The sequence below is a fragment of the Asterias amurensis genome, chromosome 21, assembly GCF_032118995.1.
Source record: "Asterias amurensis chromosome 21, ASM3211899v1".
Taxonomy (NCBI): Eukaryota; Metazoa; Echinodermata; class Asteroidea; order Forcipulatida; family Asteriidae; genus Asterias; species Asterias amurensis.
Window position 1 is genome coordinate 9,322,258 of NC_092668.1, and position 60,948 is coordinate 9,383,205.

At 37.0% G+C, this 60,948-nt stretch overlaps 1 protein-coding gene across 4 annotated transcripts; it reads right to left on the reverse strand.

Annotated features, from left to right (window-relative positions):
- Positions 1–13,322: 13,322 nt before the first annotated feature.
- On the reverse strand, positions 13,323–60,743 carry LOC139952826 (uncharacterized). 4 transcript variants are annotated; one of them, XM_071952073.1, is made up of 38 exons: positions 60,322–60,743; positions 56,935–57,074; positions 55,106–55,180; positions 49,129–49,248; positions 46,231–46,311; positions 45,972–46,049; positions 44,124–44,243; positions 43,109–43,183; positions 42,601–42,687; positions 41,270–41,386; positions 40,645–40,737; positions 39,194–39,280; positions 38,585–38,704; positions 38,254–38,340; positions 36,653–36,739; positions 35,750–35,869; positions 35,326–35,412; positions 34,326–34,365; positions 33,986–34,092; positions 32,174–32,342; positions 30,683–30,780; positions 30,167–30,338; positions 29,513–29,610; positions 28,414–28,585; positions 27,665–27,762; positions 27,117–27,288; positions 25,803–25,909; positions 25,269–25,440; positions 24,377–24,471; positions 23,869–24,034; positions 23,553–23,668; positions 22,716–22,893; positions 21,937–22,031; positions 19,311–19,482; positions 18,210–18,361; positions 16,735–16,818; positions 15,706–15,813; positions 13,323–15,253 (listed from the first exon to the last, which is right to left on the reverse strand). In XM_071952073.1, the coding sequence occupies exons 1-38, from the start codon at positions 60,362–60,364 to the stop codon at positions 15,218–15,220; spliced, it is 4,224 nt and encodes a 1,407-aa protein (XP_071808174.1). In that variant the 5' UTR covers positions 60,365–60,743; the 3' UTR covers positions 13,323–15,217. The 4 variants fall into 4 exon arrangements, with proteins under 4 accessions (XP_071808174.1, XP_071808175.1, XP_071808173.1 ...); XM_071952074.1 differs by having other exon boundaries at positions 25,803–25,900; positions 39,194–39,286; positions 60,322–60,742; XM_071952072.1 differs by having other exon boundaries at positions 39,194–39,286; positions 60,322–60,742.
- Positions 60,744–60,948: the final 205 nt, after the last annotated feature.

The window sequence follows — 60,948 nt, forward strand, 5'->3', positions numbered from 1 at the left end:
CTAAACGTCAGTGAATATTTCACTTTTATCAATAGTGTAAGCGTCAGTGACTATTTCATTTGTATCAATGGTCCAAACGGCAGTGGATATTTCACTTTTATCAATGGTCTAAACGGCAGTGAATATTTCACTTGTATCAATGGTCTAAACGTCAGTGAATATTTCACTTTTATCAATGGTGTAAGCGTCAGTGACTATTTCATTTGTATCAATGGTCCAAACGGCAGTGGATATTTCACTTTTATCAATGGTCCAAACGGCAGTGGATATTTTACTTGTTTCAATGGTCCAAACGGCAGTGAATATTTCACTTGTATCAATGGTCCAAACGGCAGTGAATATTTCACTTGTATCAATGGTCTAAACGTCGGTGGATATTTCACTTGTATCAATGGTCCAAACGGCAGTGAATATTTCACTTGTGTCAATGGTCTAAACGTCAGTGAGTATTTCACTCGTATCAATGGTCTAAACTGCAGTGAATATTTCACTTGTATCAATGGTCCAAACGGCAGTGGATATTTCACTTGTGTGATTGTATCAATGGTGTAAACGTAAGTTAATATTTTACTTGTATCAATGGTCTAAACGGCAGTGAATATTGCACTTGTATCAATGGTCTAAACGGCAGTGAATATTGCACTTGTATCAATGGTCCAAACGTCATTAAACATTTCACTTGTATCGATGGTCTAAACGGCAGTGAATATTTCACTTGTATCAGTGGTCTAAACGTCAGTTAATATTTCACTCGTATCAATGGTCTAAACGGCAGTGAACATTTCACTCGTATCAATGGTCTAAACGGCAGTGAATATTTCACTTGTATCAATGGTCTAAACGTCAGTGAGTATTTCACTTGTATCAATGGTCTAAACGGCAGTGAATATTTCACTTGTATCAATGGTCTAAACGTCAGTGAGTATTTCACTCGTATCAATGGTCTAAACGTCAGTGAATATTTCACTTGTATCAATGGTCTAAGCGTCAGTGAGTATTTCACTTGTATCAATGGTCCAAACGGCAGTGGATATTTCACTTGTATCAATGGTCTAAACGTCAATGAGTATTTCACTCGTATCAATGGTCTAAACATCAGTGAATATTTCACTTGTATCAATGGTCTAAACGGCAGTGAATATTTCACTTGTATCAATGGTCTAAACGTCATTAAACATTTCACTTGTATCAATGGTCTAAACGGCAGTGAATATTTCACTTGTATCAATGGTCTAAACGTCAATGAGTATTTCACTCGTATCAATGGTCTAAACATCAGTGAATATTTCACTTGTATCAATGGTCTAAACGGCAGTGAATATTGCACTTGTATCAATGGTCCAAACGTCATTAAACATTTCACTTGTATCAATGGTCTAAACGGCAGTGAATATTTCACTTGTATCAATGGTCTAAACGTCAGTGAGTATTTCACTCGTATCAATGGTTTAAACGGCAGTGAATATTTCACTTGTATCAATGGTCTAAACGTCAGTGAGTATTTTACTCGTATCAATGGTCTAAACGGCAGTGAATATTTCACTTGTATCAATGGTCTAAACGGCAGTAAATATTTCACTTGTATCAATGGTCTAAACGTCAGTGAATATTTCACTTGTATCAATGGTCTAAGCGTCAGTGAATATTTCACTTGTATGTCGATTGTTTTGGTACAAGCCTCTACTTCCCGGTCCCCTTTGGCTTCCTCGTAATTATGAAACTATCTTTCCTGTCAATCATCTATTTCAAAGCCTCCGTCGCGAATGGTTCTTCATACAGACCAATGAACCTTTTTTAACACAAAATGCTGAGCTCCCCATCCCAAGTTTTCAAAAAAAGGCGGGTATTTTACAAAAGCACCCACTCCCCTGAAAACGTCTGATACGTTTTGAAATACCGCATTTGAAGTCTATGACAAATCTAAATAAACACTCTAAAACGATATGTAAGTGCCATCTTTATAGAATTTTTTTTTTAGAAAATATAGATGTTTTATTGGAATGATCCTTTATTGCTCGTAAGGCCCGGTCACACAGGCCCCGATAACGAGAACGAAAACGATAACGATAAAAATGCACGCCCTCGATTGGTTGAATGAGCGTGGGCGTATTCTGCGTGGAGCAATTCAACCAATCGCGAGCGTGCATTTTTATCGTTATCGTTTTCGTTCTCGTTATCGGGGCCTGTGTGACCGGGCCTATCATTGCTCTTACCCTTGTCAACTATCATGCATTGCAGACATTGAAGCAGTACCCACACTATATTAGTTTGATATTATGGACTTGCTCTATCTAGAAAGGAGAAAAGTAATTGTGCCTTTAGGCATTTTAAAAACATAATATCGTATTTCATGAGGGCTAACCGACTGACACAACATGTTGATCGAATACAACTTGACGTTCCATTTTCACCCTCTACGCGTCGAGCTTTATCAATGCATGGACCCCAGCATAAACTTTCGTCTAAAAAAAAGGGGGAGAAATTAAGTGGTTAAGAGCCTCAAGACTAAAACAGCGGATTTGAATGAAAACCATAAGATGTTGTTAGATTTTAAAAAAAATGTATAAACTTGCACAAAAGTGTCTTGACTATTGTAGGTCATGATTTTTGAGGGTATTTGAGAAAGCACTTAAAGACAGTAGACACTATTGGTAATGGACCCTTCCCGTGAAATATGCTAATCACATTCACGCATGCGTACAGACCCTGTTGGTTGGCAAACGCCATACGCCTCTCTTTACTTATGCATGACGTCATATAATTCTTACCCAAAATGAGGCTATGGGCGCACGTTCCCCATCACTTGCCGCGGCTCTGCGCCCATCGCCTCGTTTTGAGTTAGCATTGTGACGTACCTCATGCATAAATATTAAGAGAGGCGTATAGAGTTGTGCACTAAGCAGACGCGCAATCGCGTCTGCGTCACGCACCCATTAGCCGTGTACAAAACAGCGCGATGTTCCCTCATTTTGCCAACCAAAATGTTAGTGCGCAGGCGCTATGTGCAGTTTACATATTTCATGGGAAGGGTCTATTGTCAAAGACCAGTCTTCTCACTTGGTCTAGCTCAACATATACATAAAATTAATAACAAACCTGTGAAAATTTGAGCTCAATTGGTCGTCGAGGTTGCGAGATAATAATGAAGAAAAAAAACCTTGTCAGACGAAGCTCTGTGCTTTCAGATGCTTGATTTCGAGACCTCAAATTCTAAATCTGAGGTCTCGAAATCAAATTCGTGGAAAATTACTTCTTTCTCATTAAACTTCAGAGGGAGCCGGCCGTTTCTCACAATGTTTTATATTTCAAGTGAGGTTTTATTATAATAATCATTTTGAGTAATTACCAATAGTGTTCACTGCCTTTAAAAGTTATACAGGAACACGACTTTTGAATAGCTTCAAACGGTTTTTTAAAGGCACCTGGAAATATATTTATTTTTTTTTCAAACATTAGAGTATATATTCCTGAACAATAAAATAATTTTTTGAGTACTTGTTTTTAACGATTTATAAGTTTAAAAAATTAAATAAAGTTGTGTGGGGGTGACTCCGCCTACCCCTTTTGTGACGTCAATCGAGGGAGACTTTGCCTCGATCGAACATCGAACACACGTACGGGCAAGTACATTCAAGTCCTATTTGTTAGTTTGTACGTTTTGAAAAAGTTTTTTTCTTGCATTTTCCCCGCAATGTCGACCAGGTGTATTGCTGCTGGATGCAGCAAAACAACTAAAGATGGTGTCAGTATGCCAAGTTGTCCGGTCCGACGTCTTTTCCAGCGCTGTGCAGCAAACACTTCATTCGAGCCGTCGTGCTTCGAGAATCCGAAATACACTACACATTTTGACATGAACAGAAAAGTTCTTTTCTAAAACATGACGCCACCCCAAAAATTTGTCCAGCTAGTGGGGAAGTCGAAGAAGGTACCTGAAAGACGTAACGAACCTAACGGAGCATTTGCCTAAAGTGAAAAAAAAATCTGGTATTGTTTCAACTTTAGAGTAACACCCGCTCTAACGAAAAAAAGGTTAACCATTACACAAATTCAAAACGTTTCTTATTAAACACATAAGAATTGGTCACGTGATATATTGTCGGGATCCCGAAAAAAACTAATTTTGAGCACTTTATTTCACTGCTACTAATAGTTGGCGAACTTTTTCGAGCAATGGCTCAAATGAAAGCTTGCAACTTTCTCGACCCCCATCAAAATACCTATTGAATTTTTAATCAAAATTGTTGGGTCAAATCGGCAAAAAATCTGACATAGAATCTTTAAGTTATGTAAACAACAACACACCATAATGAACCCGGTTGATAGTAGACTGGTGCAAGTCTTGCGCGTATCAAACGAGCCGCCAAGAAGAATGTTACTTCTTTTTTTGCTTCTTTTTTTTAATCAAATCAAATCTTCTTCTAATACACAATTTTAATCAAATCACAATTTTCAAATATGTATAAATGCAGTTTCATCTGTTGTATAAATAATTTGTTCAAGTTAACATTGAAAAACAAAATGAACACTTTGGATGGGGGTACTTATTTTTTAGAAACACCATTCGTCAATCACGCCCGAATTTTTGCCACCACAGGTTTAATGAAAAATGTGGTTTTCAAACTAAGGGTATAATAGTGATAATAATAATAATAATAATAATAACAGCTCTTCTATAGTCGATCCCGAGTTTTAAACTTGATTTTGTCAATTGGTAGCCAGTGCAGAGTAGAGCGGTGGTCCCTACCCGCCGTACTTGCAAAAACTTGGGTAACATTTTGGGATCCGTACGTGGTGAGCACCGCCTCAGTACGGATTTGGGAGCACGTAGACACGTCGTAGCAATTTTAGTGCATGAGGAACTTTCGCTGCGTATGGACTAAAATCACGCACGGTGGGTTGTGACCGAGGCTTAGCCTCGGTCGGTCAGAATCAAACTTCATGTAAACCTGCACATCTTCTGCATAAATGTGAAAGTTTAACCAATGGCGACGAATTACACAAGCAACATATTGAACATACTTAGTAAAACACTGGGGCCAATGACTGACCCTTGTGAAACCCAACAGTTAAGACTAACGTATCTGAAAGTTTACCTCTTCTTCTTCTCGCGTCCGTAAGCCGCATGATCTGACGGAATGTACATAGTTGGGCTACCCTGGGAGTATCAACCCTTGGGGGGGGGGCATCAACCCTTGGGGTATCAACCCTTGGGGTATCAACCCTTGGGGCATCAACCCTTGGGGTATCAACCCTTGGGGCATCAACCCTTGGGGTATCAACCCTGGGGGCATCAACCCTTGGGGTATCAACCATTGAGGGTATATCAACCCTGGCCGGGGTATCAACCCTTGGGGTACCAACCCTTTGGGTTTCAACCCTTGGGGTATCAACCCTGGGGGTATCAACCCTTGGGGGGTATCAACCCTTTAGGGTATCAACCCTTGGAGTATCATCCCGTGGGGGTATCAACCCTTGGAGTATCAACCCTGGGGGTATCAACCCTTGGGGTATCAACCCTGGGGTATCAACCCTTGGGGTATCAACCCTGGGGGTATCAACCCTTGGGGTATCAACTCTTGGGGTATCAACCCTGGGAGTATCAACCCTTGGGGTATCAACCCTGGGGGTATCAACCCTTGGGGTATCAACCCTGAGGGTATCAACCCTTGGGGTATCAACCCTGGGGTATCAACCCTTGGGGTATCAACCCTGGGGGTATCAACCCTTGGGGTATCAACTCTTGGGGTATCAACCCTTGGGGTATCATCCCTTGGGGGTATCAACCCTTGGAGTATCAACCCTGGGGGTATCAACCCTTGGTGTATCAACCCTTGGGGTATCAACTCTTGGGGTATCAACCCTGGGAGTATCAACCCTTGGGGTATCAACCCTGGGGGTATCAACCCTTGGGGTATCAACCCGAGGGTATCAACCCTTGGGGTATCAACCCTGGGGTATCAACCCTTGGGGTATCAACCCTGGGGGTATCAACCCTTGGGGTATCAACTCTTGGGGTATCAACCTTTGGGGTATCATCCCTTGGGGGTATCAACCCTTGGAGAATCAACCCTGGGGGTATCAACCCTTGGTGTATCAACCCTTGGGGTATCAACTCTTGGGGTATCAACCCTGGGGGTATCAACCCTTGGGGTATCAACCCTGGGTATCAACCCTTGGGGTATCAACCCTGGGGGTATCAACCCTTGGGGTATCAACTCTTGGGGTATCAACCCTTGAGGGTATCAACCCTTGGGGTAATAACCCTGGGGGTATCAACCCTTGGGGTATCAACCCTTGGGTATCAACTCTTGGGGTATCAACCATTGGGGTATCAACCCTTGGGGCATCAACCCTTGGGGTATCAACCATTGGTGGTATCAACCCTGGGGGTATCAACCCTGGGGGTATCAACCCGGGGGTATCAACCATTGGTGGTATCAACCCTGGGGTATCAACCCTTGGGGTATCAACCCTGGGGGTATCAACCCTTGGGGTATCAACTCTTGGGGTATCAACCCTTGAGGGTATCAACCCTTGGGGTATCAACCCTGGGGGTATCAACCCTTGGGGTATCAACCCTTGGGTATCAACTCTTGGGGGTATCAACCATTGGGGTATCAACCCTTGGGGCATCAACCCTTGGGGTATCAACCATTGGTGGTATCAACCCTGGGGGTATCAACCCTGGGGGTATCAACCCGGGGGTATCAACCATTGGTGGTATCAACCCTGGGGTATCAACCATTTGGGGTATCAACCCTCGAGGGTATCAACCCTCGGGGTATCAACCCTTGGGGTATCAACCCTTGGGGTATCAACCCTTGGGGTATCAACCCTTGGGGTATCAACTCTTGGGGTATCAACCCTGGGAGTATCAACCCTTGGGGTATCAACCCTGGGGGTATCAACCCTTGGGGTATCAACCCGAGGGTATCAACCCTTGGGGTATCAACCCTGGGGTATCAACCCTTGGGGTATCAACCCTGGGGGTATCAACCCTTGGGGTATCAACTCTTGGGGTATCAACCTTTGGGGTATCATCCCTTGGGGGTATCAACCCTTGGAGAATCAACCCTGGGGGTATCAACCCTTGGTGTATCAACCCTTGGGGTATCAACTCTTGGGGTATCAACCCTGGGGGTATCAACCCTTGGGGTATCAACCCTGGGTATCAACCCTTGGGGTATCAACCCTGGGGGTATCAACCCTTGGGGTATCAACTCTTGGGGTATCAACCCTTGAGGGTATCAACCCTTGGGGTAATAACCCTGGGGGTATCAACCCTTGGGGTATCAACCCTTGGGTATCAACTCTTGGGGTATCAACCATTGGGGTATCAACCCTTGGGGCATCAACCCTTGGGGTATCAACCATTGGCGGTATCAACCCTGGGGGTATCAACCCTGGGGGTATCAACCCGGGGGTATCAACCATTGGTGGTATCAACCCTGGGGTATCAACCCTTGGGGTATCAACCCTGGGGGTATCAACCCTTGGGGTATCAACTCTTGGGGTATCAACCCTTGAGGGTATCAACCCTTGGGGTATCAACCCTGGGGGTATCAACCCTTGGGGTATCAACCCTTGGGTATCAACTCTTGGGGGTATCAACCATTGGGGTATCAACCCTTGGGGCATCAACCCTTGGGGTATCAACCATTGGTGGTATCAACCCTGGGGGTATCAACCCTGGGGGTATCAACCCGGGGGTATCAACCATTGGTGGTATCAACCCTGGGGTATCAACCATTTGGGGTATCAACCCTCGAGGGTATCAACCCTCGGGGTATCAACCCTTGGGGTATCAACCCTTGGGGTATCAACCCTTGGGGTATCAACCCTTGGGGTATCAACCCTTGGGGTATCAACTCTATGGGTATCAACCCTGGGGGTATCAACCCTTGATGGTATCAACCCTTGGGGTATCAACCCTTGGGGTATCAACCCTTGGGGTATCAACCCTTGGGGTATCAACCCTTGGGGTATCAACCCTTGGGGTAACAACCCTTGGGGTATCAACCCTTGGGGTATCAACCCTTGGGGTATCAACCCTTGAGGGTATCAACCCTTGGGGTATCAACCCTTGGGGGTATAAACCCTGGGGTGTAAACCCTTGGGGGTTTCAAGCCATTTTGGGTATCGACCCTTGAGGTATCAACCGTGGGGTTGTTAACCCTTGGGGGTATCAACCCTGGGGATCTTAACCCATTTGGGGTATCAACCCGTGGGGTATCAACCTTTGGGATCTTAACCCATTTGAGGTATCAACCCTGGGGTTGTTAACCCTTGGGGAATAAACCCTTGGGGAATAAACCCTTGGGGTATCAACCCTTGGGGTATCAACCCTTGGGGTATTAACCCTTGAGGGTATCAACCCTTGGGGGTATAAACCCTGGGGTGTAAACCCTTGGGGGTATCAACCCATTTTGGGTATCAACCCTTGAGGTATCAACCGTGGGGTTGTTAACCATTGGGGGTATCAACCCTGGGGATCTTAACCCATTTGGGGTATCAACCCGTGGGGTATCAACCCTTGGGATCTTAACCCATTTGGGGTATCAACCCTGTAGGCCATGGGCCGAAGGGCAAAAAGTCCTCTAGAAATAGAAGAATGCTGCAGCCCCAGGGGTGAAGGGGAGATCTATACATCAAAATGTAGGGAATGGTGCCCTAGCTCTCCAAGAAAAATCAATGTGTAAGAAACACCCTAAAATGAACAGCTATTATACAAAAATGTTGTCCTGTTGCATAAAAATTACGATATGGAAGGATTTCACAAAACATGGAAAGTGCCCGTTTACAAAATGGCTGCCATTTTTTAGTTAAATAGCACATTTTTAGCAAAAAGTCAACAATTCACTATAAATACAGTCATAACATGCACAACTTTTGCATGCAGTGATGAAATTTTGTTGAGCCGAGTATAAAGTCGTTAGTTTTCCCTAACTGGCATACATGAACTAGTTTTATATGCTTTGAAAAACCAGAAAACCAGAAACTGGGGGGAGGGGGGGATAATGTGCCCCCATTTAGCCCTGGTTAGCCACGCCCACAAAAAATCCCCAAAATTTTAAACATCACAATTACAAATGTACAAGTTTCCTGCAATATTATGAGGGGGGTAAATATTTTGTGAATTGCATACATCTTCCATTAAGTTTCCCATATGTATGGTATGCCTAGAAACATTCCAAGTAATATGTTGTAGTTTATCATAACGTGTGAAATGTCATACTTGTATTAGATAATAAATTAGTTATTATTACGTACAATTTAATGCCGGCACGTTATATGTTTGATGAGTGCAAGGCATTAATTAGTTCTTACACAACGCTTCATATATGACTTGGGAGGTCAGATGGTTGAATTAAATGGAGGGGGTGGGGGTTGAGGGGGGGGGGGCAAGCCACAGGTTTGCTCAAACAGTCTCCAGTCAATTAACGTTGTGTAGTCTTGTGTGCGGGAAATTTGAAAGGTATCCATTCTTCCGTATGTGTTGGACTCTAAGTGAAAGGTGATGAACATTCGTGTTTATATGTTGGGTTAATGTCTCACCCCTTTCACTTGAGTCTTGTTTCCCTATGTGTTTATTCAACCAAGTATTGCTAACTTCTTGAGCCAGTCTTTTTCTGTAGGGTCTGGCAATCTAGATCGTATTTTTGTTTTATGTAAATTGTAGGCCAGCAGTGGTGGGGCTGGGAAGAGTTTTTTAAGGTTCATAAGCATTCCCTTCCAAGAGGTGCCAGTGTTTAAGGAGAGCCCATTTAAGGGTGGAATGATGAATCTGTGCAAAGTATGGCAGGATGAAGACGAGTGGGGGTTAGATATAGTCTGTTGTTTTAAATTAGGTGAGGCAGCCAACATTGAGTTCCGGTGGTCTTCGTTTACTTTAAGTGTGAAGCAGGTTAGTTCTCCGTGTTGTAGCCAGTTCTGACAGTTTAGTCTTGAAGAAATTAACATTCTCCTCAAAGTCTTTTGAGTGTGTACGTATAACGTTTGTATCTTGTAGTTTCACCCTTAATAACGCTGCCAAATACTGATTTGGGGTGTGCTGAATCTCGAGCAAGATATTGGAATGTGTCTGCTTCTTGTGTAGCTACTCAAGTATCCAGTTTCCCTTCTTTTTGAAAACGTTCTCCTTTGTAAAGGACGAGATCTAAAAAGGTAACTTGTTGTTCAGATATCTCCGAGATGAATATCAATGTTGGATGCAAGTTTTTAAGCGTCCTAATGAAATCCTCCGCCCTGCTTCGGTTGCCATTGTAATGATTAGAACATCATCTCTATATCTCATGTAGGACACTATTTCGGGGTTGTTTGGGAGAATTGTTTCTTTTTCGTATTTGAACAGAGTGATATTACATATTTCTGGACTGCATTCGCTACCCATTACCACGCCTATTGTTTGTTTATAGAATCTGTTATTAAACTCAAAGACATTTGCGCCATTGACTAGTTCCAAAAGACAACGTGCGTGTTTTTTTGGTGTATAGCGTAAATCCCTGGGTTTCCTCATCTAAAGCATCACAAACTGAGTAGCCTCTTTTTGTGGACAGTTTGTTAACATTGAAACAATATCCAAGGTGATTAGGAGATAGTCTTTGTCCAATGTCAAAGTGTCAAGTTTTTGGAGAACCTGTGAAGAGTCTCGTGTGTATGTGCTTTGTTGCTTGACAATTGGAAGTAAGGAAAAATCCATGTATTTTGAAATTTGTTGAGTTGGGGGCCCCGCAACCACTGATGGATCTTCAGCAGTAGGTATAGACTGGGTGTTTTAATCATCTGGTGGTTGTGGGGCTGGGGTCGAGAAACTTGAATATTTCCTTGGATATTATCCATTCTTTGAACAGATTAGTTACGGCCTGGTAGACCGCAGCCAACCAACTTATAGTGCGGCCCAGATAGTTGCCTAGTCCCCTCGTGTATATAGTCTGATACACCCCTTGCTTTGTCAAATGGTTTTATGACAATTTTTGTTTTGTTTGACTTTGACGTCTGCTTAGTCAATTTGTCGCACATATTTAATTTTTGTTTTGGACAACTCCTCCAATGTACGATTCTAGGTATGTGTTAAAGGCGACTTGAAGATTCCGTATTGATGGCATACGGAAGGGGTGTATATAGGCTCCGCCTTTGTTTCCCGCCATTAAAACGCGTAGTCTCATTTTTCTGAAAAGCAGTTTCAAATGGCGTAGGATGGTAGACCGTTTGGGAATGAAATTCAAACCACGCAAAAATACCATTAGCTCAATATCTGTAAAATGTGTGTCTGAATTTTTTACAAATTGCTGATTTGTTTTGCTTTTTGCTTAAGAATATCCAGGAAGATCTAACCTCTCCATTCTCTTATTAGTTTTGGATATAAATGTTTCTGGAGAGGATAGATATAACATATTCCTTCAACTGAAACCCATATCCAATACGCCTCCAGTAAAACGTTGGTACATGTAGTACTGTATGAACTATGTCATACCCGTACAAATATTTCTTTTCTAGGTCAAATTCCATGGCAGCTTTCTTCTCTAAACCATCTAACTCTTTCCATGTACCTACACATTCAATAACTTTATCCCAAGAAGACTCTTTAAATGCAATAACAGGTTCAAGTTCGTCTTTTGTTACACAACAAACACCCACTGCAACCCCTCCATTGCATGCACTGTCTGACATCTGTGTTGTTACACAAACAAACAAACAATCTCACACTCGTTCCCATAGGTAGTGAGTTTATGTGTACTAAGGTCCCTTAGCACCATTTTCGTGATATTTGGGAACAAGGTTGTAATTCCAACAATTTGCCTAAAAAAGGGGCTTATTTATTATGAATACCTTCTCTATGATATTATGACCTCAAACCTTCTTCACCCCTGACCCTGCAGCATTTTGACATAATAAATGGCTTGGGCCCATGGCCTACTGGGGTTGTTAACCCTTGGGGAATAAACCCTTGGGGAATAAACCCTTGGGGTATCAACCCTTGTGGGTATCAACTCTGGGGATATCAACCTTTTTGGGGTATCAACCCTCGGGGGAATAAAACCCTTGGGGTATCAACCCTTGGGGTATCAACCCTTGGGGTATCAACCCTTGGGGTATCAACCCTTGTGGGTATCAACTCTGGGGATATCAACCTTTTTGGGGTATCAACCCTCGGGGGAATAAAACCCTTGGGGTATCAACCCTTGGGGTATCAACCCTTGTGGGTATCAACTCTGGGGATATCAACCTTTTGGGGGTATCAACCCTTGGGGGAATCAACCCTTGGGGTATCAACCCTTGGGGTATCAACCCTTGGGGTATCAACCCTTGGGGTATCAACCCTTGGGGTATCAACCCTTGTGGGTATCAACTCTGGGGATATCAAACTTTTTGGGGTATCAACCCTCGGGGGAATCAACCCTTGGGGTATCAACCCTTGGGGTATCAACCCTTGGGGTATCAACCCTTGTGGGTATCAACTCTGGGGATATCAACCTTTTTGGGGTATCAACCCTCGGGGGAATCAACCCTTGATCAGCCCCGGTGTGGTTTCAACCCTGGGGTTATCGACCCGTATTGGTATTAACCCTTGTGATAAGTTAGCCATCGTGACCGATAAGAGAGACTTCGCTCAATTATTGAGTTTCGCTTGACAATTGAACTAATGTGGATACATGTTTCTTGTCCAGTGAGCCTCAATACAGACAGGTAACTCAAATTATCATCTTTACTTAAGATATGTTTACTCAAGTACTCCCATTTCAGTTCAGATTGCTAATCACACACATCCGTGTTAGGGGAAGTAAATTATAGTGTGAACCGTTTGTTTTAATCTTGCAGAAAACGGTTGGTAATGTCCCAAAAGCCCAAGCAAGTTTCTCGGTCATTAAAGGCGCTTGAAACGTTTGGTAATTGTCAAAGATCCTCACTTGGCGTTTTCCAACATATGGTGTATCCCAACATATAGTGTATCCCAACCTATAGTGTATCCCGAAGTATGTATAAAATAACAAACCTGTGAAAATTTGGGCTCAATTGGTCATCGAATTTGCAAGAGAATAATGAAAGAAAAACACCCTTGTTGCATTACTTTGTGTCACGGCTTTCAGATGCATAATAAAATTGTTCAGCTGAAGTCGTTCATTACTTTTTGGTGAGAAATTACCTCTTTCTCCGAATGTTTTATAATATGAATAATTATTTTGAGTAATTTCAATTTTGTGATAAGTTTGATTTATGCACATAATAAATGTACATCCTAAGCCAATGTTTTTTTTTTTTTTTTTTTTTTTTTTTGGGGGGGGGAAGTAATATAAAATACACAACATATACAAGTCAAAAAATCTTCTTTTAAAAATTGTATTCTGATTTGAGTAGACAAAAAGCGAAATATAAACAATCAATACCGAGTTTCATAAAGTTAAATATTTTTAAAAACAGTTGCTTTTGATTGTTTTCATTAAACAGAATTGCACCACAATACTTCAAAAAAGGTGAAGGTTACAAAACTGCCATATTTTCCAAATTATACAAATTACAAAAGTAAAAACTACTTTTACTACAGTTTAGTTTCTTCAATATTCACGGACAGAAAAGAAGTATTAATTAGACGAAACATATTTAAATAATTGAGTTGATGTAAGATACAGAAATGAATTCTTAAACCTGTTTGAAAGGAAACGCTCTTTTTTAGAGTATTTTTTACTTTGGCAACCGTTTTCAAATCAATTAAGTGTTTCGCAGTAAATATTAGAGAAATAGTGTATAAAGATTTACTTGTTTATCTTGATTACAATTAAATGGCAAAAGAGAGATTTCAAATGCAAGATTAGTGATGAACATTATAATAAGCAGCTGCTAATATTCATTTTACCAAATTCATAACGCATTACACTTTACAAAACTTGCCTTTATCCCTGTGCAACTTGATTGACTGCAAGCAATCACTTTTTTTCAGAATACAAGAAATAGAAAAGAAAACGCCCCAAACTGTCAAAATTCTATAGCAATGCACAAGGTCTGTCCCATGTTGGAGTATTTTGTACAATATGTAGGATGCAACAATCACATCACGCGATAGGTGCAACGCGCACAGCAATCTCCTTATAAGGAGTTGTTTACCCGAGGGCGATACCATTTCATAGCTGGAGGGGTGTAGCGTTGAAAGAAATCATTGAACAATTATAATTTTTGCATTTACTTTACTTTTTGACCAAAAATGTATTTATGAATGGGAATCGAAGTGTGATGAATCGGTTTTCAACTCGTGGCTAAAACATGCCGAGGCCTGGTTCTTTATAATTTACCTCGACTTCGTCTTGGTAAAATTATCAAGAACCAGGCCATGGTTGGGTTAAAACCACTAGTTGAAAACCTCTTCACCACACATTGATTCACTTAGAATGCCACCAAGCATTGCGTTTCATAGCACATGTTTGTGCAGATCTAATAACGTGTGATGACATGCCTGTAAGTACTTCATCATAAGCATGCAACAGAGATGAAGAAAGGTATATTTGTACTGTATTCCAGGAATACTGTCATGCAGTATAATCCCTTAATAATTACTCTTATTTAAGTTTTCAGTTTAGCAGCAAATTCCAAATTTAGCAAAAACAAAACTAAGGACCATTTGACTGATTGTATTTATATCACTTTTAATTCAGTACAAGTACCTTTGTTTTATCGTCAAGTTTGCTTGTATAGACAAAGCTTGTACTAAATTAGTTTACCAATTATAAAACTATCACCTTCCAATACTCATATATTAATCTTAAAATCTAATATTTGTTGCAAATTTAAAAGCCGAGTATGGTAGGATTTTCCATTGTTATTATAATAACAGAGAATTCCAAGTAGTGTTATGACAATAATACATATTATATATTATACGATTGCCTGTAATAAGTGTGATGTTGATGAAGAAGTACAAGCAATCAAAAGCTGTGACATTCTGGACTAGCCTTCCACTAATTTATTGTAAAGACTTTAATTTCGATTAATGTCATCCTATGTTGTAAAAATAACTTTGAAATGAAAAAAGAAGGGAATTTAGTTTGAACTACACACAACAAACTGCAATTTAGGTCGGAAGGAAAGAAGAAAAAGCCTAATACATGGATTCCTCTGCATTCATTTGTCTTTATAAAAAGAATTGGGAAACATAGGCGGGTTTCATACAATTGTTTGATGAAATGTTCATGTATGGCCACTCTCGATCTTGGTATGTTTGAAGAACTTAATTCCAAACATGGCGACTGCAGTGCTCAACAGCCTAAGAAAAAACATATCAAAGAAGAGGTTAATTCATCTTAAAGCAGACTGGTTACATTCTGGTTACATTTATTTAGCAATCAGTGTAATTGTAGTTTCACATTCAGCTGTTGATGTCAACATCTCAAAGTTTGAACAAATTATAAACCTCTCCCTTTGTATAGCAAAGGGAGAGGAGTTGAAGTAGCTTTCACAAAAGGTCAAACAAAGAATAGAACCAGGGGACAACCATGGAAGGTATGACAACATGTTGGTATTCAGACAATGTGCATCAATGTTGAAAGAAAAATTTTCACATGTACATGTACTACCTTATGGGGATGGAGGAAACAGAAATTCTTTTATGGCTCAAAAAAAGAGGAAACAATTATCTTGCTTCAATGCCCAGAAGAAGAAAAAACTTGGTCACAATTTGATAATTTTACAAAAATGAAACTTAAATATTCAACTTACACCACATTTGATGGCCTTTTGCTTGCTTGCACACCAGTATGTAGGTCCAAACTTACATGCATCAACATTGAAAAGTCCTCCCAGGGATTTGGGGCACATTTTCAGAACCTGCGTATATATGAGACAAAATAAGCATTCTTTGATTGATAAAATGACAAATATTCAGCTATACACATGTACATTAAACATTATAGAAATCTTGGTTTGGGGATTTTGTTTATGTTACAATACATTGTAATGAAATAATTTTGATTAACATGTATAATAACAGCCAAGGAGGAGGTTTTGACGAGTGCTTCAATTAAACATATCAAAGATAGCTTTACATAAAAGGTGTGCACTTTGCACAGGATGACAGGATGACATTTCAAGCCAATGATTCCTTCCTGCCCCCCCCCCCCCCCCTCCATTCTTTGTTTATATAAACAAGAATGGTGTGATGACAAACACAAATGCCCTGCTGACATTAATCTCATTCTTGAGTAATTGCTCAGACAAAATTTATTTTGTTTTAGCCATTTTTACCTTCACATTTGACCTAGGGGGTCCAAACACAACAGGCTTTTGGAGGATCCCAAGACCAATCCACAAACCAAGTTTGGACTTGATATGCCAAGTCCTTTTTAAGTTATCACGCAGACAATGGTTTCGTGCACACACACACACACAAGTGTGTATACGCCTGCAACCGTCGACCTCCTATTGTCCCTCTTTTTCTTCTACTTTTTTTGAACAGCTCCCATTGGTTTTGTATATGTTTTCCAACTGTGGACCTTTTCCGAACTGTGGACCCTAATGTCCTCTTTTCTGATATGTCCCCGGTTTGAATGTGAATACCTACTCACAGACACACGGAAGGACAAGAAAAACACTATATGCCCCTTCAGCTTGCTTTGCCAGTGGGGGAGAACATAAAAACTCCTTGAGAAAAGAAACAGGAACTTAGACTGATCCCAAACTGATAACTTCATCAGTATGACACAAGTGGGCATTCACCATTTAGGAGATTCATTTGTATCTAAGACTTACCGAACAGATTTCACTGGGAGTGAAAAGCTCTTCTTTGAGAAGGTCCAGGATGTATGGTCCATACACTTCAACGTAGTTCTTGCACTTGAGAACAAATACAGAAACTTTTACTAACACAAAAAAAAACACTTGAAAGCTACTAATATCATAGACCTAGTTATGCAATGGGCACTATGAGAAATTCAATCATGAGTAGTGATTTTACTTATTTTTTTTTTTTTAAAGTAGTCTGTTCAAAATTAAACAATTTTCTTCCTCCATTAAGAGATTATTTTGTTGAATGCAAACAATCCTGATAATGGTAAGCAGGCCTTGATTGGCCCTTATTGATGACTAGAATCTCCAAGATATCGCAATTCAAAAAGTTTACAGCCTCTGTACATCACCAGAAATACACAACTACAGGTACAGGTTTGGACACAATAATGATTTTTTCCCCACTCCCTTTGTTGTTTGCTCGACTTCTTTCAAGATCTGAAGGCCTAAGAATAGTTTTGAGAGATCTAACAATTGGAAAAAACGAAATCTGAAAGTTCACATGCCTGCTCCCTTTAAAGGAACACGTTGCCTTGGATCGGACGAGTTGGTCTATAAAAAAGCGTTTTTAACCGTTTGTTATAAAAAGCATATGGTTGGAAAGATGTTTTAAAAGTAGAATACAATGATCCACACAAGTTTGCCTCGAAATTGCGTGGTTTTCATTTTACTGTGCGAACTAACACGGTCAGCCATTTATGGGAGTCAAAAATTTGACTCCCATAAATGGCCGACTGTGTTAGTCGACGAGGTAAAAGGAAACCCGTACAATTTCGAGGCATGTTTGTGTGGATCATTGTATTCTACTTTTACAGCATTTTTCTACCTATATACATTTTATAACAAACGCTTTTCAAAGACCAACTCGACCGATCCAAGGCAACGTGTTCCTTTAACTGCCGTTATCTAGACAAAATAATGCAACCAAAGCATTTGACAATTAAAAAAAGTCCATAATAAATGGGTAGCAGAGGCTGGGTTTTCCTTGGTTGATCGTTTCAGAGAATTTCCACATATCAACCGATGCAATATTGCCCACAATGTAAAGACAATCAGTACATCACACCTTATCTTCAAGTACAAGGATCCTCCAATCAGATTTGCAGATAAAGTGGCGATATAAACCCATATTGCACGGCTAATATTACTACCTGCGTCTTGTGTGTTCTATGTCACGCGCCAAGTTTGCTTGAAGATAAATACGTTATCACACGCGCCCTCATTGGATAGTGGACGCAGAAGCACTATACTTTTTAATATTACACTCGCGCTTGTGTGATAGCTTATACTATTTGACAAAATACAAGCAACTTTTCCTGTATTGAGTTGGGACTTGACTGCCGAGAAATCACATGCTGGTAGAAATATACACTACCCAAAATAAAGCAGTTGCTTAGAATGGGCAATCTGAGGTAGCGATAGTTAGTGTACATAATTACCTCTTGTTGGTCAGCTGTAGGGAAGAGTTGACAAACCTTAGCAATCTCATCAATCACTTCATCTTTGTTCTCATCAATGAATGCTTCTACTGCAGTAACTATCTCCTTACATGCAGTACAGCTTGCTGTTCCATTGCCTAGCTTAGGCCTTGCTATAATCATTAACATAAAAAAACAAAACAAAAACAATCTTATTTGACCACATTCAATCATTTTTAGACTCAGGAAATCTAAATTGTTTCAAGATTCTTGATGCAAAAACAAAGTTGGATTATTATCTCGCTGTTAATGCACGAGTTATGACAAAGTAAAAATCATTCAATTCTAGAATGTAAAGCCCGGTTCATACTTCATGCGAATGCCACTGCGAAGCGAATTTGACGTGAATTTGACGTGAATTTGACGTCACAACCCTCCTTTCGCAGCAATATTCGCAAGTGAGTCGAGCAGAGGGCAACTGCTGCGAATATTCGTTGCGATTTTTGTGACGTCAACATGTGCTTCGCATTCGCATTCGCAGGAAGTATGAACCGGGCTTAAAGATTCTGCAACTAATGAATAGACATTTATGCCACACCTCATTTCACATACATATTATTTGCTGTTTGTACAATTCCAAAAAAAAAAAAAAAAAAGCTTTTATAACATGCTGTATTTGCCTCATAAATGTTTCAAAATGTACAATTATCTGTGTTTCTCTCAAAGAAACATACGCTAGGAGAATGGACGATAAAGCGTAGAATCGTTGATAGAATGTACGAGCCGCATGCAAGTACTTTGTACAAACGAGTCTACACTTTATAGTCTACTCTCTGACTAAAACTATCCCCCCTCAAATGTTGTACTTTGTCAACGTTTGATCACATTTATATTTCTTTTGCAAAATATATAAGCATGGTTTAAAGTAATTTGAATGGACAATCATCTTCAAGTTGAACTATCATTTTAGTTTGTTACAAATCTACAGTTAAGTGTAGAATTGTAAGGAGTCTACAAGAATCAAGTGTAGATTCATAAGATAATCTACACTTTCGTCAAAAGAGTGACATCACAGAAATAGTTTTTCCCCCTAATAAACAGGAAAGAACCCTGAAAGCTTACTCAATGGGGTGCACAGTTTGATCTCTTTGCAGATGTCATTTGGTTCCAGCTCCGAATCCACAATGAGTTTGAGTAACATGGGTCCATATAGGTCCAGGAATGACATACACTGCTTATTGAGAGAGTCTGGCAGTACAGTGCATACATTCTCAATCATCTTGGTCACTTCCTCCTGTAAAGAAATGAAAACCATAAGTCTGTCTTCTAGATGAGAGATCAGTTGCTTTCAGGAATTACTTAAACGTCATCTTCATCACCAACATGAAAAATGTCTTGATAGTTATGAGATATTTTGTATGGTTTAACTTCAAAACAATGCTCGGAGAAAGAGGAGTATAAGAATGGATCGGTGTATCTAAAAGTGGTAAGAGTTTTACAATAGATCCTTTTGTTTGGAAAGCAGTTTGCAACAGCTAACTTTAGGTTTTTGTTTTTTTTCAGATGGATTAAGTACCAATACACCATGTTCAATAGTACAGTGTTTGCACAAATTTGTGTGATGTGTGTTGTTAGAGAAAGACTCTTCTGGGGTCGAAAAATGAGGCCACTAGCTAATGTTTGCAGTCTATTGTACCATAAGTCATTTTGGTTAACTAGAACAGCGAAGCTGCCATGGCGAGCTGCTGATCACCAGATAGAACCAATGACTGACAGAAAAACCAATCATTTGATCAACTGAAGGTCAAAGGGATGTTGACAAGTATAAGGTTATGACATTTAAGGTTTTCATTGATTTAGCTCATTCAACTGGAACCAGTGATCTTTGACTTTTATCTTTTCATATTATATGCATTTAAGCAGCAATAATTATTTGATTAAAACTGTGCACTCTTCAGTGATGCACTCGTTGAGTACATCATTGCAATAAGGAGTTATGCCTATTTAATGTGTTCATTGTTTTAGCTCATTCAACTGAAACCAGTGATTAATTCTTTAAGTTTTATGTCTTCATATTAATCTACATGTCAGAAGCAACATTTGACTTAAAGGGTCTATGTAACTTTTGTAGGACAAAATACACAATGTCCACAGATTTACACTAAACTTACACAGTTTGAAGATAATGATAGTAGAAAGCTTCCCTGAAAATACTACGTGCTGAGGTGCTGTAGTTTTTGGGAAATGAGTAAAACAATGTCGTGAAAATAATTTTCGTCTCATGAGACAAAAATTATTTTAATCATTTACAAATGGATTTTCATGACATTGTTTTACTCATTTTCTCAAAAACTACAGCACCTCAGTAAGTAAGATTTGAAGGGAAGCTTTCCATTATCATTATCTTCCAACCCTGTAAGTTTAATGTTAATCTATGGACATTTTGAAAAAGTACTAACATCATTGCAAAAGGGATTTATGACCATTTAATGTTTTTCATTGTTTAAGCTCATTCAACTGAAACCTGTGATTAATTCTTTGAGTTTTATCTTTTCATATGAATCTCATGTAAGAAGCAATGTTTGACTTAAGTTTCAAGTCAGTACATCATTGCAATAAGGAGTTATGACCATTTAATGTTTTTATTGTTTTAGCTCATTCAACTGAAACCTGCGATTAATTCTTTGAGTTTTATCTTTTCATATGAATCTCATGTAAGAAGCAATGTTTGACTTAAGTTTCAAGTCAGTACATCATTGCAATAAGGAGTTATGACCATTTAATGTTTTTATTGTTTTAGCTCATTCAACTGAAACCTGCGATTAATTCTTTGAGTTTTATCTTTTCATATGAATCTACATGTAAGAAGCAATGTTTGACTTAAGTTTCAAGTCAGTACATCATTGCAATAAGGAGTTATGACCAATTAATGTTTTTCATTGTTTTAGCTCATTCAACTGAAACCTGCAATTAATTCTTTGAGTTTTATCTTTTCATATGAATCTACACGTAAGAAGCAATGTTTGACTTAAGTTTCAAGTCAGTACATCATTGCAATCAGGAGTTATGATCATTTATGTTCTTCATTTATGCTCATTCAACTGGAACCAGTGACAGAGAGTTTGATTTTTGTTTTAACAAATTATTTCAAACTTTAAGATTTTAATTTGAGTTTGTTTCTTTTAAATCCAGATGTCAATGTTCGAGCATGAAAAAAAAACGTCAATATTATTTGGAAAAAACCCTGAAAATTACTGAAATGACTGGCAATTGTATATATACCAAAAACAACTCAACTCAAAGACTTAAACTTAAACCAAAATCTTTAACATTTTCAAAAAATTTAATGCGGACGGCCGGATGGACAGAGACGGACGCCGGACGGAAATTAGTATTACATAGGCTCGCACTGCTCTGCAGCTCGCCAAAATGCAGTTTGCAAAAGGTATATTTTTTTTCATGAATAAATTACCATTACACAGTGTAGGGGAGTATTCCTTGATTACTAATAATACAGTGCTAGCAAAAATGAGTGTGATGCTTTGTCAAACAAATCAACTGTGCTTCCTGCAGATCCCAAGTACGGGCGGTTGTGGGCCGCGAAAGTCATTCAGACTCACACGAGCAATAGTGGTCCGGTCCGACGTCTTTTTCAACGCTGTGATGCTTTGTCAAACCTATCAACTGTGCTTGCCTACACAGTGTGTTCAAAGCAAGTATAGTGAATGAGATGTGTACATGTACTTACTGTTGTTTTGTTCATCTCTAATTGAGTATCAATGATGCCAAAGATGACATCACAAACTGTGCATAGGGATCCACTCTCTACCTTGCTGACAGCAACTATGACATGAGAAACAAAGACAATTACATGACCATATGACCACAACCAAAAGAGCTCAAAAGTATACCAAACAATATGACACTTTTGACCCTTGACACAATGGTACTGACCAGGCATATTCTTAACATATCATTGCTACTCTGTCCCATTCTACCAAGTTGAAATCATTTACAAACCCCTTTTTCTGATTTTTGGTGGATTAGTGGACGATGGAGCTTTATGAAGGGACTACAAATCAAAGGACAACTACAGAGAATCAAGTTAATTTCTATTGAGCAGGCAAAGTACATCTTGGTTTAATGAATGACTTCATTACATTTTTTTTATGTTATTTTTAATTAACTCTTTCAGTGCTTTCTTTACAAACAACAAATGCAATTTCTTTTTAAAATTCTGTTGAAAGTCTTTAGCAAATTAAGTCTTCAACACCAAATAAAACTGCATCTTGCTGATTTGTGTTGCCTTCATATGTCCCAAAGTCCATAGTATCTCTTGATTGTTAATGCTCTCTTGTGATAACATGTATACCAAGGGGTTGTTAAGGTACCACTGACAACCTTTTTTGAGCACATAAAAGAGGTTGTACAATAACTGTGCTTTCTGAATACATAAAATAGACCGTTCATGTACATCACTTGTAGCTGAAAGAGTTGATTGATAGATACATGTAGAATACTTCTAACCTTTCTTGTTGGTAGAACAGACACTCAGAGATTCACAGATCTGATCAGGATCCATCTCAGATAGAAGAAGTTGAATAATGGGTTTGGTGTAATCATCAACGAATCCAGTACATTCCGATGAGTATTTAGACAATGGAACCTTACTGCATACCATATCAAGGAACTTCTGAATCTCAACCTGCAGGTTACACATATATGTCATCAATAGATACATGTATATTGTAGTGTGTATTGTGTTTTATCCTATTGTTCAGTATTGTATCAAATTGGGTTGATGTGGCTTGCTGCCAAAGGCGCCCTTGCAGGCATGCATCACAATTCAGCATCACAATTCAGCTCTTAGCTGCAAGTAAGGATGATTAGCCTTCCAAATTATTATATTGTTTTAATGGTATTGTTTTCCAAAACTGGAACGAATCCCATAACATAGTGAAAAAGTCATAACGGAAAGAGTTGAGTGTAAACTCAACCCATTACAAAAACCTAGTCACACAGTTTTTTTTTCTTAAAAAAAAACCCTAATAAATGTTAGTATTTGACAACACTAAGATGCTATGTTTGTCATATGAAGGAAAAATGGGATCATAAATGCATAAGATCCTACGTTACTGAATGCATAAAGAGGCTCATAAATGAGGCAGTCAAAAGTTTTAACAATACCTGGTTTATCCAAGCAAATTCAATTATCAAAAGGTAGTTAAAAAATAGTTTACAACTGCTGTATAAAAAACAGAAATGTGTGGTTTCTTTTAACTTGCTTTCTTAGATAAATAATATATTTAGAAAGTTTTTTTTGCACAGAAATTTTTTTTACAGAAGAAAAAGTGGGAGCTGTACCTGAGTTGCATTTTGTGATAGTCCAGAGCGCATTTCCTTTACAATCAGCTCACAGATCATACATTCAGCATCAGAGTCTACCTTGGATTCAGGCTCAAACTGCTCAGATTCTAAGGCTGGAAATCATTCAAAAATATCTGTTTATCTGAATATGCTAAAAACCATTCTACCATATTTAATTCATTTGACAATGGTTAAAGCTGACATTACAACTGTATATTTAGATAATGCTCTCTTTTCAAAAGATTGCTGCACAAAAATAGACCCTGTGAAAACACAATGTTCCTATTTACAGAAGATTATTTCAGAACTTTACCTGCTGTGCAAAGCCCAAGTACAGCACACAATTTCTCTGGAGTCATGGTGGTTACTAGTTGTATAATCTCAGGCAGGTATCTTTCCACTACATCGAGGCAAGTTGTCTGTACCTCACCTTCTAGTTTAGAGCAAATCTCACTTGTCAAGAAATCTTCAATTTCTTTCTGTCATAAACCAAGAGAGTAAAACAAACTCATTCGGCAGGATATAGACCGTATTGAATAACCCCTTTTTGCTATGAAAAGTCGCTATCTTGTAGGGCAAACTGTATGTGCGCCCAAACGCGTACATCATCGAAGCACGCATCACGCAACATTCCCTGTTTAATTTCTATGACATATGCACAAACACGCACGCACACGCGCCATCTAGCACAGTAGGTCAGATATTTGAACGGTGACGTCATACTCAATACGATCTTTTGGATTATGCTGATTGTCTAAAATGAAGATGACAACTCAAAGCTGGTCATTAATTATTTATATAAAATTGATGTGATAGCCTACCTCAGTTGATCCATCCTTCAGAACAAGTTCAACATAACGAGCAATTTCCTCACAAAGTCCACAGTTTGATCCTTCAACAGGCTTCAGCATTGTTGCTAAACAGACAGAGGCAAGGGGTTAAGACAGAAAGTTTAATTAAGTAGTTATTAAAAAATATCTTAAAGTGCACTAGCAAAACGTTTGTAAGAAAAGACTTCTTTTGTTCTTAATATTTAATAAAGTTACACTAGCATTACAAACAAGTCACATCAAAGACAAGGAAAGAAAGAACCGGTAACTTTCATTGTCAATATCTGCTTATCTCTAGTTTGGTTTATCTTGTAGAGAATGAATTACATGTCATGATTAAACAGTTTGGTTTGCTTTACTATGTTGAGATTAAAAGTTTTAGAAAATGAGACAGATCAACTAGAATAGGGAAACATTGTATGTGTGCAACGTTAACGCTTGTTACGAGCGGTTTAAAGGGAAGGTACACAATTGGTAGTTAATCAAAACAAATATTAACTTAAAAACTGACTTGGTAACGAGCATTGGAGAGCTGTTGATAGTATCAAACATTGTGAGAAACGGCTCCGTCTGAAGTAGCATAGATTTTGAGCCAGAGGTAATTTCTCAGAAAAATAATAAAAAACTTATAGCCAGAATACTTTTATTCCTATCTGGAAGCACACAAAATTCTCTCAAAAATTTTCACGCAACTTCGATGACCAATTGAGCTGAAATTTTCACATGCTTGTTATTTTATGCTTATGTTGGGATACACCACGTGAAAAGACTTCTCTCTTTGACAATTACGAAACGTGTACCTTCCCTTTAAGATAAAACAGGCAGGGTGGCTTTTGTTTCCCCCATTGGACTTTATGGATGAGATTCTGGAGCCTTGACCTACCTGATGAAGCTGTGCAAAGTTTAAGAGCAGCACAAATCTCATCGGCTGACAATTCAGCAGCAAGTAACTTTACAATCTCAGGCGTGTACTGAGTAACAAAACTGTCACAGTCACTCTGCACTGTCTTAGGCAAGACTGAACACACCTCCTTCAGAGCTGCTTCAATATCAGCCTGTTGGGAATTAACCAAACAACAAGAATTAATAGTTGGTTGGATATGTACATTAATTAATTTTATTATTTCAAAGGCATCATTAATTATTTCAAAGGCACCAAGTACAGTCTGACGATAAGTAACTTGTGTATTGGTAGTACATGTTGTGTGTATGCAGAAAGTGCGTGTGGCAAACCATTTATAACTCTGGCATCTAAGCACAAAACTGATGTTAAAATTGGCAAAGTACAACTATTCTGGAAGAGCTACAGAAAATTAGCAAAGATCGGTCAAATTTGTTTCTGTTCTGTGCCTGCATTATAACAAGCATTTTCACACATTTGGAATAGGAAGGGTTTGAGTAGATTTGATTGGCTTACCACAGCTGTTTTTCCTTGAAGTAACTGATCCAACTTCTCTATGACAGTTTTGCACAAAACACATTCCACAGATTCTTCAACGTCTTCTACATCGGACATGTCGGACACTAAAACACAAATCAACAAATATGAATCATTAAAATCATCAAGGGGAAACAAATCAAATCAAGTCAATATTTGGGAAAAAAATGGTCATAGTGGTTTCAGGCGGTTTGAGAAGCAACAGGCAGGGTTGTTTCAGGCAGTTTGAGGATTAACAGGCAGGGTGGTTTCATGCAGTTTGAGGAGTAACAGGCAGGGTGGTTTCAGGCAGTTTGAGGAGTGACAGGCAGGGTGGTTTCAGGTAGTTTGAGGAGTAACAGGCAGGGTGGTTTCAGGCAGTTTGAGGAGTAACAGGCAGGGTGGATTCAGGCAGTTTGAGGAGTAACAGGCAGGGTAGTTTCAGGCAGTTTGAGGAGTGACAGGCAGGGTGGATTCAGGCAGTTTTAGGAGTAACAGGCAGGGTGGTTTCAGGCAGTTTGAGGAGTAACAAGCAGGGTGGTTCAGGCAGTTTGAGGAGTGACAGGCAGGGTGGATTCAGGCAGTTTGAGGAGTAACAGGGCATGGTGGTTTCAGTCAGTTTGGGGAGTAACATGCAGGGTTGTTTCAGGCAGTTTGAGGAGTAACAGGCAGGGTGGTTTCAGGCAGTTTGAGGAGTAACAAGCAGGGTGGTTCAGGCAGTTTGAGGAGTGACAGGCAGGGTGGATTCAGGCAGTTTGAGGAGTAACAGGCAGGGTAGTTTCAGGCAGTTTGAGGAGTGACAGGCAGGGTGGATTCAGGCAGTTTGAGGAGTAACAGGGCATGGTGGTTTCAGGCAGTTTGAGGAGTAACAGGCAGGGTGGATTCAGGCAGTTTGAGGAGTAACAGGCAGGGTGGATTCAAGGAGGTTGAGGAGTAACAGGCAGGGTGGTTTCATGCAGTTTGAGGAGTAACAGGAAGGGTGGTTTCAGGCAGTTTGAGGAGTAACAGGCATGGTGGTTTCAGGCAGTTTGAGGAGTAACAGGCAGGGTGGTTTCAGGCAGTTTGAGGAGCAACAGGCATGGTGGATTCAGGCAGTTTGAGGAGTAACAGGGCAGCTTTGATGACCAATTGAGCTGAAATTTTCACATGCTTGTTATTTCATGCTTATGTTGGGATACACCATGTGAAAAGACTTCTCTCTTTGACAATTACGAAACGTGTACCTTCCCTTTAAGATAAAACAGGCAGGGTGGCTTTTGTTTCCCCCATTGGACTTATATGCTTTATGGATGAGATTCTGGAGCCTTGACCTACCTGATGAAGCTGTGCAAAGTTTAAGAGCAGCACAAATCTCACCGGCTGACAATTCAGCAGCAAGTAACTTTACAATCTCAGGCGTGTACTGAGTAACAAAACTGTCACAGTCACTCTGCACTGTCTTAGGCAAGACTGAACACACCTCCTTCAGAGCTGCTTCAATATCAGCCTGTTGGAAATTAACCAAACAACAAGAATTAATAGTTGGTTGGATATATACATTATATACATTACTTATTAATTCAAAGGCATCAAGTACAGCCTGATGATTATTTAATAGTTATACCAAAGAATCTTCAAACTAGTAACTCGTGTATTGGTAATACATGTTGTGTGTATGCAGAATGTGCGTTTGGCAAACCATTTATAACTCTGGCATCAAAGTAAAAAACTGATGTTAAAATTGGCAAAGTACGACTTTTCTGGAAGATCTAAAGAAAATTAGCAAAGATCAGTAAAAATTTGTTCTGTTCTGTGCCTGCATTAAAACAAGCATTTTCACACATTTGGAATAGGAAGGGTTTGAGTAGATTAAATTGGCTTACCACAGCTGTTTTTCCTTCCAGTAACTGATCCAACTTCTCTATGACAGTTTTGCACAAAACACATTCCACAGATTCTTCAACGTCTTCTACATCGGACACTAAAACACAAATCAACAAATATGAATCATTAAAATCATCGAGGGGAAACAAATCAAACCAAGTCAATGTTTGGAAAAAAATGGTCATAGTGGTTTCAGGCGGTTTGAGAAGCAACAGGCAGGGTTGTTTCAGGCAGTTTGAGGAGTAACAGGCAGGGTAGTTTCATGCAGTTTGAGGAGTAACAGGCAGGGTAGTTTCAGGCAGAGTTAGGAGTAACAGGCTGGGTGGTACATGCAGTTTAAGCAGTAACAGACAGGGGAGTTTCAGGCAGTTTGAGGAGTAACAGGCAGGGTGGATTTAGGCAGTTTGAGGAGTAACAGGCAGGGTGGTTTCAGGTAGTTTGAGGAGTAACAAACTGGGTGGTACATGCAGTTTAAGGAATAACAGGCATGGTGGTTTCAGGCAGTTTGAGGAGTAACAGGCAGGGTGGTTTCAGGCAGTTTGAGGAGTAACAGGCAGGGTAGTTTCAGGTAGTTTGAGGAGTGACAGGCAGGGTGGTTTCAGGCAGTTTGAGGAGTGACAGGCAGGGTGGATAGAGTTTGAGGAGTAACAGGCAGGGTGGATTCAGGCAGTTTGAGGAGTAACAAAAAGGACAGTTTGGGGAAGTTTGTGGAGGGTAGTTTCTGAAGGTTTGAGGAGCCTTGACCTACCTGATGAAGCTGTGCAAAGTTTAAGAGCAGCACAAATCTCACGGGCTGACAATTCAGCAGCAAGTAACTTTACAATCTCAGGCGTGTACTGAGTAACAAAACTGTCACAGTCACTCTGCACTGTCTTAGGCAAGACTGAACACACCTCCTTCAGAGCTGCTTCAATATCAGCCTGTTGGGAGTTAACCAAACAACAAGAATTAATAGTTGGTTGGATATATACATTAAATATAATTATTTCAAAGGCATCAAGTACAGTCTGATGATTAGTAACTCGTGTATTGGTAGTACATGTTGTGTGTATGCAGAAAGTGCGTTTGGCAAAAACATTTATAACCCTGGCATCACAGTAATAAACTGATGTTAAAGTCACCTGGAAGTGGTATTTTTTCAAAATAAAGCTTTTGTCACTAATATATGTGTTTTGATGAGTTGAATGTGAATAAACAGTTAAATAAGGTTTTAAAAAATCAGTTCTTATGTTATTTACAAATTTAAGAGTAGACCCCGACCCGAGAGGGCGCTGTTCGTGACGTCAATCGAGGCAGACTTTGCCTGTAATGCGTAGAGTAAACACAATTGCAAAGTACATGTACGACCCAAGTCGTGAGTTTGTACGTTTCAAAAAAAAAAAAATTTTTTTTCCTTTCCCGGCAATGCCAACCAGGTGTATTGCTGCTGAATGCAGAAAAACACTTTTTGAAATATACCAACTCCCACTTGGACGTACATGTACTTTGCACGTGTGTTTACTATACGTATTGCAGGCAAAGTCTGCCTTGAATGACGTCACAAAAGGGGTAGGCGGAGTCAGCCCCCCAAACAACTTTATATATTTTTTTAAACATATAAATCACGACAAACATTACTAAAAAAATTGTTTTATTGTTCGTAAGCATATACTCTTATGTTTGAAAGAAAAAAAAATCTATTTCCAGGTGACTTTAAAATATGTAAAGTATGTCTATTCTGGAAGAGCTACTCTACAGAAAGTTTGCAAAGATCAGTCAAATTTGTTTCTGTTTTGTGACTGCATTATAAAAAAAGGATATCACACATTTAAAACATGGAAGGGTTTGAGTAGATTTGATTTACTTACCACAGCTGTTTTTCCTTCCAGTAACTGATCCAACTTCTCTATGACAGTTTTGCACAAAACACATTCTACAGATTCTCCAACCTCTTCTACATCGGACACTAAAACACACATCAACAAATATGAATCATTAAAATCATCAAAGAGAAACAAATCAAATCAAGTCAATATTTGGATAAGAAATGGTCATAGTGGTTTCAGGCGGTTTGAGAAGCAACAGGCAGGGTTGTTTCAGGCAGTTTGAGGAGTAACAGGCAGGGTAGTTTCAGGCAGTTTGAGGAGTAACAGGCAGGGTGGTTTCAGGCAGTTTGAGGAGTAACAGGCAGGGTGGTTTCAGGCAGTTTGAGGAGTAACAGGCAGGGTGGTTTCAGGAAGTTTGAGGAGTGACAGGCAGGGTGGTTTCAGGTAGTTTGAGGAGTAACAGGCAGGGTGGTTTCATGCAGTTTGAGGAGTGACAGGCAGGGTGGTTTCAGGCAGTTTGAGGAGTGACAGGCAGGGTGGATTCAGGCAGTTTGAGGAGTAACAGGCAGGGTGGTTTCATGCAGTTTGATTAGTAACAGGCAGGGTGGATTCAGGCAGTTTGAGGAGTTACAAAAAGGACAGTTTGGGGAAGTTTGTGGAGGGTAGTTTCCGGAGGTTTGAGGAGCCTTGACCTACCTGATGAAGCTGTGCAAAGTTTAAGAGCAGCACAAATTTTACCGGCTGACAATTCAGCAGCAAGTAACTTTACAATCTCAGGCGTGTACTGAGTAACAAAACTGTCACAGTCACTCTGCACTGTCTTAGGCAAGACTGAACACACCTCCTTCAGAGCTGCTTCAATATCAGCCTGTTGGGAATTAACCAAACAACAAGAATAAATAGTTGGTTGGATATATACATGAAATATAATTATTTCAAAGGCATCAAGTACAGTCTGATGATTAGTAACTCGTGTATTGGTAGTACATGTTGTGTGTATGTAGAAAGTGCATTTGGCAAAAACATTTATAACCCTGGCATCACAGTAATAAACTGATGTTAAAATATGTAAAGTATGTCTATTCTGGAAGAGCTACTATACAGAAAGTTTGCAAAGATCAGTCAAGTTTGTTTCTGTTCTGTGCCTGCATTGTAACAAGCATTTTCACACATTTGGAATAGGAAGGGTTTGAGTAGATTTGATTGGCTTACCACAGCTGTTTTTCCTTCCAGTAACTGATCCAACTTCTCTATGACAGTTTTGCACAAAACACATTCCACAGATTCTCCCACCTCTTCTACATCAGAAACTAAAACACAAATCAACAAATATGAATCATTAAAATCATCAAAGGGAAACAAATCAAATCAAGTCAATATTTGGATAAGAAATGGTCATAGTGGTTTCAGGCGGTTTGAGAAGCAACAGGCAGGGGTGGTTTCAGGCAGTTTGAGAAGCAACAGGCAGGGTTGTTTCAGGCAGTTGAGGAATAACAGGCAGGGTGGTTTCAGGCAGTTTGAGGAGTAACAGCGCATTGTAGTTTTTGCAGTTTGAGGAGTAACAGGCAGGGTAGTTTCAGGCAGTTTTAGGAGTAATAGGCAGGGTGGTTTCGGGCAGTTTGAGGAGTATACTCCTCAAACTGGCAGGCAGGGTGCTTTCAGGCAGTTTGAGAAGTAACAGGCAGGGTGGTTTCAGGCAGTTGGAAACAACAGGCAGGATGGTTGCAAGAAGGTTGAGGAGTAACAGGCAGGGTGGTTTCAAGCAGTTGAAGAAGGTATAGGCACGCTGGTTTCAGGCAGTTGAAAGAGTAACAGGCAGGGTAGTTTCAGGCAGTTTGAGGAGTAACATGTTGGGTGGTTTCAGGCAGTTTGAGGAGTAACAGGCAGGGTGGTTTCAGTCAGTTTGGAAACAACAGGCAGGGTGGTTTCAAGGAGGTTGAGGAGTAACAGGCAGGGTGGTTTCAGGCAGTTCGAGGAGCAACAGGCAGGGTGGTTTCAGGCAGTTCGAGGAGTAACGGGCAGGGTGGATTCAGGCAGTTTGAGGAGTAACAGGCAGGGTGGTTTCAGGCAGTTTGGAAACAACAGGCAGGGTGGTTTCAGGCAGTTTGAGGAGTAACAGGCAGGGTGGTTTCAGGCAGTTCGAGGAGTAACAGGCAGGGTGGTTTCAGGCAGTTTGAGGAGTAACAGGCAGGGTGGTTTCAGGCAGTTTTAGGAGTAACAGGCAGGGTGGTTTCAGGCGGTTTGAGGAGTCACATGCAGGGTGGTTTCAGGCAGTTGAAAGAGTAATAGGCAGGGTGGTTTCAGGCAGTTGGAGGAGTAATGGGCAGGGTGGTTTCAGGCAGTTTGAGGAGTAACATGCAGGATGGTTTCAGGCGGTTTGATAAACAACAGACAAGGTTGTTTCAGGCAGTTTGTATCCTGACATTCATGGCTGAAACAAACAAGTCTTTATAATAATAATAACCGCATTTCTATATACTAACACCTACAAAAGAAAGTCTCTATAAGCGCTCAGAGGAACAAAAGAATGATTATGTATATGATGAATTGAACAGATATGTTTTGAGAAGAGTCTTGAAACTAGAGATAGTGGTGGCTTGTTTGATGTGGCATTATTTAAGGGAGCTAAAGTTACATGTTGTCCATGTTTTTTCTTTTCTCATTGTAATGAGCACTAACTCCACCTAGTGTAATGAGACTTACCTGCAGTAGAGCAGAGTTTGAGGAGTTGGCAGAGATATTCAGGAGGGAAGTCTGTGAGTAACAAGTCAGTCAGTGCTGGTGTATATTGCTCAATTAAGATATCACACGAGTCTTGATCTGAGCTAGGTAAAAGACTACACACCTTCTTAAGAGCACTTTCAATATCCTCCTGTAATCAAAATTCATTAACAAAATAGGGAAACATTCATTGCAAGACAGTATCTTCACCCGACAATGTTGACTTCCCCTCAGCCACAGTATCAGTCAACTATATGCATACCACAATAACAACAAAACAAGTCTCTTCTCAAAACTTATCTTATGTCACAGGTTTTCAATGACTAATTTTGTTGTGTCTGTTTTTCTTTGTGTTGTGTTTTGTTTTTGGTTTTACTGCGCCTTGAACACCCAGCAGGGTGGATAATGTGCGCATTACAAGTCTTATTATTATTATCATTATTATTATTATTATTATTATTATTATTATTATTATTATTATTATTATTATTATTATTATTATTATTATTATTATTATTATTATTATTTGGCATTGCTGATGACCAACTAGCCTTGCTCAAGGCAGTCGAATTATTCACTCCGAAAAAAGACCGCCGCTGTATAAAAACCCACCCGTATTCACTGTGCATAAAACCCACCCGTATTCACTGTGCGTAACATCGCACGACACGATGCCCCCGTACACTATCCGCATGCGGAGGCCGTCAGGCCGGCCTTGTAGGATCTGTGTTGAAGCCACTGACCTCATTACTATAATAAGCGAAGAGTTCTCACGGTCAGCTCATTACCATAATGCCCGCGAAAGACGAGACATGTTTACCTCACACACCACCACCACGGACGCATGATAGGGTCCAAAGGTCGTGATAAGTGAGTGCGTGATTGGACGTCAAAATGAATAATTCATTTGCCTCACATCCCGTGTTGTCTGATAGGTCTGACGAACGATGTAAATATTCATGAGCTGCATACTAGCATATCCTAGAGCCCCCCCAATTTCGTCCACTATTGGAATTTTTTCAATACAACACATTAAAACGGGAAGATACAGACCCGACAAGGCTGTCGGCCTCACGGCCTCCGCATGCGGTTAGTGGTGTACGAGTGCGATGGCTTGTGTGAACAGTATTCGTGCGATGTGACAGTGTGTATACGGATGGGTCATTCGGTGTGATCGCACACACCATGCACAGGGTATACGGCGGGTGGGTTTACAGCTGCGTCTTTTCGGAGCGAATAATGCGACTGCCTTGAGCAAGGCTAATGACCAACTCAATATTTGTGTTTATCCGCTTGTTTGGTGCTATGATGGTCATGTGAAAACCTCTCTTTATATGCTCTTCTTCTTCTTCTTCCTTTAAAGTGCTGCTTCAAAAAATTTGAAGATTACTCTTATTTACATCCCATGTACACCTTGATTATCTTAGTATCTTGCATATTTTACTTTTCATACTTTTTTCTAGTGCCTCGGTTTGATCATAAAATGATGACACTTAACAAATTTGTTATGTGTTTTATTATTGATTGCATAATTTAGTAGATGTTAAATTTGCAACGGGTTAAATAATATTAATATTGGTCCAACAGTCACACCAAAGTGTGTCAGCACTGTGTACTGAGTACTTTCCTGAGTTCTGTGTAAAAAATCAAAGGCATTTTTAATCGCGTGGGATACGACTGCACGACCTTTGCAATAATGTGCTGACACACATCAGTGTAAGGGTAAAATCAAAATGAATATGAATGCAGAATGTTTCTCTGGCAAACAAGAAACCAAATGTTGGGAGTAGTCACCTGAGTAGAAGGTTCTTGGAGAAGGTCCTTGAGTTTATCTCCAATGAGTTGACAGATTGTGCAATCAGCGGACTCTCCAAGCGCTGACCCAGACTGTGTCTTTAAATCTACAATTTATAACCCAACATGTTATACATCAATGTGACTGTGAAGTTAATAACAAAAACTTTGTTTTTGTATTTATTTCTCTTCTGCATTAACTTTTATTTCTTAAATTGCTTTTCATCTCAACGCGCATAGAGACTTCTCTGTGATTGAGATACGCATTAAACAAGAATTGTTGATTATTATTAATAAACCAATCAGTTCGTGATGAATGATCATTTAATGACAAACTTACCCCATACTTGCAGTGCTGGTAAAAACTCTACTTCAGGAACCTGTAATATTGAATCAGGTGAAAGAATTTAGCATTTTACAAGTAGTTTGAACCAAATCATATAAAAAGGCAAGCTTTAGTGGTCAACCAATCATCATCATGAATCATTTATCTACCTACATATACATGAATGTATTATTATTATTTTTTTATAATTTGAAAGTGCATGATCAATGCTTTAAAGTGTAAACCCAAGTAAAATACCTTCTTCTTTTCTTTTATTTATTTGTATTCATGGTTTATTAAGATACTGTAATACAGCGGCTAAGAGACCAATGTAAAGTTGACAAAAACCGTCATTAAAGGCGGTGGACACTATTGGTAATTGTCAAAGACCAGCCTTCTCACTCGGTGTATTTCAACATAAGCATAAAAAATAAATAAACTGTGAAAATTTGAACTCAACTGGTCGTCGAAGTTACGAGATCATAATGAAAGAAAAAACACCCTTGTCACACGAAGTTGTGTGCGTTTCGATGGTTGATTTCGAGACCTCAAATTCTAAACTTGAGGTCTCGAAATCAAATTTGTGGAAAATTACTTCTTTCTCGAAAACTATGTCACTTCAGAGGGAGCCGTTTCTCACAATGCATTATACCAACCTCTCCCCATTACTCGTCACCAAGAAAGGTTTTATGCTAATAATTATTTTGAGTAATTACCAATAGTGTCCACTGCCTTTAAAACATTACATATACATATAACAAGAGCACAAGAGCACTTCTTGTGAAGAAAGAAACACAAAGGAATTAAACAAAGAAAAAGAGTTTAAAGTCAAGTTGTTTATTGATTGTTCATTTTCTTTCGATGCTAATTTTAGATCTTTTTTTAATGTTTTTTTTTTTTCAGGAAGGACATTGGCAATAACAACTTAGATAGATTTTGGTATTTAATTTTGAATGAAATGTTGGCATTTGATGCTCTTAACCTCTTAGGAAAGACACCCAAAACAACAACTTACTTGAAGAGCTGTTGTCAATAGTGCTGGCTGGACAAAGTTAACGCTTGCTACACATAGTTTAGCCTCAGTGCATATTTGGTCAGCTTGCTGTGGTTGTTTCAGAGAAAAATACATCAATATAATATATACATTGTACATGTACTTAAAAGTTATCTATTTAGAAGAAATGTCTCTTTCATCATAACCAGGAATATTCATTTGTTTTTATTTCAGATTATTCTGGATAGGCTTAAAAACACTCTCGAATGAAAGTAAAATGACAAAATTAAAAACAAAACTCAATCCCATACAATTATGTATAGCTGTCATTTGGGGTTACAAGTCTCTTTTTGCAAACAACTATTTTCCCTATATGAAAGTATGGCCTAGTATCCAGACTATCAAGTTTCTCTTGTACAGTATAGCAAGTTATCATAACTCTTACCAGAAATCCCTCTATGTAGTTAATTACCAGAGAACCATATTCCTTGATGTATGTACTACACTGATCTGCCGGTAGCCCTAGTCCTACACACAAGTTGATGAGTTCACTGAAAATAGCATTCTGGTGAATAAAAAAGAATGTTTGCCATAAGCTTCAAATGATGTGATTTTGACTTATTCTTACATCACAGGTACAAAATTGTCAGAGACAGTAACAAACTGTGCCTTGGGTCTCAGTAGGGCTGGACCTTTGGCCTCCGATGAAAGTGTATAAAGATTGATACAATGAATGTGTATAAAGATTGATACAATGAAAGTGTATAAAGATTGATACAATGAAAGTGTATAAAGATTGATACAATGAATGTGTGTAAAGATTGATACAATGAATGTGCATAAAGATTGATACAATGAATGTGCATAAAGATTGATACAATGAAAGTGTATAAAGATTGATACAATGAAAGTGTATAAAGATTGATACAATGAATGTGTGTAAAGATTGATACAATGAATGTGCATAAAGATTGATACAATGAATGTGCATAAAGATTGATACAATGAATGTGTTTAAAGATTGATACAATGAATGTGTTTAAAGATTGATACAACGAATGTGTTTAAAGATTGATACAATGAATGTGCATAAAGATTGATACAATGAATGTGTTTAAAGATTGATACAATGAATGTGCATAAAGATTGATACAATGAATGTGTTTAAAGATTGATACAACGAATGTGTTTAAAGATTGATACAATGAATGTGTATAAAGATTGATACAATGAATGTGTATAAAGATTGATACAATGAATGTGTATAAAGATTGATACAATAAATGTGTTTAAAGATTGATACAATGAATGTGTATAACTGTATAAAGTCTAGTCACTAGATGCTAACCTGTACTGTTGAATTGTTGAGCATATCATCTAGGTCAGTTAGAATCTCCTTGCAGTCTTTGCATGCATCACCATTGCCTCTAGCTACCTGAAATTTACATCCAAACACACCATAACAACATCAACTACTTTATAACAGAAGACAATTCTGCTTTTTCCAGAAGACGATCAGAGCATACTGTTCGAAACAACGAGTTGAAACCAATGGTTCTTTTCATATCCACCCCAACTCATTTAGAGATAATCATTACATGGTGTAACCGCAAACCTTTCCATAACTTATAACATACAAGTTTCTTTAGTCCAATCTATATATGAAAAGTAGTATTATGAGATAAGTCCTTTTTAAGAACACAACCTCCCAGCGAATGTTTCAACATCTATCCTGATTTTGTAGCAAGTTGCATTGCACAGGCAAGTTAACATTATTATTGGTAAAATTGTATTCTTGTTATTCTTTTCCCCCCTAAACATTAGTAAAATGATTCAAACTGGTAATAGTCAAACGTTACTTTTGCTGGTATTGTACTCAACAGCTAATCAACAATCAAAACAGAAAGCTTAAATGATCAATATGCAATAAGTGCAATATGAGAAAAGGCAAATGCTTTTAAACTCTGGGTCAGAATGGTAGCAACATTGTGCTGTCTTAAAGGCACCAGTCATCTCGCTTGGTGTATCTCAACATATACATAAAATAACAAACCTGTGAAAATTTGAGCTCAATTGGTCATCGAAGTTGCGAGATAATAATGAAAGAAAAATAACCATTGTCACAACGAAGTTGTGTGCACTTAGATGGTTGATTTCGAGACCTCAAGTTCTAAACTTGAGGTCTCGAAATCAAATTCGTGGAAAATTACTTCTTTCTCGAAAACTACGCAACTTCAGAGGGAACCGTTTCTCACAATGTTTTATACCATCAATCTCTCCCCATTACTCGTTACCAAGTAAGGTTTTGTACTAATAATTATTTTGAGTAATTACCAATAGTGTCCACTGCCTTTAACATAAGCCTGTAAATAACTATAATTATCACAGGTAACAAAGCTGAATACCAAGTGCTTTTTACAAATATCAAATGTCTAGGTTTTTGTGTTTAAAGACTTTCCAGTTAAGCCCTGGTCAATCCTCCGAACATTTAGAACATTACATGCAAGTGCCTGAACTGTACATAATAAACAGTGCACACTGCATGCAGGTAATTGAAAGTAAGCTTTCTAAATCTGGGTTTTGATCGATTCAAGGTGATGTTTGTCAGTTGCAATGCATCACCTCGGACCAACCAAAGCACATCTATAAAAAGCTTATATCACTGCTTGATTCTCCAAGAAAATCATTACATCCAATGAAATCACTGGTTCTGTAAAACCAACACCTGTCTTTATCCTTGCAGATAAAGAGAGGGGACCAGTCTAAGCTTTCCTCAGTCTTGATAAGTGAAGTTAGTTTTCCTTAATGTCATCACCAATAGTACAACTTGATTTACAGCAGTCAGGTATTTCCCTTTTATTCTGTTGTGTGTCACTAAATCCCAAACAGCAGTCGGGTCATTTTCTTTCCAGAATTTAACTCATTCCGAGAGAAAAGTAAGGGACGTACCTTTTTCAAAGTAGAAACGACAAAGCGCAATTTACTCAACCTGCCACCGGAGCACAGCTGCAATTCTTTGCAGATTGTTGGTGAATCCTGTTACAATAAAACAAATACCTTACATAAAACATACATGTACACACGACACATATTATCAAGTTATTTCAAATGAAGCGTGCTAGGTTTAATTCTCATTTTGTGTAATAAATATTTAGAAGTAGAGTTGGAAATCTAAAAAGAATACTTATGAAAGATATGTTATTTTTGTGACAATTATTTAGGAAGGTCTTATGCCATAATTCCATTTTCTGAAGGTAATGTTAATATGAAGTGATCTTACCAGTTGAGAGAGAATGAAATCCAGTACTAAGGGTCCATACTCATCGATGTACTGAGAACACATATCTGCTGATACACCAATAGACTCACAAAGACTAACAAGGCTGTTCTCCAATATTGTCTGGGCAAGAACCACAAGATATCAACTTTAATTCATTTTGAACAGAGCTACATGTAGTTTCAAATATTCCATAAAGGAATCAATCTGATATAAAATCAACAACCAAGTTCTGTCTTGACTGATTAACCCTTCAATTCAATTACATTCAACCCAGCATCAATCTAGAATCAATCATATGGTTTTCAATGCCACTCATGACGATTTTATCAATTATTTATAAACGCACCTCCCTTGATATAAGAAATCATCAAATTTCATTTTACTAACATAATTTAGTTTTTCTTTTTATTGACATCTTGCGCTGCTTAGAAAAGTTTGAACTGATCACAAAAAGTTCACCTTTGATGCATACCATTTGAATAATGAATACATTTTTGCTGATAACCTTTTATGAACCTACCATAATCAATCTAATTTAATTGAAGAAAAAGAAAAGAACATAAATTTAATGAGAATTTCTGTTTAGACAATGTAAATAAGTTGACATACATCAATTGTTTTGTTGCTGATCAAGTCCTTTAAATCATCTATAATCTGTTCACAGTCAGTGCAGATATTTCCGTTGGCTGTAGACATCTGCAACTAAGACAAACATAAATACAAACGTGTTTATGGAGCTGACTGACATGGATAACACAATAGTGAATTATGCTAATGGCATTCAACGCAACATGAGTTGATTACTAGGATGTTTTTAAATCACAATAATTTGTCTGATTTATATTATTATGTTCATTACACATCCAAAGGTGGGTGTGCCAACAATAGGATAAATAGAGAATAAGGATTGTTCAGTTTACGTTGTCAGAGGACAATACACACAATCAGGTGTGAAAACCAACATGTAATCGACTTGCAAGGCTCCGGTCTGAGGTGGGATTCCAACCAGGCAGGGTCAATCAGGTGAAAGGCAGGGAAAGAAACCATAAAGGCAACCTGAAATAATGATATACAGGCAATTCCCACCCCACAAATCTGCAGTTAAAGTCTATTTTTCCGAATGATTGAGTGGAAATAAAGACATACTTTAACAAGGAGTTTTTATACATTCAACATCTTGTGTTTATATATATCTTTTGTTAGTTGGGAAAAGGTATAATAATAATAACAATAATAATATAGGTTTTCTCGGTCAAATTCGGCAAATGAGCAGTCAATTTCATTTGCATGCATTGGAATTAAAGCTGTTTTGCCTCTCCAGTTGTTACTGCGTTTCAAATTCAGAATTCGGCCATTCAATTTCGTTTTGGGTCGAGTCAAATTCCTTTAGCACTCTGTTCAATTTAGCGTAGCGTCATTCTTTTTCGTGACACACACGCCTCAAGAAGCGTCTGCAAATTTGAATGCTGCTTTGATGAATTGTTAATTTGAATGATTATTTTGTTAATGCGAATTATGCAACATTACATTTGACTAATCCCAAAACGAAATCGAATGACCCTTTTGAGTAGCATTCGATTTTGCGCGAAATAGAATAGCTTGGTGGGTAAATTGGCTGCTCATTTTGCGAAATTGACCGACGACGACGACGACGACGACGACGACGACGACGACGACGACGACGACGACGACGACGACGACGACAACAAATAACCAAATTTATAAAGCGTCTTTTCCAAAGGATGCAAAGCGCTAGGGATAATGCCACCAAAAACCCAGAAGAGAAAAAAAAGTCTAGTATAAAGCAAAAATACAACAAGTGACAGAATCAAAAACACATTAGATGGAACGATTAAACAGATGTTTTTTTAAAAGTCCTTTATACTGTTCTACAGAGAAGCGTTCCGGATGTTTGTTGGGAGTGAGTAGCATTATTATTATTATTTGTTTATTAAAACACAATCAAACATCGCATCTACAAGCTGAATTGAGTTTAAAATACAGAGATTCATGAAAAAAAAAATAGAAATGTCATTAAAGAGTTATCGTGAAGAACTTACCTTGTTAATGTTTGCTTGCTGAGCAAGTTTAGATAGCTTGATTGTGACATCACTGCTGCATTGCCCCAAGAAACCACACATCGTATCTGGCTTCTAAATAACATTAAAAGGACATTAGCGTGATAAGTTCATGTGTGAAAGTTAATAAAATTTGGTTTACCTCTTGATCACAACACTGAAACTAATTTCATACCTGGAATTTTTGACCGACACTTCGGTCTTCATCAGCAGGGTGACGCGAGGACATCCTTTTATTTCTGATGGATTACATCTGTGTACACAACCATCACATCAATTCTGTTCCCAACGTGGAACGTTTACTTGCACTGTATAACTTTAATTTTGGTTTAACCCTTACCTGTGTGTTAGCACTGTATATTTGATACTTTCCCCCATGGTTCTGTGAACATAATACTCAGGTGGGAATCAAACCCACAACCTTTGCAATTCTAAAGTAGTGGCTTACCATCTAGAACACTGAGATTGCCCGGTAGCTAGAGGCAGTTTGATTCCTATGTGTAAATTCAATATTTTAAAACTTGATAAAGACGTGAGATGTGTTGGTCTCGAGTACATTGGTTGCATTAAAGTGAGTTAGACTGGATACTGAGGAACATGTACTTACCAAGAGTTGAATGATGTAATTCAATACTTCTGGTTCAAATAATGCAACTTCTTGACAGATAGTGTCAGAAAGTCCAAGTTCAGTGCAGACTTGAATCAACTGCTTCAGGATTATTTGCTGAAAACAAAATCAAAGTGACATGTTAATTCTCTGCTTGTCCAATTTCACCACTAAAGACTGAATTTGTTTATTTTATTGGACATTTACATGTAAAAATATATAGGCAAAACAACAAACTTTAAAGTATGTTATATATTTGTTTGAAACTTAATATCAGTTTCCAGTTGATATCTCACTTTTTATAATATATATTTTTTTTTATATGTAGCGCAACTAATGCATCAACTTAAATTACTAAAACCAAACAATAAATAAGCACCTTGGTCATGGTGCAGACCTAGTGTGTATATAATTACTACACCTCATACATATTCATGATCCAGAGCTGAACTCTCACTGGTACATTCACCATCATGTGCCACTTAAGTTGTAGACTTATCGCAGGGTTAACAGTCATGCACAGGGTAAATACACTTACGCATGCATAGTAGACTATCGCATGTAATAACCCGTTTTTATATAGCGCTTTTCACACCCGGAGAGCATTCCAAAGCGCTTCACATTATTACCCCTGGTCACTGGGCCTTAAATCACTCCTTAAACCATCTCAGCTCCCTGGGGAGTATACAGCCTGTGCTACCAAATATGTAGCGCACTAAGTTAATCAATCACAAGAACCATCTCTGCCCTCATAGGTACCCATTTACCCCTGGGTGGAGAGAAGCAATTATAGTTAAGTGTCTTGCTCAGGGACACAAGAGTCCGTCCAGGATCCGAACCCACACTCTGCTGAACAGAAGCACCAGAGCTTGAGTTCAGTGCTCTTATTTGCTCGGCCACGACACCCTGTTTACTGTGTAACCAGTTAACAGTCTACCATGCCTGTGCTCTACAAAGCAATCGAGCAACCACCGTGTGGGTTTACAAAAGCAAATATCGCTGTACCATACACACCATGGCACAAGTCATGCAAGATAAGTAAATACATGTTTGCCTGAACTCAATGAATAAGAGTAAGAGAAGTATGAGGTAAAGGAAAACAAATGTAACATGGTTTACATTGTACTTCAAATAGGTGATCAATTTTATCTTCACAAGGTATTAAAAGGTAACAAATTAGTTCCCACTGTGGGCACCTAATACAAACTGTCCACCTTCAAACCATGTTTGTATAAAAATAACCTGCACCTTGGCTTCAGAAATTGACTGCCAACAAAAAGATTGACATTAACCCTCTCTATGGTTCCATGTTGTACATGTGGGTTGCATACCTGAACAGACTTGTTGGCTAGAATATCATCCAGATCACTGAATATCTGTTTGCAGTCAGCACAAGGGTCTGCATTAACTCTGATAACCTGCCAAAAAAAAAAATCAAGTTATTCTCCATGAAATAAGTTCTTTGCCAGTACATGTAGTAGTTCGGCAAAGATACAGTATCATTACTTCAAATTATTTATAGAGTGCAGGGCCCAATTTCAGGGTCTGCTTACCGTAAGCAAAGAATCCGCGCTTTTGGAAGCAGAGTATTTCACGGGTTAGCGGGAAATTTTGGCTTCTACGCTTGTGTACTTCAAGTAACTAGGCATTCTACACTCACACAGCTAGCGCAGAAATACGGGCGCTTGCACTTAAAAGGAGAACGGTGATCACAAGCGCAGAATTCAATGGTTAGCAACAACACTTCAAAAACGTTTACAGGTACATGAAAGAGTGTATAATTAGACAAAGATAAAGGAAAAGAGAAAGCAGCAAAAATAATTGGGAATCAAAACCTACCTTCTTTAACAAAACATGTCCCACTTTGTTATTGGCTTTACAAAGACCTGCGGCCTGGCAGATCTGATCACCGTCCTGTAGTAAAACAAAGCATTAAATTAACCATAGTCATATTTAGCCATGTATAACTCCTTTCATTCGCAGTCATTAGCCATGTTGTATTCCTTACATTAGATGTACGCCCTCATTTTCTCATCATGGTCCGTCACTGCTTGTAATATCTTGAATACCATGTGTACAGTGTCCCTTTTGTATAAATTATGTGTGTGTGTGTCCCCCCACCCCCAGTTTTTTTGAACAACTTCTACAGAGTACTTTTAAAAAGGCTATCTTTGAACCAATAATTCTTAACTCTTGTAGCTCCTTAAATTGTGAGCAAGATGACTTGAACAGGCCACTGTATGCTTCCTAACAGCGACGCGCTGTCTGTAAAGGTTAAAGTGCCGAAAGGGTTATTTTTGTCAGCATGCTGTTGTTATTTAACTTCAGCGGTAGCCCCAGCATTAAAATCTATATTTATGTTACAATTAAGAGTAGAAAATCAAAACAGAGGACAGGCTGCATGACATCCCGCGCAAGATGATGGGCCTTGCCAGCACAAAGCGGCCTGGCCACCTCAGTCAGTTTCAATTTTTAGGTTCCTTCAGTCATAGCCATGTATCTTCAGTCATACATGTAGCCATGTATCGCACACTTACAGAACTACATATAGAAGGACTTCAAGTGCATTGCTCCCAGACTAAGGTACTTAGCTCACACTGTAACTGGACTAGTGGTGTAGATGATCATATTGCTAAACATGCCCCTCAGAAGCCAAGCCAATGGCTTTGCCCCTTGACCCCCACCCCACCAGGGACCATTAAACGGGCCTTGGGAACCCACGCCATAAGTGCTATGACTCCTGATGTCCCCCACATCACACAACAGATTGAAGTCCCAGCACACATAGTAAACAATATAGTTCAACCAGTGTTGACCGATAAGTCAACTACTGTACAACACATCTTCTACATACCAGAAACTGCAGTAATTCGTCAATCACCAGTGGTCCATATGTGTTGATGTATTGCTTGCAGGTGTCTGCAGATAGTCCAAGTACCTCACACGCCATAATGACCTCATTTAACAAGGTTTTCTGTTACATAAAATTGATCGACAGGGTTTGTTTTTATTTGAATTTGATGAATCATTCATACACACTACCAATCTAGTAGTATATAAACTGTGTCAGAGAACAAAGTTGGGGAAACCACACTATTAGCAAGCTTCAGTGGCATTTTTAATGGCTGTAACCTTAGCGCATTGATGACGTTGACATACAAGTGTAAAAGTTTTATTGACGTGAATAATAGCAACACAACACCAGTAAAAATTGAATATTAAAATTAGGCAATTTTCTCCAATTTTGGTGAGGGAAAACACAAAATAACCAACACACAGGTAGCTTATGGTCTCACTAGTCATTAACATTGGACTTCTCTGGTGGTGTGGGAGTTTTGGTAGTCTATTTTAAAATGGAGGATGAAATTTTTGTTTATTAACGAAAGGCAATGGAAAATTGCATCCTCTATATAGTTTATTCTATACGTGTACATAACAGGGGGTCATCAACAAAATCTCTCTACACAACCAGTCTTTGCAGTTGCATATGGTAGCTAATTAAAGTTGTAAACTCTAACCATGAAACCTTGCTATCATCATCAACAAGTACAAATAGGGTTGTTTTAAAACCCCATCGACCCCCTCGACCCACGACCCCTCGACGTCCGCCCCGTGTTCGAAGAATGTCCCAATTCCGAATTCATAAAATGTCGCTTTACAGCCGAGTAAGAATTAAGTCCCCGATTTAGAATTTACAGTGTGTGATCCGCGACGCAACTTCTTTCCACGGCTAGACTTGATTTCAAGTCTGAGACTGCGGTTATATTTATCTGCATCAGCCACACAGAATTGGGAGTATTTACTCTCCGCTTCCGCACGTCACGTGCACACCAATTGGGGACCCCAAACACGTCCGTGTGGCCATTTGGTCGGTCGGGTCTACAACCTTGAGCTCTGCTTAGAGCAACTAGTAGTACCATGGAGGAATAGTACAGGACGGGAGCGATCGGCTGGAAATGGGTCTGCCTGATCATCACCTAATGAGTTGGCCATTATCGTATTCGGGCAGTACACGCAGGTTCCCAGTTGGGATAATAATCTCGGATCGGCCAAGAGATACACGTGGAAATGCCGTGGTTTTTTATCTGCACATCACAATTGCCACAGGCCCAATCTCAGCAGCCAATCACGCGAAGTTTGCTTCGTGCATACTACAAGTGTATGGTCTGTCTCGTACGCTGTGTTGTGATGTGCGAGGCATGGTAGTCGACGTCAGCATACAAAATTGTGTGCGTGATTGGCTGAGGTTGTGAACAGTGCCAATTTCGGTGTACAGAAAAACAAAAAAGTCGATGGTCGAGGGGGTCGTGGGTCGTGGGTCGTGGGGGTCGTTCGGGTTCGTGGGGGTCGAGGGGGTTTTAAAACAACCCGTACAAACATGTTGATGACATTTCATGCTATTCAAGTTCAATATTCTGAGTTAAAAGTCATGAGTAAGAAGCAGTTATACATGTAGCTAGAAATTTCTGATTTTTGTAAACTACAAACAGAAGGTGTGTGTAGAAAAAGAAGATGAGGAAGGGGAAATTATGTTTGGCTGGAGACCAAGCTACTAATCAAAGATACTAGAATCAGATTGGATGGAGTTAGAACCCAAGGACCTTCTGAGCAAAGTCTTTGATATTTCACTCTTACTTTATGCAACAATGACTCTGAGTTATGATTGCTACACCAGTCATTAACTACACTGTCATGACTTTACCTGGACTGTAGCATTGTTGAGTAGATCTTTCAGATCAGTGAAGATCTGCTTGCAATCGGTACATGGATTAGCCTTAACCTAAAATCAACAAGCAAAATGGTTGGTATTATTAGTATTAATAATGTTTAATTCACAATTAGAATTTAAGTTTCACAATTTGTTTCAAATTTATTTTCACTGCTCAGTTATCGGTTTCACTTGAGACAATAGAAAACAAAACAATAACATTTTAATTGAAAGAAAGTCAAGATACAGGTACCTTGGACAGAAGCTGGCTGTTTATCTTGGGTGTAGGAGCTTTCTGGCACAGATCAAGAAGTGTACAGACTTTGGATGGAACCTGGCAAATGTAATAAGCAATTATAATAAGCACAACCTATCAATAATAGGTATTACCATGTAGATGTAGCTTCAATGATTTGGGTTTCAATTCAGAAAATACTTCAGCAATAGAAATAACTTCCAATAGGCCTACTTTATACAATGTAGGTTCAAAGGTATTTGTTGCCGATTACTTGTAAGACTTAGTCCCAATTTCATAGTGCTGCTTAACGGCTGATTTTGTACTTACTACGTGATTTCCATTTTATAGTGATGCTTACTGTATTTTATAGTGATGCTTTTAAGACCAAACTAAAAGGCATGCTTACTGCATGGAAATGAATGACGTCACACTACAAATTCATGGTGAACGCGCAAGATGGCTGCTTAACTTTCTTGCTAACCTGTGGAATACGCTCACATCTTAGAAAATTTATTCGTCAAAGTATGCACAAAAATTTGATTACCGTTAAGAACCGCTATGAAGTTTGGCCTGTGCTCAACATTGCAAGTCTTTTCAAAATCCTAGCCTTAGAAGGAAGCCTCTAGAAAGAGGTGATTACTTCATAATATGTATAAAAGTGCACTTTCATCACTGGAAAGTATCACAAAAAACATGAACACCGCTGAAGATAAATCAATAGTTTCGCTTTCCAAATCTTGATTTGTTTGGATTACAGTTTTTATATCCTAGAGAAACACCAGAAGAAAATGAAACAGGTAGTAAAACAAGTTCATGTAGTTCCAAAAGATTTCCTTGTTAATAAAGGTTGTTGAAGCTATACTTTCAATGTTTACCCAGCATTTTACATACAATGGATCCAGGGACCGGCACCCAGGCATGCCAGGTAATGAAAATGAAATGTTTTTTAATGTACAGGGCTTGCCCAGGAGTTGGTTCCAGTGACCAGTCACAAGGAGTTGGTTCCAGTGACCAGTCACAAGGAATATCAATATAATTGTTGCCACAATTTTATATTTGATGAACTGGTTGTAGGTTTACAATGGAAAATCTTGTAGATGCTAGGTCAAATTTGTTGCAAATTTGACCAAAACATTTCAATGAAGATTATCAGAGCATACTGATCAAAACGTTGAGTCGTTAACCACTGATTCTTGTCAGAACCAACACTACTCAAAAGAAATATCCACATGGTGTTACCGGCACTGCAAAGCTCTCTCAGACTGACAGAGGTTTCCTACACCAAGCAAAGTTTCATATCCTACTTATTCTTTACATGCCCACTTAAATACAATTAGGCACTTGTATTTGAGTTCCTCCCTGCAAACAATCAAAGTTTGGGGGCAAATTGGATATGTCTAGCTTTGATCAAAAAATGTTTCTTGTCTGTATATAGGTTGACAAAGTTTTTACACAATGTGCAGATAGTAAATGTTGTGTCATTGAGTCGTTAACCATCAGTTCTTTTCAGAACCAACACTACTCAAAAGATATATTCACATGGTATTACCACGAACCTTGGAAATTAGGTACTTTCAACCATAAGTAAAACCCAATGTTCTCTCATCTGCTACATTGAGTTTAAGTTAACAAAGAGCTTGTTGTTTCGTTTTGATTGAAGTGATTTGAGTCACATACTGTGGTACTTCCAGATTGTATGAATGATTATATGAACTATTATTTACTGCGCGTCTATTGTTTGGTCACATGTTATTCTGATGGGCTGATGTACAATACAATCAGATACTACTCTGACATGATTGCAAAATTCCAACCACATATTTTTGTATGAAGTATTTATAGCTCTGATCTGATCAAGTTTATATCACAAGACTTGATTCAAGGGTCAAGCATCACTTGTCCACAAAGTAAACATTGTATTCTACAAGTGAAACATCACATGTACATGTACACCTACATGTACCAACTGTGTTCACCATTGACCTCAAACAAACTTTATTCAAAAAGGGAAAAATGCTATACTTTTCATAACACCCATTTTGCAACTACATGTAATAGCTACCCATTGCAATGCGTGTCGTGTATAAGTTGTTCATGGCTTATCTCTAGACTATATTCTGATCTCCTGCATACAATAAACCTTGTTTGTCCTCTTCGTTCTGTTGGCTAAACCTTACTCACTCAAACTACTTTTTCCACAACATTCTACAGGCAATGAGCATTCACAGGTAACTTAATTGTTGAACGACATACCTGTTCATATTCGCATAGCTGACTCCCTTCTGATTTTTAAGGGACATTTAAAGACTTATTTGTTTGAATCTTTTAAAGTAAACATTGCTTAGTGTGTAACGTTTCATTGTTTAGTGGTTTTTGTTGCTCTCCTCCGGCATTATGAGCTACATATAAATGTTTTCAAGTATTATTATTAAATAATAACTAGAGCAAACAAAATTGACAAAACACTAAGTGCAGGTAAACAATCAGACAATAACAATTACAAGTAGCTCACTAATGTTAAAGTTTGAATAAATGTTTACATGACATCAAACTGGTAATCACAAAATGGTTTAACCTGAGCGATACTCGATACTCAAGCTGAAACTGAAACAGGACAACCAGTCTTTAAAAAAAACATTCTCTCCTCAGGTGATGTTTTAAAAATCTTACTTTCAATTTCAGCTCAAAGAATTTAGGAATCAGCCTTTGGTAAAAAAAATAATTAAAACAAAATTGTAAAATGTGATCGACACACAAAACACCGAGCAATTTCCCCTATCACTCAAACAAAATATATTGTTTTTCACAAAACATAAATGCAAAAAAAAAAGAGTTAAATGTGTGAAAATTCTTTCACCAAGTTGTACAAAAATACATTAAAGATCTTTGAGTGAGTAATCAAAGGCAACTTACTAATTCTGTAACAAGTTTCTCTAGCAGCTCTTTTCCAAACAGGTCCACTAATTCCTTGCAGGTTTCAGCTTTGGAGCCAAGTTTGTCGCACAGGCCCTTGATGAGTGTTATTACATCAGTCTACAATGACAATAGATAATAATAATAATAATAATAACAATAACAATAACAATAACAATAACAATAACAATAACAATAACAATAACAATAACAATAACAATAACAATAACAATAACAATAACAATAACAATAACAATAACAATAACAATAACAATAACAATAACAATAACAATAACAATAACAATAACAATAACAATAACAATAACAATAACAATAACAATAACAATAACAATAACAATAACAATAACAATAACAATAACAATAACAATAACAATAACAATAACAATAACAATAACAATAACAATAACAATAACAATAACAATAACAATAACAATAACAATAACAATAACAATAACAATAACAATAACAATAACAATAACAATAACAATAACAATAACAATAACAATAACAATAACAATAACAATAACAATAACAATAACAATAACAATAACAATAACAATAACAATAACAATAACAATAACAATAACAATAACAATAACAATAACAATAACAATAACAATAACAATAACAATAACAATAACAATAACAATAACAATAACAATAACAATAACAATAACAATAACAATAACAATAACAATAACAATAACAATAACAATAACAATAACAATAACAATAACAATAACAATAACAATAACAATAACAATAACAATAACAATAACAATAACAATAACAATAACAATAACAATAACAATAACAATAACAATAACAATAACAATAACAATAACAATAACAATAACAATAACAATAACAATAACAATAACAATAACAATAACAATAACAATAACAATAACAATAACAATAACAATAACAATAACAATAACAATAACAATAACAATAACAATAACAATAACAATAACAATAACAATAACAATAACAATAACAATAACAATAACAATAACAATAACAATAACAATAACAATAACAATAACAATAACAATAACAATAACAATAACAATAACAATAACAATAACAATAACAATAACAATAACAATAACAATAACAATAACAATAACAATAACAATAACAATAACAATAACAATAACAATAACAATAACAATAACAATAACAATAACAATAACAATAACAATAACAATAACAATAACAATAACAATAACAATAACAATAACAATAACAATAACAATAACAATAACAATAACAATAACAATAACAATAACAATAACAATAACAATAACAATAACAATAACAATAACAATAACAATAACAATAACAATAACAATAACAATAACAATAACAATAACAATAACAATAACAATAACAATAACAATAACAATAACAATAACAATAACAATAACAATAACAATAACAATAACAATAACAATAACAATAACAATAACAATAACAATAACAATAACAATAACAATAACAATAACAATAACAATAACAATAACAATAACAATAACAATAACAATAACAATAACAATAACAATAACAATAACAATAACAATAACAATAACAATAACAATAACAATAACAATAACAATAACAATAACAATAACAATAACAATAACAATAACAATAACAATAACAATAACAATAACAATAACAATAACAATAACAATAACAATAACAATAACAATAACAATAACAATAACAATAACAATAACAATAACAATAACAATAACAATAACAATAACAATAACAATAACAATAACAATAACAATAACAATAACAATAACAATAACAATAACAATAACAATAACAATAACAATAACAATAACAATAACAATAACAATAACAATAACAATAACAATAACAATAACAATAACAATAACAATAACAATAACAATAACAATAACAATAACAATAACAATAACAATAACAATAACAATAACAATAACAATAACAATAACAATAACAATAACAATAACAATAACAATAACAATAACAATAACAATAACAATAACAATAACAATAACAATAACAATAACAATAACAATAACAATAACAATAACAATAACAATAACAATAACAATAACAATAACAATAACAATAACAATAACAATAACAATAACAATAACAATAACAATAACAATAACAATAACAATAACAATAACAATAACAATAACAATAACAATAACAATAACAATAACAATAACAATAACAATAACAATAACAATAACAATAACAATAACAATAACAATAACAATAACAATAACAATAACAATAACAATAACAATAACAATAACAATAACAATAACAATAACAATAACAATAACAATAACAATAACAATAACAATAACAATAACAATAACAATAACAATAACAATAACAATAACAATAACAATAACAATAACAATAACAATAACAATAACAATAACAATAACAATAACAATAACAATAACAATAACAATAACAATAACAATAACAATAACAATAACAATAACAATAACAATAACAATAACAATAACAATAACAATAACAATAACAATAACAATAACAATAACAATAACAATAACAATAACAATAACAATAACAATAACAATAACAATAACAATAACAATAACAATAACAATAACAATAACAATAACAATAACAATAACAATAACAATAACAATAACAATAACAATAACAATAACAATAACAATAACAATAACAATAACAATAACAATAACAATAACAATAACAATAACAATAACAATAACAATAACAATAACAATAACAATAACAATAACAATAACAATAACAATAACAATAACAATAACAATAACAATAACAATAACAATAACAATAACAATAACAATAACAATAACAATAACAATAACAATAACAATAACAATAACAATAACAATAACAATAACAATAACAATAACAATAACAATAACAATAACAATAACAATAACAATAACAATAACAATAACAATAACAATAACAATAACAATAACAATAACAATAACAATAACAATAACAATAACAATAACAATAACAATAACAATAACAATAACAATAACAATAACAATAACAATAACAATAACAATAACAATAACAATAACAATAACAATAACAATAACAATAACAATAACAATAACAATAACAATAACAATAACAATAACAATAACAATAACAATAACAATAACAATAACAATAACAATAACAATAACAATAACAATAACAATAACAATAACAATAACAATAACAATAACAATAACAATAACAATAACAATAACAATAACAATAACAATAACAATAACAATAACAATAACAATAACAATAACAATAACAATAATAATAATAATAATAATAATAATAATAATAATAATAATAATAATAATAATAATAATAATAATAATAATAATAATAATAATAATAATAATAATAATAATAATAATAATAATAATAATAATAATAATAATAATAATAATAATAATAATAATAATAATAATAATAATAATAATAATAATAATAATAATAATAATAATAATAATAATAATAATAATAATAATAATAATAATAATAATAATAATAATAATAATAATAATAATAATAATAATAATAATAATAATAATAATAATAATAATAATAATAATAATAATAATAATAATAATAATAATAATAATAATAATAATAATAATAATAATAATAATAATAATAATAATAATAATAATAATAATAATAATAATAATAATAATAATAATAATAATAATAATAATAATAATAATAATAATAATAATAATAATAATAATAATAATAATAATAATAATAATAATAATAATAATAATAATAATAATAATAATAATAATAATAATAATAATAATAATAATAATAATAATAATAATAATAATAATAATAATAATAATAATAATAATAATAATAATAATAATAATAATAATAATAATAATAATAATAATAATAATAATAATAATAATAATAATAATAATAATAATAATAATAATAATAATAATAATAATAATAATAATAATAATAATAATAATAATAATAATAATAATAATAATAATAATAATAATAATAATAATAATAATAATAATAATAATAATAATAATAATAATAATAATAATAATAATAATAATAATAATAATAATAATAATAATAATAATAATAATAATAATAATAATAATAATAATAATAATAATAATAATAATAATAATAATAATAATAATAATAATAATAATAATAATAATAATAATAATAATAATAATAATAATAATAATAATAATAATAATAATAATAATAATAATAATAATAATAATAATAATAATAATAATAATAATAATAATAATAATAATAATAATAATAATAATAATAATATAGCGCACGTATCTACCAAACAAGGTACTCAAGGCGCCGAGTATATACAAACTTTCAGATAGATAGGTTATTGCAGTGATGAATTTTGAGACCCAATTATTTAGCACCTTATAAGGGTTGTTTACAAGGTGCTACGGCGCATACAGCAGCCACAGCCAGGAACACATTTTAAGCATATCATATCTAAGTATCATTCATAAATACCTCAGACAGTTTATTCATTCTGATTGGTCGAGAGGGCATCACGAGGGGTTGTTTGAACGGATGATATAACACCAGTAAAAAGTGTTGAAACATGGGCGTGACATGCGAGCTTGCACCTGTGCTTATAAGAGTTTCTTCATTCCTATTGGTCGAGAGCAACGGCTTGACCAGTTGTGCCACATCACACAATACACGAGACGCGCACAGCAATCTCCTTATAAGGAGTTGTTTACCAGAGGGCCTTACCATTTCATAGCTGGAGGGGGGTGTTGTGTTGAAAGAAATCATTGAACAATTATAATTTTTGCATTTATTTTACTTTTTGACCAAAAAGTGTTGATGTTTTTTTACCAAAGGTAGGCCTATTTGTGAATGGTAATCAAAGTGTGTTAAGAACCAGGCCTCGGCGGGTTTAAACCACTAGTTGAAAACCTCTTTACCACACATTGATTCCCTTATTATTAACGTTTGAGGAAATGGTCCGCGGATGCTGCCAAAGCTGAACAGGAAGGTATCACATTCTGTTTTGTGGCAGGTAAGTAGAGAGGTACATGTAATGGGTCTCTAGTCAATTCTACTGCCAATGTTTCTGTTTAAGGCCTTTTTTAGTTTCCTTATTTGTATGCATTCCTGCCTTGTTCCTTATCTTCAAAACTTTGTCACCTCATTGTTGTTATTTTACCACCTTCAGTTTAGTCTCATTATCATATTATTTCGTTCATCCTCTTTGAGTTGGATTGTTAACTTTTTTGTTTGTTTGTTGCTTGTGTTTTTGCTGTCATTTCTTACATACAATTTTGTCACATCATTTTCATTAAATATTTTCTTGACCAGTTCCTGACTGTCTTTGAGTTAAACAATTGTAAGCAATGTGTTTATTATTCTCCTTTTTATCACCAATGTGAACTGAAATGGATTTGAATAATATCTACATAACATTTTGTTTAAAAAGGAAGCAAAATCAATCAAATACAAGTAAACTTTGACCGTATAATCTCTTTATAAATTATAACATTTTGATGGTTGTTACTTCCTCTTGTGACCATGATGACACTCACTACATGCACTATCTTTAATTACATGGCTCTGAAAGTTATAATTAGCTGAGCTTCTGTGAGTGTCACATTATTTCTTCAATGTTGTCATCAATTAAAGCAAACCTAGAAAGGTTCTGCAATGACAGTTCAGTTTTTTGTTAGATCAGTGTGGTGCAATTACAACCTCTCAATAGTTCTGTAGTGACCATACTCAAGTAGAGTATACAACCATAGACATTAATTGCACTACAATGGATGAATTTTTTTATTTTGCTTAGTTATGTATGTACAACTTGTCCACGAAGCACTACCTGTAAATCTCCACTGTTGAGAACATCATGGACTTCTCCAATGAATGTCATACACTCATCACACAAAGATTCATCCTGTCAAAAAGAAGTAGAATAAGATTAAAATTACATTCTAGGTGCATGTACCTCATTTCCATGAATTATTCTTTGTCAGGTAATGCATGATAGAAACAAGAGGCCTCATACATGTAAAGGGTAGGTACATAGTCAATAGTTTGCAGATGCACATGGTGCACAACAGTTCACAGCATATACATGTATTTTATACTGGACCATCTATAGGCCTGAGGCCAGTGATTTAAGTGTTCGCCCAGTAAACCTGTGACTATAGACAAGTCCGATGGTCTTGTTTTTTTAAATTGAGAACAAATACACTCACTGTGTAATAATAGGAGCAGATTAAATTCAACTTTTGCCTTTGAGTCTTACAAATATCTTTCCATTCTGTTAAGTAATGAAGTATATGCTAGCCATTAAAGGCAAAATGAGATAAAACTTCCCTTAAAGCCGTTGGTGGTTGTGCTTGTTCAAATAAAAACCAATGCAACCTTGAATGCAAGAGTACATGTACCAGGAAGTTTTTTCTCATTTTGTTTCTGGTCTTGTAAGATAATCTTTGTTCCAGTAAACAATTTGAGCTACAAGCCCTGGGGTCTTGCATTGTGTCATTTCCATCCATCATGTCCATATTTGAGCCCTGCAGTTCAAACTGAGGTCTTGTATTTAGTCATTTTGTTGGGCATTATTCAACTACATGTACATGTATTCACTTCAAAATATTCCAACTTGTATAATTTAACTAGGGTCAACTTACTCAGTGACTACAAAAAGTGTAGTCTACACGTATCTTTTATGAGTCAGAAAATAGTGTCAACAACAGGATAGTTCCAATTGTTGTGTAGAGTATTATGACAACGTAGTGTATATGAAAAATGAATAAAGTATGCTTTCAAGGTTTGATCTGTTTTGTTGAAAAATAGTAATATGAAATCTCATGTGAGCTATGAATGTACAATTGTATGTACACGTATCAACTTTGAAATTAGGTTGAATTGTAATTTGTTTGAACATGATTGATGTACCACTAACGGAGGTGGTTCAAAGTTATCATGTTCTTTATAGTGCTTCTGTTAAAATAGGCCAAACATGGGAGGGGATGCTCTAATGGGCTTAGTTGTATAATGCTGTATTAAGCCAAAGGAATACTGCCCTGCCCTGGGATTGAGATTTGGTGTACATTGTAAATGCTCAGATTGAGTGCGAATCCAACAGAGCTCTACGGACATTGTTTACACGACCTTAAATCTTTCTGGGGAGACCATCTTGGGTTAGGCTTTTCATGATGATTATCTTACTAGGTACATGAGGGAAGGGGGAACTGCCCTGGGGTGTCGTCAGTGTTGCAGATGATTTTTCCCGGTAAGATAATAAACCAACCCCCTCCCCTCAAAAAAAAAAGTATTTGTCTGCCAGCTCCAATCCTCTCTTTTCACTCCAAATGAATAATATGTCTTCCTTTCCCCAAACGAATAATATGACTAGCTTTGCAAGTTCAGTTGATAGTAAGCTTAGTTGATAGACAGAAAGAACTAGAAACCTATGAGCACATACCATATGGTGCCAATGGCTTTAAAAGGAATTGAATTTCATAAAAGACCCTGCTTGTACAATTGGATCAATGAAGAAAGGAAACACACACACATTGACGACTGTCATTCGTGTATTTGCTTAAATACAAGTCATAACCCAAGGATTCTTTCTATTTGACAATGGGCAAAATGGCTGACTTGATAAAATGAATGTTGAAGAATTGTTAATATTACACTTACATCAACTTTGATCTTTGACCACTCATTCTGGATACAGTAGTTCACTGCCTGTGTGCCACATTCTTTGGCTTTAACTGGGTGATCACACCAGTAGGCTGGACCCCATGTGCATCGCTGTGATCCAAAGCTGGCAGCGTTCACTGCAAATCATGCCACAGATAACAAATATTTAACATCAATGAATAGCTCCTCAACTGCTATCCCTCTCCATTTAAAAATGACAAAATAATGCCTTATTCATCAGTAAATAGTGCGGTAATCAACAATAACAGACTATTTGAGTCTTACAAAGTGCACATATCCACCAATACAGTACTCAAGGCGCTGAAACAAAGACTTAGACCTTTTTAGACAGGTTTTGAAGTGTTTGAATTATGAGACCAATTTATGTAGCAGTGTAGCACCTTCTAATGTTTTGCGAGGTGCTGCGGGGCATTCAGCAGCCACTGCCAGAAACACCTGGATAAACCATGGTGGAAGATAAACATTGCACAGCAGACCTGGCAGAGGGGATCTACGGCTTTACATCCAATATTTTCTCATGATTGGGAACACCCACACTCTACTGAGAAACCCTAGATACTGAACTTAAAATTAAAAGTCTTTGTCAAAAATCAGAATTTTTTGAAAAGACAATTAACTAGGTCATAAAGGAGTATTCATAAATACCCCAGACAGTTTCTCTACTCCTATTGGTGGAGAGTGCGTCACATGGGGGTGTTTAAATGGTTGATAATGACCAGTGTTTATAACCCGCTGGCTTCCGCGTGTCAGGCGCGCAAAATTGTCACGCAGAACGCAATTCATAGCTGTTAGGAACAGCGCGTAATCTACTTCTAAGCACACGCTCGTAATCTATTTCTAAGTACGCGCACGTACACACAACCCAAACCCAAGCGCAACAGACTCTTCACAAAGTTTTTGAAAAAAATATTTCAAACCTCAAATTTTCAACTGTCAAAGTGTCTGTAATTGTATTTTTTTACGTTTTTAACACAAGGGGCATTTACGAATGGGAATAAACGAGTAGTTGACGTGTTCTTAAATGTCCGTTTAAACCTTGCAGGGTCGTTGCCTTGCGCTAAAAGCCCTCGCCTTCGGCTCAGGCCTTTATCACATGACAATTCGACCCTGCCGGCTTTAAACGGCCGTGTAAGAACCCATCGCTACCCTTTTATTCCCTTATTTAAAATGTAGTGGTGAACTTTTGTAGAAAGTACACAAAGTTATTGAGTTGGGGCAAGGACTTCCTTCTGTCATAGGGGATTATGGCTGTTGTTGTGTACATTAAATGATAGCATGGGTAATAATTAACCTACTTTGCACATGTATGTGTAGGTAAGTGTCTCATACTGAACTTCCAAGAAGATACAGTGTACACCATACATTCTGTACTTACTGACACCTGTAGTCAGTTTATGGACACAGTGGCCTGATTATCATGGTATGTAGCTCCCTCTGCACGCCCCCTACTGCTGCATGAAATAACCTGACTACGACCCACTTTATGTATATACCACATGCTCAACTGTTTTCAAACGTTTACTGTACTTTTTAAACACTTTTTTAGGTGGAAATCATTGTCTCTCAAAACAAATTTTGCTTTTTGTTTTGAAATAGAAACAGGATACCACTAATATCAGCTTTTACCTGAAGGTCTACACGCAGAAATGTCTTAGAAGGACAGAACAAACCAAATGAAAATGATCTACCATGTATGGCACATCATTGTATTTTGCTCCTAGAGAGCAGTGAAGATTTGAAGATGAGATTACGCCAATAGCTCGTTGTGACATGTAGCATTAGCAGCAAAATTTTGTCTTATTTAATATCGTATTAAGCATGTTTAACAATACACACTCTATACCAACAGTTCTGTTAAATCTGCAGGGTCCTTGTTTGCTCTGTAGCCAAACGCAGACAAATGCAGAAAACAAACAAACTCAAATTCCGTTCAATATGAAACACACTGATTTATTTAATACTTCGAGAAGGACAACTTATTCCATGCTCACTCACTGAACTCAACATTTGGTCTGTCTACACATCTTAATCATACACAATACAGTGCTAGAAAAGGCGCCAAAACAACGCATCCGGTCCGCGCACCTGGATATAATCTCTTATAATTATTTTATACAATGTTATACATCATCGATAGTTCGTCCAATCAAAGAACAGTTCACCAAAAGTTCAAGCCAGCTGCCGTGGGAGCGTTGTCCTACAAGATCCGGCGGGGCCACTCCAACGCACCGGCGGGGCGCACAGTTTCAGTTCGTTACATTGCCCTCTCCTTAGAATCAGCCTATTCTCCGGAATAGCTGCAACAGCTTTAATACAGCAGCACATTCATAAAGCAAAACAATTTATGGGGTTTCCTCGGGGAATGGTGATCGATGACGATTCTAGTCCACAACTTGGGGACATAGAATCAAGCAAGGATCCACAATCGACGGGGCTACCCGCAACAACACCCTCGGGGGAAAATGGCACCCTCGGCTTTGCCTCGGGTGCCATTTCCCCCCTCGGGTGTACAAAACACCATGGACCCTGTCACAGCATGCAACAATTGTATAGTGTTCATCCCGTGCTTCCCACTCGTTTACTCTGTAAGTATGATTGATATGGTTTGTTCCGCTATCGTACGATATGACGATAGCGAAACGAACCCCATTCAAATACTAAGTTTTAGTAATCATGGTCATATTATCATGTTCATAATCTAGCCCTGGTGGGGTAGGGCAGCAGTGGAGTGCCCTGAGGAGTCTAACCTGGGCTAGGACTAGGCTAGGTCATGTAAAAAAAGTTTTACTTCTAGTCTACCTAGCAATAGCATGTCTAGCTACATCATTGTACATCAGGTAGGAGTGTCACATTCCTTAGATTCGTCAATCATGAAAGGAACTATGTCATTCATTGTCAGTCAGTACAAAAAACACTGTCACTACACTAAACAGTCAGGCAGTACGCGGTCATGGCATTGATGTTTTATAATAATAATAAAATTATTATAGTAGGGCTAGGCTAATCTAATTATAATTACAATAGTATTTCATTTAGTAAAAACAATCAGCAACTATCTAGCCTAGCTAGATTGTTGCCGATTGTTTTTACTACATACTTTTCTAGGGATTCTGTTTCGACTGAGACATCTATGCTCAAGATAGCTTGCCTAAAAAACATGTCCACTCTTTTTCTGAGCTGGGGGGGGGGGGGAGGGGCAACATCGTAGCTAAGTAAGAGTAAGGTGTGGGTCCTTTCAATTCTCTATGCTAAAGTCATGCTATATACTATAGTATACAATAAGCAGGATATTTTAATAATTTAAAAATTAATAATTTTTTACTTAAAGTAAATAATAAATAAAAAAATAAAAAAATTACTTACCTGCAACAACCAGGAAACTTGCGACGAGAACCACGAGTTTCATTTCTGCTAAATTTCGGCTCGTGGGTTTGTTGATGAAATAAGTTTTTCGCTACTGAAAAGTCTGTTTCAAAACAAATTAATTACTGTACTAACTTGAGTTAAATTGTTCAGATACACACATGTTACTGTGCGTGTTTATAATATTAAATTAGTGGAATGAGTACACGACACCGAGTGACACTTCGTCGACAACCGCACAAACTACACCACCATAGACGAATAACAAATCAATGCCCAGACCGCACTAGTCGTGCACGGGTTTCGTTTTGCAATTGGCCAGAGCGTAAGCAGAAATCACAAAGAGGAGCTGTGAGCCAGAATCACGTGCCGTGTTGTCACGTGGGCAGTGGGCCGAGAGCAGTTTTAGACCTTGCACCATGTCTTTTCTGTCTGGGGCTGTGGCGATAGCGAAGCGGCTCTATCTCGCACAGGGCCGGCTGCTTTAGTGCACGTGAGGGGGATAGACTGCTCTCACGTCTATATACCTTATCGCAAATACTGGGGCGCGCGCGTAAAGCTATAGCTCTATGGGGCGCGCGCGTAAAGCTTGGAATTTGGTGCATTGTGGTCTAGCTGGTATCCAAA

What these genes read in the sequence shown, in the direction of transcription:
- LOC139952826 (XM_071952072.1), bottom strand. Translation starts at nt 60,364, where the DNA reads ATGAAACTCGTGGTTCTCGTCGCAAGTTTCCTGGTTGTTGCAG. An exon ending in TAGCCAACAAGTCTGTTCAG is followed by an intron (nt 41,387 to 42,600) that starts GTATGCAACCCA and finishes TTTTGTTTTCAG; the next exon opens with CAAATAATCCTGAAGCAGTT. An exon ending in ACTTTGCACAGCTTCATCAG is followed by an intron (nt 25,910 to 27,116) that starts GTAGGTCAAGGC and finishes TTTGTGTTTTAG; the next exon opens with TGTCCGACATGTCCGATGTA.